Genomic DNA, 72,089 nt, shown 5'->3' on the forward strand with positions numbered 1-72,089 from the left:
GGCTTTCACTTTAGATTAACGTTCACTTTACTCAGCTGCTAGGATGTGTCACATCCCCCAGGAATAAGCTAATGCGAAACGTCCGTTGGGGCTCAGGGCTGCTTGTTCAGGTCAAGTATCAATTCTTACGCCTTCTCTTCATCCATTACTTATAAGAACTTGGATATGGGGCTTTCACTTTAGATTAAGGTTTCCTTTACTCAGCTGTAAGAATGTGTCACATCCCCCAGGAAGAAGCTAACATTAAACGCGCGTTGGGGATCAGGACTGCTTGTGCAGGTCATGTATCATTTCTTCCATACTCTCTGCATCTTTTACTCATAAGAACTTGGATATGGGACTTTCACTTTAGATTAAGTTTCCCTTGACTCACCTGCTAGGATGTGTCACATTCCCCTGGAAGAAGCTAACGCGAAATGCGCGTTGGGGCTGAGGACTGCTTGTGCAGGTCATGTATCAATTCTTATGTACTCTCTTCAACCTTTACTTATAAGAACTTGGATATGGGGTTTTCACTTTAGATTTAGTTTCCCTTGACTCAGCTACCAGGATGTGTCACATCCCCCAGGAAGAAGCTAATGCGAAACGTGCGTTGGGGCTCAGAGCTGCTTGTTCAGGTCAAGTATCAATTCTTACGCCTTCTCTTCATCCGTTACTTATAAGAACTTGGATATGGGGCTTTCACTTTAGATTAACATTCCCATTACTCAGCTGTTAGGATGTGTCACTTCCCTCAGGAAGAAGCTAACGTGAAACGCGCGTTGGGGATCAGGACTGCTTGTGCAGGTCATGTATCATTTCTTCCATACTCTCTGCATCTTTTACTCATAAGAACTTGGATATGGGACTTTCACTTTAGATTGAGTTTCCCTTTACTCAGCTGCCAGGATGTGTCACATCTCCTAAAAAGAAGCTAACGTGAAATGCGCATTGGGGCTCAGAACTGCTAGTGTAGGTCATGTATCAATTCTTATGTACTCTCTTCATCCTTTACTTATAAGAACTTGGATATGGGGCTTTCACTTTAGATTAAGGTTCAATTTACTCAGCTGTTAGGATTTGTCACATACCTCAGGAAGAAGCTTACGCGAAACGCGTGTTGGGGCTGAGGACTGCTTGTGCAGGTCGTGTATCAATTCTTACATACTCTCTTCATCCTTTATTTATATGAACTTAGATATGGGGCTTTCACTTTAGATTAACGTTCCCTTTACTCAGCTGTAAGAATGTGTCACATCCCCCAGGAAGAAGCTAACATGAAACGCGCGTTGGGGCTCAGAACTGCTTGTGTAGGTCATGTATCAGTTCTTATGTGCTCTCTTCATCCTTTCCTTATAAGAACTTGGATATGGAGTTTTCACTTTAGATTAAGTTTCCCTTGACTCAGCTACCAGGATGTGTCACATCCCCCAGGAAGAAGCTAATGCGAAACGTGCGTTGGGGCTCAGGGCTGCTTGTTCAGGTCAAGTATCAATTCTTACGCACTCTCTTCATCCGTTACTTATAAGAACTTGGATATGGGGCTTGCACTTTAGATTAGGGTTCCCTTTACTCAGCTGCTAGGATGTGTCACATCCCCCAGGAATAAGCTAATGCGAAACGCGCGTTGGGGATCAGGACTGCTTGTGCAGGTCATGTATCATTTCTTCCATACTCTCTGCATCTTTTACTCATAAGAACTTGGATATGGGACTTTCACTTTAGATTAAGCTTCCCTTGACTCACCTGCTAGGATGTGTCACATCCCCTTAGAAGAACCTAACGTGAAATGCGCATTGGGGCTCAGAACTGCTTGTGTAGGTCATTTATCAGTTCTTATGTACTCTCTTCATCCTTTCCTTATAAGAAACTGGATGTGGGGATTTAACTTTAGATTAAGTTTCCCTTTACTCAGCTGCAAGTATGTGTCACATCTTCCATGAAGAAGCTGACATGAAACGCGCGTTGAGGCTCAGAACTGCTTGTGTAGGTCATGTTTCAGTTCTTATGTCATCTCTTCATCCTTTCCTTATAAGAACTTGGATATGGGGCTTTCACTTTAGATTAAGTTTCCCTTGACTCACCTGCTAGGATGTGTCACATTCCCCTGGAAGAAGCTAACGCGAAACACGCGTTGAGGCTCATGTCTGCTTGTGCAGGTCATGTATCAATTCTTACATACTCTCTTCATCCTTTCCTTATAAGAACTTGGATGTGGGGATTTAACTTTAGATTAAGTTTCCCTTTACTCAGCTGCAAGGATGTGTCACATCCTCCAGGATGAAGCTGACATGAAACACGCGTTGGGGCTCAGAACTGCTTGTGTAGGTCATGTATCAATTCTTATGTACTCTCTTCATCCTTTCCTTATAAGAACTTGGATATGGGGATTTAACTTTAGATTAAGTTTCCCTTTACTCATCTGCAAGGATGTGTCACATCCCCCAGGAAGGAGCTAACATGAAAGGCGTGTTGGAACTCAGAACTGCTTGTATAGGTTATGTATCAATTCTTATGTACTCTCTTCATCCTTTCCTTATAAGAACTTGGATATGGGGTTTTCACTTTAGATTAAGTTTCCCTTGACTCAGCTACCAGGATGTGTCACATCCCCAGGAAGAAGCTAATGCGAAACGCGCGTTGGGGCTCAGGGCTGCTTGTTCAGGTCAAGTATCAATTCTTACGCACTCTCTTCATCCATTACTTATAAAAACTTGGATGTGGGGCTTTCACTTTAGATTAAGGTTCCCTTTACTCAGCTGTAAGAATGTTTCACATCCCCCAGGAAGAAGCTAACATGAAACGTGCGTTGGGGATCAGAACTGCTTGTGTAGGTCATGTATCAGTTCTTATGTGCTCTCTTCATCCTTTCCTTATAAGAACTTGGATATGGAGTTTTCACTTTAGATTAAGTTTCCCTTGACTCAGCTACCAGGATGTGTCACATCCCCCAGGAAGAAGCTAATGCGAAACGTGCGTTGGGGCTCAGGGCTGCTTGTTCAGGTCAAGTATCAATTCTTACGCACTCTCTTCATCCGTTACTTATAAGAACTTGGATATGGGGCTTTCACTTTAGATTAACGTTCCCTTTACTCAGCTGCTAGGATGTGTCACTTCCCTCAGGAAGAAGCTGACGCGAAACGCGTATTGGGGATCAGGACTGCTTGTGCAGGTCATGTTTCATTTCTTCCATACTCTGCATCCTTTACTCATAAGAACTTGGATATGGGACTTTCACTTTAGATTAAGTTTTCCTTTACTTAGCTGCCAGGATGTGTCACATCCCCTTAGAAGAACCTAACGTGAAATGCGCATTGGGGCTCAGAACTGCTTGTGTAGGTCATTTATCAGTTCTTATGTACTCTCTTCATCCTTTCCTTATAAGAAACTGGATGTGGGGATTTAACTTTAGATTAAGTTTCCCTTTACTCAGCTGCAAGGATGTGTCACATCCTCCATGAAGATGCTGACATGAAACGCGCGTTGAGGCTCAGAACTGCTTGTGTAGGTCATGTTTCAGTTCTTATGTCATCTCTTCATCCTTTCCTTATAAGAACTTGGATATGGGGATTTCACTTTAGATTAAGTTTCCCTTGACTCACCTGCTAGGATGTGTCACATTCCCCTGGAAGAAGCTAACGCGAAACACGCGTTGAGGTTCATGTCTGCTTGTGCAGGTCATGTATCAATTCTTACATACTCTCTTCATCCTTTCCTTATAAGAACTTGGATGTGGGGATTTAACTTTAGATTAAGTTTCCCTTTACTCAGCTGCAAGGATGTGTCATATCCTCCAGGATGAAGCTGACATGAAACGCGCGTTGGGGCTCAGAACTGCTTGTGTAGGTCATGTATCAATTCTTATGTACTCTCTTCATCCTTTACTTATAAGAACTTGGATACGGGGCTTTCACTTTAGAATAAGGTTCAATTTACTCTGCTGTTAGGATGTGTCACATCCCTCAGGAAGAAGCTTACGCGAAATGCGCGTTGGGGCTGAGGACTGCTTGTGCAGGTCATGTATCAATTCTTACGTACTCTCTTCATCCTTTACTTATAAGAACTTGGATTGGGGATTTAACTTTAGATTAAGTGTCACTTTACTCAGCTGTAAGAATGTGTCACATCCCCCAGGAAGAAGCTAATGCGAAACGTGCGTTGGGGCTCAGGGCTGCTTGTTCAGGTCAAGTATCAATTCTTACGCACTCTCTTCATCCGTTACTTATAAGAACTTGGATATGGGGCTTTCACTTTAGATTAGGGTTCCCTTTACTCAGCTGCCTGGATGTGTCACATCTCCTAAAAAGAAGCTAACGTGAAATGCGCATTGGGGCTCAGAACAGCTTGTGTAGGTCATGTATCAATTCTTATGTACTCTCTTCATCCTTTCCTTATAAGAAACTGGATGTGGGGATTTAACTTTAGATTAAGTGTCCCTTTACTCAGCTGTAAGAATGTTTCACATCCCCCAGGAAGAAGCTAACATGAAACGCGCATTGGGGCTCAGAACTGCTTCTGTAGGTCATGTATCAGTTCTTATGTACTCTCTTCATCCTTTCTTTATAAGAACTTGGATATGGGGTTTTCACTTTAGATTAAGTTTCCCTTGACTCAGCTACCAGGATGTGTCACATCCCCCAGGAAGAAGCTAATGCGAAACGTGCGTTGGGGCTCAGGGCTGCTTGTTCAGGTCAAGTATCAATTCTTACGCACTCTCTTCATCCGTTACTTATAAGAACTTGGATATGGGGCTTTCACTTTAGATTAACGTTCCCTTTACTCAGCTGTTAGGATGTGTCACTTCCCTCAGGAAGAAGCTAATGCGAAACGCGCGTTGGGGATCAGGACTGCTTGTGCAGGTCATGTTTCATTTCTTCCATACTCTCTGCATCCTTTACTCATAAGAACTTGGATATGGGACTTTCACTTTAGATTAAGTTTTCCTTTACTCAGCTGCCAGCATGTGTCACATCCCCTTAGAAGAACCTAACGTGAAATGTGCATTGGTGCTCAGAACTGCTTGTGTAGGTCATTTATCAGTTCTTATGTACTCTCTTCATCCTTTACTTATAAGAAACTGGATGTGGGGATTTAATTTTAGATTAAGTTTCCATTTACTCAGCTGCAAGGATGTGTCACATCCTCCATGAAGAAGCTGACATGAAACGCACGTTGAGGCTCAGAACTGCTTGTGTAGGTCATGTTTTAGTTCTTATGTATTCTCTTCATCCTTTCCTTATAAGAACTTGGATATGGGGTTTTCACTTTAGATTAAGTTTCAATTGACTCACCTGCTAGGATGTGTCACATCCCCCTGGAAGAAGCTAACGCGAAACGCGCGTTGAGGCTCATGTCTGCTTGTGCAGGTCATGTATCAATTCTTACATACTCTCTTCATCCTTTCCTTATAAGAACTTGGATGTGGGGATTTAACTTTAGATTAAGTTTCCCTTTACTCAGCTGCAAGAATGTGTCACATCCTCCAGGATGAAGCTGACATGAAACGCGCGTTGGGGCTCAGAACTGCTTGTGTAGGTCATGTATCAATTCTTATGTACTCTCTTCATCCTTTCCTTATAAGAACTTGGATATGGGGTTTTCACTTTAGATTAAGATTCCCTTTACTCATCTGCAAGGATGTGTCACATCCCCCAGGAAGGAGCTAACATGAAAGGCGCGTTGGAACTCAGAACTGCTTGTATAGGTCATGTATCAATTCTTATGTACTCTCTTCATCCTTTACTTATAAGAACTTGGATATGGGGCTTTCACTTTAGATTAAGGTTCAATTTACTCAGCTGTTAGGATGTGTCACATCCCTCAGGAAGAAGCTTACGCAAAACGCGTGTTGGGGCTGAGGACTGCTTGTGCAGGTCATGTATCAATTCTTACGTACTCTCTTCATCCTTTACTTATAAGAACTTGGATGTGGGGATTTAACTTTAGATTACGTGTCCCTTTACTCAGCTGTAAGAATGTGTCACATCCCCCAGGAAGAAGCTAACATGAAATGCGCGTTGGGGCTCAGAACTGCTTGTGTAGGTCATGTATCAGTTCTTATGTACTCTCTTCATCCTTTCCTTATAAGATCTTGGATATGGGGTTTTCACTTTAGATTAAGTTTCCCTTGACTCAGCTACCAGGATGTGTCACATCCCCCAGGAAGAAGCTAATGCAAAACGTGCAATGGGGCTCAGGGCTGCTTGTTCAGGTCAAGTATCAATTCTTAAGCACTCTCTTCATCAGTTACTTATAAGAACTTGGATATGGGGCTTTCACTTTAGATTAACGTTCCCTTTCCTCAGCTGTTAGGATGTGTCTCTTCCCTCAGGAATAAGCTAACACGAAGTTTCTTCCATACTCTCTGCATCCTTTACTCATAAGAACTTGGATATGGGACTTTCACTTTAGATTAAGTTTTGCTTTACTCAGCTGCCAGGATGTGTCACATCCCCTTAGAAGGAGCTAACGTGAAATGCGCATTGCGGCTCAGAACTGCTTGTGTAGGTCATGTATCAATTCTTACTTACTCGCTTCATCCTTTCCTTATAAGCACTTGGATATGGGGCTTTCACCTTAGATTAAGTTTCCCTTGACTCATCTGCCAGGATGTGTCACATCCCCCTAGAAGAAGCTAACGCGAAACGCGCGTTGGGGCTCAGGTCTGCTTGTGCAGGTCATGTATCAATTCTTACTTACTCTCTTCATCCTTTACTTATAAGAACTTGGATATGGGGCTTTCACTTTTTCACTTTAAATTAAGTTTCCCTTTACTCAGCTGCCAGGATGTGTCATATCCCCCAGGAAGAAGCTAATGCAAAACACGCTTTAAAGCTCAGAACTGCTTGTGCAGGTCATGTATCAATTCTAACATACTCTCTTCATCCTTTACTTATAAGATCTTGGATATGGGGGTTTCGCATTAGATGAAATTTCCCTTTACTCTGCCAGGATGTGTCACATCCCCCAGGAAGAAGCTAATGCAAAACGCGTGTTGGGGCTCAGGGCTGCTTGTTCAGGTCAAGTATCAATTTTTACGTACTCTCTACATCCGTTACTTATAAGAACTTGGATATGGGGTTTTCACTTTAGATTAAGGTACCTTTTACACAGCTGTTAGGATGTGTCACATCACCCAGGAAGAAGCTAACGTGAAACGTGCTTTGGGGCTGAGGACTGCTTGTGCAGAACATGTATCAATTCTTACGTACTCTCTTCATCCTTTCCTTATAAGAACTTGGATATGGGGCTTTCACTTTAGATTAACTTTCCCTTTACTAAGCTGCCAGGATGCGTCACATCCCCCAGGAAGCAGCTAATGCGAACGCGCATTGGGGCTCAGGACTGCTTCTGCAGGTCATGTATCAATTCTTACGTACTCTCTTCATCCTTTACTTATAAGAACTTGGATATGGGGCTTTCACTTTAGATTAAGTTTCCCTTTACTGAGCTGCCATTTATTTTGCTATCAATACTTTTCTTGCTGATTTCCTTTTCTTATGCACCTTCTCATAAGCGAGCATTATTTTGTATAGTTCATTTGTTGGTGAATATAGGAATCTCATATGCATTATGCTATTTTTTAAATAAGCACTTAGAATTTTCTTAAGTCACCTTTATGTTTATGTATGCACTAGGCACTTTTACAGTCTAATGTTATGAGAGGCACTGGTAGGGCATTTTTTGCTGTTAAGAGACACGTCTTTCGTTATTGGTCCGGTTGTTACTGCAATTTTTGCTTGATCAACAAACTTATACTTATTTAATCTGGTAAAAAACAATGTTTTGAATTGGTTATCAAGGACCTGAAACATTTATTTGTTTTGATACTGATCTGCATATGGCGGTATTATTTCGCATTTGTATCTCTATTGTATTACAATTTATTAAGTGATTAATTTTTAAAGAGATTATTTAATAAAGTATCTATTAACTTTTGAACATTGGCATATGCTTCCATTGATTATAGGAATTTTTTAGTACATGTGGGGGTTGCCTGGTTGCTAGGGAATCCCCACAAGTAATCAAGCAGGCTAGTATCTGTAAATCATTCAGCTGTCGCGATGAAAACTAAATCTCCGAGCAGTCATAAATACTCGGAGGTCACCCGAACATGCTCGGGAAAACCCGAGCAACAAGTACACTCATTCATCACTAGTGAACATTCCATTCACTTTAGTAGTGAGCAGTGTTAGCCATAGGATGAGGTTAACACTGCCCACATGTAAAGCAGGTGCGGCTGCATTGGGTCCCTACAAGGTGGCTAACCCTGAGGACAATCGGTAGGCAGAGAGCAATCCCTGCCACTTGGCGGAGCTGCAGGAATCTTATGGCGTCCTGCTTCCTGCCCAGCGCTTCCTGACTGACAGTACGGCTGGATGACGTCATCATTCAGCCCACCGCTGTTTCAGACAGAAAGCTGCCAGCGAGGAAGATGCTTCCGTGATCTGCTGCGGGGAACGTGCGGAGTGGTGCTATATGTGCGGTGCTTTGTGTATGTGTGTGTGACAGAGTGGTGCTGTGTGGGTTATGGAGAGAGCAGTGCTGGGGGAGAAAGCAATGTTGTTGGTGGTGGAAAGGATGATGGGGTGGTGGGGGAGGCAATGATGGAGGTGTTGAAATTGGAAATGATGGAGGTGGTGGAATGGGCAATGATGGGGTGTTGGGGGAAAAGGCAATGATCGTTGTGGGGCAGAGGCAATGATGGAGGTGTTTGAAATGGGCAATGATGGGGTGGTGGGGGAGAAAGCAATGATGGTTGTAGTGGAAAGGACATTGGTGGTGGTGGGGGAGGAGGCAATGATTGAGGCGGTGGAATCGGCAATGATGGGGTTTTTGGTAAAGAAAGAAATGTTGGTTGTGGTGGAAAGGACAATGATGGTGGTGGAAAGGACAATGGTGGTGGTGGGAGGAGGCAATGATTGAGATGGTGGAATGGGCAATGATGGGGGTTGTGGGGGAGAAAGCAATGATGGAGGTGGTGGAAAGGGCGATGATAGGGGCGGTGGGTGAGAAGGCAATGATGGAGGTGGTGATGAGGATAATGATGGGAGTGGAGGGGGAGAACAATGGTGGAGGGGAGCTGCATTATACCCTATGAGGGGGGCTACATTATACTTTGAGGGGGCTACATTATATTCTGTGGGGGGCTGCATTATTCTCTCAGGGGACTACATTATATTCTGGGGGGCTACATCATACTATGAGTGGGCAGTATTATGCCCTATGTGGGGCTGCATCATACCTTATGAGGGGGTTGCATTTTACTCTGAGGGGGCTACATTTTATTCTGTAGTGGGGCTGCATTATACTATATGAGGGGGGTTGCATTCTACCCTATGAGGGTGCTACATTATATTCTATCCGGGGCTGCATTATATCTTATGAGGGGTTGCATTATATTTTGTGGGGGTGCTGCATTATACCTTATGAGGGGGACTACATTATCTATGAAGGGGGATACTGTACTTTCTATGAGGGGCTACCCCAACCCCTGCTACATAATTAAGACGTGTACTACCTTATATTATGCCCTGATATTAGCGCATTTTATCACACAGTTGGTGGTCTTGTATTTTATTTCTATGTAGCCAAATAGTGGGCCCCAAGAATGATTTTCTCTGGTAGGCCCAAGGTGCTCCATTCCGACGCTGTACATAGATGTATATACATAGTGTGAGTGTGTGTCTGTATATACAGCTCTGGCAAAAATTAAGAGACCACTGCAAAATTTTCAGTTTGTCTGATTTTTCTTTTTATATGTATATTTTTGAGTAAAATGTAAAATGTTCTTTTATTCTATAAACTACTGACAACATGTCTCCGAAGTTCCAAGCAATACATTTTGTATTTATTTTCTGAAAATGAGAGATGTTCAAAATTACAAAAAAAATCATTGCTTGCAGACCTCAAATAATGCAAAGAAAACAAGTCCGTAATCATGTTGAAACAGCAATACTTAATGTTTTAACTCAGGAAGAGTTCAGAAATCAATATTTTGTGGAATAACCATGAATTTTAATCACAGCTTTCATGCGTCTTGGCATGCTTTCCACCAGTCTTTCACAGTGCTTCTGGAGCAAAAATGTAAGCAGTTCTTCTTTGATGGCTTGTGACTATCCATCATCCTCTTGATTACATTCCAGAGGTTTTCAATGGGGTTCAGGTCTGGAGATTGGGCTGGCTGTTATGACCCCAATGGCGAGGGTCTCAGAGGAACGTGGAAGTCTGCAGAATACAAAAATCCAGCTCATAGGGCAGTGGCAACTGGGTTGACCATATATCTACTCCTAACGCCAACACTAGAAGTAGCCGGGGATCATTCCTACGTTGATTCTAGATGACACGCGCCAGCCGGAGAATCTAGCTACCCCTAGTAGAGGAAAACAAAAGACCTTTCTTGCCTCCAGAGAAGGGGACCCCAAAGCTGGATAGAAGCCCCCCACAAATAATGACGGTGAGGTAAGAGGAAATGACAAACACAGAAATGAACCAGGTTCAGCACAGAGAGGCCCGCTTACTGATAGCAGAATAAAGAAAGGTAACTTATATGGTCAACAAAAACCCTATCAAAATCCACACTGGAAATTCAAGAACCCCCGAACCGTCTAACGGTCCGGGGGGAGAACACCAGCCCCCTAGAGCTTCCAGCAAAGGCCAGGATATAGATTTGGAACAAGCTGGACAAAAATACAAAACCAAAACAAATAGCAAAAAGCAAAAGGCAGACTTAGCTGATATAACTGGAACCAGGATCAGTAGACAAGAGCACAGCAGACTAGCTCTGATAACTACGTTGCCAGGCATTGAACTGAAGGTCCAGGGAGCTTATATAGCAACACCCCTAACTAACGACCCAGGTGCGGATAAAAGGAATGACAGAAAAACCAGAGTCAAAAAACTAGTAACCACTAGAGGGAGCAAAAAGCAAATTCACAACAGTACCCCCCCCTTAGTGAGGGGTCACCGAACCCTCACCACGACCACCAGGGCGATCAGGATGAGCGGCATGAAAGGCACGAACTAAATCGGCCGCATGAACATCAGAGGCGACCACCCAGGAATTATCCTCCTGACCATAGCCCTTCCACTTGACCAGGTACTGAAGCCTCCGCCTGGAGAGGCGAGAATCCAAGATCTTCTCCACCACGTACTCCAACTCGCCCTCAACCAACACCGGAGCAGGAGGCTCAGCAGAAGGAACTACAGGCACAATGTACCGCCGCAACAAGGACCTATGAAATACATTGTGAATAGCAAACGACACAGGAAGATCCAGACGAAAAGATACAGGATTAAGGATTTCCAATATCTTGTAAGGCCCAATAAAACGAGGTTTAAATTTGGGAGAGGAGACCTTCATAGGAACAAAGCGGGAAGAAAGCCACACCAAATCCCCAACGCGTAGTCGGGGACCCACACCGCGGCGGCGGTTGGCAAAGCGCTGAGCCTTCTCCTGTGACAACTTCAAGTTGTCCACCACATGATTCCAGATCTGCTGCAACCTATCCACCACAGAATCCACCCCAGGACAGTCAGAAGGCTCCACATGACCCGAAGAAAAGCGAGGATGGAAACCAGAGTTGCAGAAAAAAGGCGAAACCAAGGTGGCGGAACTAGCCCGATTATTAAGGGCAAACTCAGCCAACGGCAAGAATGTCACCCAATCGTCCTGATCAGCAGAGACAAAACACCTCAAATAAGCCTCCAAAGTCTGATTGGTTCGCTCCGTCTGTCCATTAGTCTGAGGATGGAAAGCAGACGAAAACGACAAATCAATGCCCATCCTACTACAAAAGGATCGCCAGAACCTGGAAACGAACTGGGATCCTCTGTCTGACACAATATTCTCAGGGATGCCGTGCAAACGAACCACGTTCTGGAAAAACACAGGAACCAGATCGGAAGAGGAAGGCAGCTTAGGCAAAGGAACCAAATGGACCATCTTGGAGAAGCGATCACATATCACCCAGATAACGGACATGCCCTGAGATAGCGGAAGATCAGAAATGAAATCCATGGAGATATGTGTCCAAGGTCTCTTCGGGACAGGCAAGGGCAAGAGCAAACCGCTGGCACGAGAACAGCAAGGCTTAGCTCGAGCACAAGTCCCACAGGACTGCACAAATGACCGCACATCCCTTGACAAGGAAGGCCACCAAAAGGACCTGGCCACCAGATCTCTGGTGCCAAAAATTCCCGGGTGACCTGCCAACACCGAGGAATGAACCTCGGAAATGACTCTGCTGGTCCACTTATCCGGGACAAACAGTCTGTCAGGTGGACAAGACTCAGGCCTATCAGCCTGAAATCTCTGCAACACACGTCGCAGATCCGGAGAAATAGCTGACAAGATAACTCCATCTTTAAGAATACCAACAGGATCAGCGACTCCAGGAGCATCAGGCACAAAGCTCCTAGAAAGAGCATCGGCCTTCACATTCTTTGAACCTGGTAAATACGAGACAACAAAATCAAAGCGGGAGAAAAACAATGACCAGCGGGCCTGTCTCGGATTAAGGCGTTTAGCAGACTCGAGATACATCAGATTTTTGTGATCAGTCAAGACCACCACACGATGCTTAGCACCCTCGAGCCAATGACGCCACTCCTCAAATGCCCATTTCATGGCCAACAACTCCCGATTGCCCACATCATAATTTCGCTCGGCAGGCGAAAATTTCCTAGAGAAAAAGGCACAAGGCTTCATAACAGAGCAACCAGGGCCTCTCTGCGACAAAACGGCCCCTGCCCCAATCTCCGAAGCATCCACCTCAACCTGAAAGGGAAGTGAGACGTCAGGCTGGCACAAAACAGGCGCCGAAGTAAACCGGCGTTTCAACTCCTGGAAAGCCTCCACGGCAGCAGGAGCCCAGTTAGCTACATCGGAGCCCTTCTTGGTCATATCCGTCAAAGGTTTCACAATGCTAGAAAAATTAGCGATAAAACGACGGTAGAAGTTAGCGAAGCCCAAGAACTTCTGAAGACTCTTAACTGACGAGGGCTGAGTCCAATCAAGAATAGCTCGGACCTTGACTGGGTCCATCTCCACAGCAGAAGGGGAAAAAATGAACCCCAAAAAGGGAACCTTCTGTACACCAAAGAGACACTTTGAGCCCTTGACAAACAAAGAATTTTCACGCAAAATTTTAAAGACCAACCTGACCTGCTCCACATGCGAATCCCAATTATCAGAAAAAAACAAAATATCATCCAGATAAACAATCAAAAATTTATCCAGATACTTCCGGAAAATGTCATGCATAAAGGACTGAAAAACTGAAGGCGCATTGGAGAGCCCAAAAGGCATCACCAAGTACTCAAAATGACCTTCGGGCGTATTGAATGCGGTTTTCCATTCATCACCTTGCTTAATGCGCACAAGGTTGTACGCACCACGAAGGTCTATCTTGGTGAACCACTTGGCACCCTTAATCCGGGCAAACAAGTCAGACAACAGCGGTAAAGGATACTGAAATTTGACAGTGATCTTATTTAAAAGCCGATAATCAATACAAGGTCTCAAAGATCCGTCCTTTTTTGCCACAAAAAAGAATCCCGCACCAAGAGGGGAAGAAGACGGACGAATATGTCCTTTTTCCAGAGACTCCCTGATATATGAACGCATAGCGGTATGTTCAGGTACCGACAGATTAAACAGTCTTCCCTTAGGAAATTTACTGCCTGGGATCAAATCTATAGCACAGTCACAGTCCCTATGAGGAGGCAGTGCACTGGACTCAGACTCACTGAAGACATCCTGATAATCAGACAAATACTCCGGAACTTCCGAAGGCGTAGAAGAAGCAATAGACACAGGCAGGGAATCCTCATGAATACCACGACAGCCCCAACTTGAGACTGACATAGCCTTCCAGTCCAGGACTGGATTATGGGTCTGTAACCATGGCAGCCCTAAAACGACCAAATCATGCATTTCATGTAAAACCAGGAAACGTATCACCTCGCGGTGTTCAGGAGTCATGCACATGGTAACCTGAGTCCAATACTGCGGTTTATTTGCTGCCAATGGTGTAGCATCAATACCCCTAAGAGGAATAGGATTTTCTAATGGTTCAAGAGTAAATCCACAGCGCTTAGCAAATGAGAGATCCATGAGACTCAGGGCAGCACCTGAATCTACAAACGCCATGACAGGATAAGATGACAGTGAGCAAATCAAAGTTACAGACAGAATAAATTTAGGTTGCAAATTACCAACGGTGACAGGACCAACAACCTTAGCTATACGTTTAGAGCATGCTGAGATAACATGTGTAGAATCACCACAGTAGTAGCACAAGCCATTCCGGCGTCTATGAATTTTCCGCTCATTTCTAGTCAGGATTCTATCACATTGCATTAAATCAGGTGTCTGTTCAGACAACACCATGAGGGAATTTGCGGTTTTTCTATCACATTGCACCGAATTAGGTGTCTGTTCAGACAACACCATGAGGGAATTTGCGGTTTTGCGCTCCCGCAACCGCCGGTCAATTTGAATAGCCAGTGCCATAGTATCATTCAGACCTGTGGGAATGGGAAAACCCACCATAACATTCTTAATGGCTTCAGAAAGGCCATTTCTAAAATTAGCGGCCAGTGCACACTCGTTCCAATGTGTCAGCACGGACCATTTCCGAAATTTTTGGCAATACACTTCAGCCTCGTCCTGCCCCTGAGACATAGACAGCAAGGCCTTTTCTGCCTGAATCTCAAGATTGGGCTCCTCATAAAGTAAACCGAGCGCCAGAAAAAACGCATCAAGATCAGCCAATGCCGGATCTCCTGGCGCCAGCGAAAAAGCCCAATCCTGAGGGTCGCCCCGTAAGAACGAAATAACAATTTTTACTTGCTGAGCAGAATCTCCTGATGAACAGGGTCTCAGGGACAAAAACAATTTACAATTATTCACGAAATTCCTAAACTTAAACCTGTCTCCGGAAAACAGTTCAGGAATCGGTATTTTAGGTTCTGACCTAGGATTTCTGATAACATAGTCTTGTATGCCCTGCACACGAGTAGCCAGCTGGTCCACACTTGTAATCAAGGTCTGGACATTCATGTCTGCAGCAAGCATAGCCACTCTGAGGTAAAGGGGAAGGAGAAAAAAAAAAACTCAGAATCTTCTTTCTTATAATCCCTCTTCTGCAATGCATTAAACATTTAATACTGGCCTGGCAAACTGTTATGACCCCAATGGCGAGGGTCTCAGAGGAACGTGGAAGTCTGCAGAATACAAAAATCCAGCTCATAGGGCAGTGGCAACTGGGTTGACCATATATCTACTCCTAACGCCAACACTAGAAGTAGCCGGGGATCATTCCTACGTTGATTCTAGATGACACGCGCCAGCCGGAGAATCTAGCTACCCCTAGTAGAGGAAAACAAAAGACCTTTCTTGCCTCCAGAGAAGGGGACCCCAAAGCTGGATAGAAGCCCCCCACAAATAATGACGGTGAGGTAAGAGGAAATGACAAACACAGAAATGAACCAGGTTCAGCACAGAGAGGCCCGCTTACTGATAGCAGAATAAAGAAAGGTAACTTATATGGTCAACAAAAACCCTATCAAAATCCACACTGGAAATTCAAGAACCCCCGAACCGTCTAACGGTCCGGGGGGAGAACACCAGCCCCCTAGAGCTTCCAGCAAAGGCCAGGATATAGATTTGGAACAAGCTGGACAAAAATACAAAACCAAAACAAATAGCAAAAAGCAAAAGGCAGACTTAGCTGATATAACTGGAACCAGGATCAGTAGACAAGAGCACAGCAGACTAGCTCTGATAACTACGTTGCCAGGCATTGAACTGAAGGTCCAGGGAGCTTATATAGCAACACCCCTAACTAACGACCCAGGTGCGGATAAAAGGAATGACAGAAAAACCAGAGTCAAAAAACTAGTAACCACTAGAGGGAGCAAAAAGCAAATTCACAACAGCTGGCCATAACAGGGATTTGATGTGGTGGTCCTTCATTCACACCTTGATTGACCTAAATGTGTGGCATGGCGCATTGTCCTGCTGGAAAAACAGTTCTCAGAGTTGGGGAACATTGCCTAAGCAGAAGGAATCAACTGTTTTTCCAGGATAACCTTGTATGCGGCTTAATTCATACGTCCTTCGCAAAGTTTAAGCTGACCATTTCCAGCCATGCTGAAGCATCCCCAGATCATCACCGATCCTCTACCAAATTTCACAGTGGATGCAAGACAATGTGGCTTGCATGCCTCTCCAGATCTCCGTCTAACCATCACATGCTGTTGTGCAAATGGAATAGACAACAGACGGAATATATTTTGCTATATTGACCATTTCTCATTTTCAGAAAATAAATATAAAATGTATTGCTTGGAACTTCGGAGACATGTCAGTAGTTTATAGAATAAAAGATACAAAAAAGGTACAGTACAGACCAAAAGTTTGGACACACCTTCTCATTTAACATTTTTTCTCTATTTTCATGACTATGAAAATTGTACATTCACACTGAAGGCATCAAAACTATGAATTAACACATGTGGAATTATATACTTAACAAAAAAGTGTGAAACAACTGAAATTATGTCTTATATTCTAGGTTCTTCAAAGTAGCCACCTTTTGCTTTGATGACTGCTTTGCACACCCTTGGCATTCTCTTGATGAGCTTCAAGAGGTAGTCACTTGGAATGCGTTTCACTTCACAGGTGTGCCCTGTCAGGTTTAATAAGTGTAATTTCTTGCCTTATAAATGGTGTTGGGACCATCATTTGTGTTGTGCAGAAGTCTGGTGGATACACAGCTGATAGCCTACTGAATAGACTGTTAAAATTTGTATTATGGCAAGAAAAAAGCAGCTAAGTAAAGAAAAACGAGTGGCCATCATTACTTTAAGAAATGACGGTCAGTCAGTCTGAAAAACTGGGAAAACTTTGAAAGTGTTCCCAAGTGCAGTGGCAAAAACCATCAAACGCTACAAAGAAACTGGCTCATGGAGCGCCCCCAGACGCAGGGCCGCGGGGTACTCGGTACCGGGCTTCTCTGTCTCAGTTCTGGGGTTGTCACGGTGGCTAGACCCGGTCCGTGACCCTACTAAGGGGGGTCCAATGAAAGATGTGATGGTGATGCATGGTGCAAGTCGCGGTGAATAACGAGGACACAGGGTTGCAGTCTCTTTAACTCTTTAGTGAAGGCTTCAGGATCCACAATCCAGAGCACTGCTAACAGGGCTGGCTGAGACCGGCCGGTCCGAAGGCACATCCAGAGTTTCCTTTGCAGGTGGAAATCAGTGCCTACCTTCTAGCGCCTGTGTGTTGTAGTACCTCCCTGCTGAGCACCACGGGATAGTCCTCACAACTGTTGTGTCTGTTTCTGATGTTCTTCTCTCACATCTCGTATCTATTCTGATGTTCTTTCTCCGTCCCCCAGATGATATGGATAGGACGCACCCGTATGACGGGTAGGCCTGGAGTTCTTCTGGGACCCTAGCGTCGCCCCTCTCCCACAATTGCCCCCTATGTCTGCTTAGGTGATTTAGGTGAGACAGCCAACCTAAAATTAACTGTCCTGCCGCTGTTTGAAGTAATGCTTGGAGCCTAATACTTCCTCGGCGTTCCGGCCACCGGCTACACGCCTCAGTAGGATGTTGCCTCGATCTTACGGCACGACTCCTACTGGCTTTATCTCCTTTTTGCTGCGATCTCGTTTCTCACTTCTCCACAATAAACTTCTCTTTGTTTCCTTTCTTAGGATGCCGCCGCAACGGGTGCAGGCGCGGCTCCGTAACATTCTGTTCTGTTCGCTAGGCCACTGTCAGGATCCCACCCCTGACAGAGACCCCCCTGATTCTTCCCCGCAACACCCTCTGCCACAGGATGTTGCCTGGATCCAACCCAGTCAGCTTCTGACAAACTTCCTATCCAGCCCTCAGTTTTACCAGATTGTGAGGAGTGGCCTAGTACATAGAACCCTTTGCTCCCCCTGGTGGCCAGAGTGTGAAATGTAGTGTGTGACTGTGATACCTGGTCAGGTGAACTCCTTAAGTGCCATCAGACGTACCATCACTCCCCTTAGTGGCGGAGCGTCAGTACTGCAACGACCAGGACTCTGGGGCACTGCACTCACATGAGGACCGTCCCAGGAAATGAAGACCAAGAGTCACCTCTGCTTCTGAGGATAAGTTTATCCGAGTCACCAGCCTCAGAAATTGCAGGTTGACAGCAGCTCAGATTAGAGACCAGGTCAATGCCACACAGAGTTCTAGCAGCAGACACATCTCTACAGCAACTGTTAAGAGGAGACTTTGTGCAGCAGGCCTTCATGGTAAAATAGCTGCTAGGAAACCACTGCTAAGGACAGGCCACAAGCAGAAGAGACTTGTTTGGGCTAAAGAACACAAGGAATGGACATTAGACCAGTGGAAATCTGTGCTTTGGTCTGATGAGTCCAAATTTGAGATCTTTGGTTCCAACCACCGTGTCTTTGTGTGACGCAGAAAAGGTGAACAGATGGACTCTACATGACTGGTTCCCACCGTGAAGCATGGAGGAGGAGGTGTGATGGTGTGGGGGTGCTTTGCTGGTGACACTGTTTGAGATTTATTCAAAATTGAAGGCATACTGAACCAGCATGGCTACCACAGCATCTTGCAGCGGCATGCTATTCCATCCGGTTTGCGTTTAGTTGGACCATCATTTATTTTTCAACAGAACAATGACCCCAAACACTCCTCCAGGCCGTGTAAGGGCTATTTGACAAAGATGGAGAGTGATGGGGTGCTACGCAAGATGACCTGGCCTCCACAGTCACCAGACCTGGACCCAATCGAGATGGTTTGGGGTGAGCTGGACGGCATAGTGAAGGCAAAAGGGCCAACAAGTGCTAAGCATCTCTGGGCACTCCTTCAAGATTGTTGGAAGACCATTTCTGTTGACTACCTCTTGAAGCTCATCAAAAGAATGCCAAGAGCGTGCAAAGCAGTCATCAAAGCAAAAGGTGGCTACATTGAAGAACCTAGAATATAAGACATATTTTCAGTTTCTGCACACTTTTTTGTTAAGCATATAATTCCACATGTGTTAATTCATAGTTTTGATGCATTCAGTGTGAATTTACAATTTTCATAGTCATGAAAATACAGAAAAATCTTTAAATGAGAAGGTGTGTCCAAACTTTTGGGCTGTACTGTATACCATATTTTTATCTTTGTAAGATGCTCTGGATTATAACAAAAAAGCAATGAAGGACAGCATCCAATCCGGGTGAAATATCAAAAATTCTTTATTTTGCGACGTTTCAACCATATAAGTTCTTTTTCAAGCATACAATACAATGGTAATGGCGTACTTATATAGGAAGTGGATTCACATCCACCAATCACCGTCTAATGGCCGCCCATGTAATACATATAACAAAAAACAAAATTTAAATAAGCTAATATACAATTTATAATATATACATAGCCCACATACTGTATTGATACCAACAAATAATATCAATGGTATATAAATAAATTGTGCAACCCTGTATAATTTAACCAGCCCCCAGTCGCATACCCATAACCATGGAGACGTCTACCAATCCCCATGGACATCTCATGCAAGCACCGCTTATCTGCCAATGAGGTTCAGCGTTCCTCATTAGCATCTCACATGTTTAACTCGCACCAATGTGTGTTACATATATTACCACCAATCACATATTTACCTGTGAAGTGACATCATCTAAACACACCAATCCCTACAGATGTCTTGTATAATGTTTAGTAAACACCATTATAGAGCCAATGGATGAGCTGCCAGGCATAAGCGCCAAAATATGCACGTGTTAAACAACCAATGAACGTTACTTACATGGATAAGTGCTATTCAGACACAGCGTGCAGTCCTCGACGCATGCGCGCGGGTGCGTGGCAGCCCCACCTCCCAAAGCAAACAAAGCCACATGCTAATGCCGACTCTTGCGAGGAGGAGTGCGCGCGCCCACCCACACATCACCGAGCCTGGACGCTGCGAGCGCTTGGCCATATCCATGGCAACAAGAACACATCACCGGACTGAATCAGCAGACAAATTATACATATGGATACTGCAAAGTTCACACAAGGTGGAAGCAGCATTATCACAGTCAGCCCACCATAGATATCCATAATGGCTCTATACAGGGGAAATACATGTGAAAAAAATATATAATCTCTTAATACAAAACACTTTGTAGCAATCAGTATTAAAGCACAAAACTGCATATTCAATACACAAAAAGGTGGCGAACAGAGGGTAGGGGGGCCAGGTCACCATAGAAAAATTCAGGACACGTGGTCCCCTTGTCCCTTCGTCGTCTATGTACATAAAAACCTAAAAGAGAAAACAAAAAAGAAAAATTTATACAAATTATAACAACACAGATAAAAAAACAGTTAAAAACTCTCTTATACTCAACAAAGACCACAGAATAATCCCAGGAAACTTCATGAGACACATATTTGTAGGTTATAGTATACATTTAGACCCCTGGGTTGTAACGAACCCAACCTAGAGATCCATTTTAATTCTTTCTGTTTTAACATCATGACTCGATCTCCTCCCCTCCTGAGTAATGATACACTGTCTATGACCCTAAATCTCAATTGACTGACCAAATGTTTGCTATCACAAAAATGTTTAGGAATAGGTAACTCTACCAATTTTGTTCTAATAGTGCTTTTATGCTTCCCGATACGCGCCTTGACCTCCATAGTCGTCTCACCCACATATGTTAACCCACACGGGCACACTATCATATACACAGCAAAACTGGAAGTACAAGTGTATCTATCCCTGATTAAAATTTTCTTCCCAGTGTGCGGATGATGAAAAAAATCACCTTTCAACATATTTCCACAGCAAGCACATCCAAGACAGGGAAAATTCCCCAATCTTGGGGGACCCAGCGTTCTCTGTATAGAAACCTTTTCAGGGCCTATATCTGAATTGATAAGCCTGTCTTTCAGATTACGTCCTTGTTTATATGAAAAAATGGGGGCCCGTGTGAATTCCACAATGTCGGGAAAACCTTGATGTACCAAATGCCAATGCTTCCTCAGGATCTTATTAATTTGATTGCTGGCTGTATTATACGTAGAAACAAAAGGAATGCGTTTATCGCTAGTCCTAATCCTCTTATTCCTTCCATCATGTTGTGTCAGATCCTTCACCTTACTTTTATAATCTGTCACTCCCTTACTGGAGTAACCTCTGTCAGTAAAAGTTTTGCACATGTCTTCAAGTCTAGGATCAAGTAATGCATCATCAGATACTATTCTCCGGACCCTAATCATTTGACTCCAAGGTAGTGATTCCACCATCTTCCTCGGATGATGGCTATCAAAATGCAATAGACTATTTCTGTCTATAATCTTAACGAACAAATCTGTTTTCAACAATAGCCCTTCCTTATAGACCATTGTGTCCAAAAATTGGACACTTTCACTGGAGTATGTCAATGTAAAATTCAATTCAGGAAAAATACCATTTAGTTCCCCGTGGAATTCAATTACTTCTCCATCCCATACCACAAAAATATCATCAATGTAGTGCCACCAGGCCCGGACATGGTGCCAAAAATTGGAACTGTACACATGCCGGTCCTCGAATACCGCCATATAGATGTTTGCATATGTGGGGGCCACATTGAACCCCATGGCGGGTCTCCTCAACTGCAAGTAGTAATCATCCCCAAAGAGGAAATAATTCCTCCTGAGGATGAACTCAACAGTGAGAGGATGAGCCGTGTACATTCCAGCCCTAAGTCCGAGCCCAATAGTGCCACATCAGCCGCCTCTAATCCCTTGGCATGTTCAATGGACGTATATAGGGCAACAACATCAAATGATGCCAATATGGTATTAGTTGTTATAGTCATGGAATCAACTTTATCCAAAAAATCATTAGTGTCCTTAATATACGACCGAGCCGAGAACGCAAATCTACAGAGGATCTTGTCTAAGAAGATGGCCACTTTGTTAAAAATAGAGCCCCTTCCTGACACAAAAGGATGTCCTGGAGGATTTAGACAGTCCTTATGTATCTTAAGTAGGATGTATATCAAAGGTCTAACTGGACAATCAACCATAAGATATTCAGACGGCTTAAGGTCAATGAGACCATTGGACAAGGCATCATTGACAAGAAGCTGTAGTTCTTTTTGTAAACGGATCGTGGGATTACTAGACAATTTGCAATATACATTCTCATCTGCTAGTTGATGCAATATTTCTGCCTTATATTTATCACTATCCATGACTACCACCGCTCCGCACTTATCGGCAGACTTTATAGTAATAGCAGTGTTTCTAGAGAGACTGTCCACTGCCCTCTTCTCATCAGATGTTAAATTATGCCGGTCACGATTTCTAAATTTCTTTTTCAATAATTCAAAATCCCTTTCCAGCAATTGCACATAGCCTTCAACAAAATGATTCCTGGTAGGAGGCTGAAAATTACTCTTATTATACAAACCTACACCTTGGAGGGAAAAACCTGCCAAAGAGCTGTACATTAAGTCTATATCCTCATGCTTTTTGTCAGGAAAAAATGATGTCAAATGACACCTCCTAAAAAAAAGAAAACAAATCAGTCTCAAGTTCAAACCAATCCGGTAAATTAGTTGGACAAAACGACAATCCCCTCTCCAACACTTTTAGTTCAGAATCAGTCAATGTGATAGATGATATATTTACCACCAAAGTTTTGTCAATTAATTGTTGATCCTCCGTTTCTCCTCTATGTTCTTCATCTTCATCGTGGTATTGCGTGTTGTCCTCTGGTCCTGTATCGGTCTTTTTCCTTTTGTGTTTTCTGCCACCTCTCCGACTCCTCCTTTTGGAGTGGCATTTTCGATCGGACCCCTCCCTAAAAAATGCGTCAACACAGAGGCACCCATATTGGAATCATCAGTTGAATCTGATTCTCCTGTAGTAAAGCCAAATTGTTGATTTTTCTCCAATATTCTCCTCCGTCTCCGTGGTTGAAAGTTCTTATTCCTTTTATTTTTAAAAAAAGATGGTTGTTGTCCTGCATGCCATGAAAACACTCGATCACTTTTATAATCTTTGGTATCACAGAACCATTTAGTTATTTTTGTACTTTCAATATCCTTATGGAATTTCAACAAATTCTCTTCCAGTAGGGTCTTACAGGAACACATATCCTGTTCTGTCAACTGTATGGCTAATTGCTGCTCCAGATCATTAATATTTTTCTTAATAGTCTCTGCTTCTATCCATAAAAATTCAATATTAAGAAGCATCAGGTCAAAGCAGAATTTATTTGTGATGGATTCAAATTTTGCACAAAATTGCGTATTGTCAGCCATCAATGTGGGTCGCAGATGGGGCCTAGCCCCTGAGGTATTCTGCGCACTATATAGTACTCAGTCAACGTTGTTATATGTAACTCAAATGAGATGAGCCTTCTTCTTTCACTCTCATACTTTCTCCTATGCATATCACTTGTAGGAGTACTTAAGAAAGAAACATTAGCCTGAGTACCTGAAATTATCCGTATAGCATCGTCTCTGTATAAGAGAAAGTAGTGGCACCATCCAGTTCACCCATCTCTGGATTAATAATAGGTTCAGTCATCCTGTATCCGGTGCAAGCCAATTAGGGCCCAAACATAGTCCACAAATTAGAAAATAGCTGGCAGCACATCAGATATATGAATGCAAGTCCTAGTTCCACTGGACCCCATGGAGAAAGTACATACCAAAAAAGCAATGAAGGACAGCATCCAATCCGGGTGAAATATCAAAAATTCTTTATTTTGCCAGATGCGATGTTTCAACCATATAAGGTCTAGGAACTAGGACTTGCATTCATATATCTGATGTGCTGTCGGCTATTTTCTAATTTGTGCTCTGGATTATAAGACGCACACCAAATTTTGAGGAAAAAAAATAGGAAATAAACTTTTTTTTTAATAAATTGGTGGTGCTTCTAATAATCCATGCGTCTTATTGCTTACCAGGGGGTGGTGGCTGAGGTAAAGGGGGGTCCCAGGGTCACTGCTGGAGGAGGCAGGAGAGGAGCGTTGCAGCAGGCTGGGATGAGGGGTGTGCAGGTGTCCTGTGCTGCGGGGGGCTCCTGTGCTGCGGGGGGCTCCTGTGCTGCGGGGGGGCTCCTGTGCTGCAGGGGGGCTCCTGTGCTGCATGGGGCTCTGCCGACATTTTGAAAAAGGCCAGAGCCCCCAGCAAGTTCGTCCATGCTTTCCTGTGCGACGGACTCCGGGGAAATGGCCGCCGGGAGGTGGCGCATACGCAGATGGAGATCTCGGGAGCAAGATCTCGAGAGATGAGATCTCAGCGCTGAAATCTCATCTCCCGAGATCTTGGTGCTGAGAACTCTATCTGCGCATGCGCCGCCTCCCGGTGGCCATTTTCCCGAAGTCCGTCGCACAGGAAAGCATGGACGAACTGCCGGGGGGCTCTGGCCTTTCAAAAAATGTCGGCAGAGCCCCCCACAGCACTGGAGACGCAAGCATCACCCTGGGCAGCGGCAGACATCCTGGGCAGCGGCGGCGGACACCATCTCATCCCAGCCTGCAACGGTACCGGTAAGCGGTATATCCGCTTTGTAAGACGCACCCCCATTTCCCCCCCAAATTTGGGGGAAATAAAGTGCGTCTTACAAAGCGAAAAATACGGTATATCTTTATACCGTGTTAGCCAGTAGATAGAAGAATATGTAGAATTGAGAGCCTTCAGTGCTTATGATGCCCCATAAGGTCTGAAGTGCAAATTTCTTAATTGATGTACAAATTTTAAAAGGTATCAACCACTGAGGACTCTCAATTCTAAATATTTTTCTAGAATAAAAGAATAATCTACATTTTACTCAAAAATATACATATAAAGAGAAAAATCAGACAAACTGAAAATTTTGCAGTGGTCTCTTAATTTTTGCCATATATATATACACATATATATATGTGTATATATATATATATATATATATATATATATATATATATATATATATACATACATACACACACACAGTATATTTATATATATGTGAGGGTGATCCCTTAAAGTGAGATCTATATGATTGATTGTACCTGACCTAATATAAGCTGAGTGCTAGCTTAGAGGCTAAGAATGTATGAGATACACAGAGACAGATACACACTCCTCTCTCAGCAAAGGCTTGCACACAACTGCTTTATTCTCTGAACAAAGGAAGATACTAGATGCATGAAATTGGGGGTTGCACAACTTCTGAATAGTTAGTGTCACTCTGGTTCATTCCAACTTCATTTCCAACTTCACTTCCACATATGGTATTCAGTCCAATGTCCAGTGTCCAATGTCCAATGCCCAGTGACTTCTTCACATTCCAAAAATTCCTTCCAGTGTGCTGCTGATCAGGAAATAGACTCCATCTTGCTACACCATATCTGAACTGACTTATATAAGGTTTAATAATTGATTTCATTAGCCATTTTCTCCTTCACATATATATAATGGTGATAGCGCTACCTGAGTGGGTTGGGGGACACTCGCTTGGCACGGGATTAAAGCACTCAGGCACGGTTTCTCCACATAAACAGTCTATTCTGGTTTATTAAGAGTCATAAACCGCGTCACATACAGTTCATTACAGTTTATTATACACATCAACGGAACACATTAAGTACCGACAGTCTGTTCCAATGGCAGATCCGTCTCTGCCCGTAACCCCCTGTTATCTGGAGTTACCTTACAGGAGCTCCGACTCCACACACTGGCTCCTGTCAGTGCTGGTTCCCAGGGGAAAGCTGCCTCACTGGCATCACCGTCCTTGTGACCAGGGCATCTCGGATAGACCAGACCCAGATTAGGAACTGTAGCTTCCCCAACACAGTAACCTTCCCAGGCTCTGTGTTAAGGAACTGCAATACAGAACTAGGATAGAAGGGGGAAAACTGACCTTGCACTGAGACTAGGCTGATACCCTACGATGGAGTGGGCGACCCATTGCTTGCGAATAGACCCACCGACGATCCTAGATTAATCTCAGCGAAGACCAATAGACAGGGGGAAGGAGGTCCCTAAAAGATCTAAGGACTGGGTATAAAAACAGGTCACCTCCTAATAGAAAACACAGAGAAGGCTACAGAAACTAAGGATAGCAGAACCAGAGGTCCCAGAATTGCATAAAATCCAACACAGAAAGCTATCAAAGCACCTAGCCAAAACTCTAGCGCATTAACACTGTTGTCCAGCAAGGACTGGAAGGCAGGTGCTGGGTAATAAAGGGTGATACAATCACCTGACCTAAGACAACCCAGCACAAGGGAAAAAAAGACCAGCAGCCAGAAGACCACAACAAGATGGCGGATGGTCAAAAGCAAAACAGATTCTAACAGTACCTCCCTTTTTACGAGGATCCTCTTGGCCGAGCTTTATTCGGAAATCTCCTGTGAAAAGCCTTAATCAGCCTTGAGTTTGAGACGTCCTCAGCTTTCACCCAGGAATTGACCTTGGGATCGAAACCTTTCCAGGACACGAGATACTGCAACCTCTGTGCCACCTGGAATTTATAATGCATGAAATCTCAAACTTGCCGTCCTCATCAACAGGAGGAACAGTCGGCATCGCCTCCTTATCTGGTGTGTCAACTTTCTTCAGTAAAGATACATGAAATGTAAGTCCGCAAGGACAGGGTTCTCTCCCCTCTGTACCAGTGTGTCACTGTAAACCTGTTTACTGTAAATGATATCTATAACCCTGTATGTAACCCCTTTCTCATGTACAGCACCATGGAATTAATGGTGCTATATAAATAATAATAATAATAATAATAATGAAAAACTGAATTAATTCTTCAGGACGAGGGGATGTCTAATCTTACCGCTGCCGAGTTGACAACCTAAACCACTTTGAAGGTTCCTACAGACTTAGGCCCCAGTTTTTTAGAAGGGATCTTCAAACGCAGATTCCTAGAGGACAACCAGACCATGTCCCAAACTGCAAACAACGCCTCCTTTCTTTTCTTGTCAAAATATTTCTTTGACCTCCTATTTGCCTCTTTCAGATTATGGCGTACTTTGGTCTAAACCCTGTCCAAATTTCCAGAGAAACTCCTCCTCAAGCACCACTGCCCCAATCTTTGAAAATGGACCGAAAGATGGATGCCTCCCTGTACAGCAAAAAAAGGAGAACACCCAGCCGAGGAAGACATGATTATTAAGAGCAAACTCAGCTAGTGGTAGATATTCCGACTACATCTCCTCATTGTCTGCTACAAAACTTCTCAAAAACTGCTCGACTTCCTGGTTCTTCCTTTCGGTCTGTCCATTGGACTCCGGATGATAACCTGACGAAAATGACAAATGAACCTTTAATCTGTCACAAAAAGCATGCCAAAAGTAAGCCACAAACTGTGGTCCTCTATCGGGAACAATGTCCGTGGGAACCACATGGAGCCTGACAATCTCTTTCACAAATAGCTTAGCTAGAGTCTTGGCGCAGGGTAATTTATTGAACGGGACCAGATGACACATTTTACTAAACTGGTCCAACACAACCCAGATGATAGAAAAACCCTCAGAGACCAGCAGATCAGTGATAAAATCTATAGCAAGCTATGACCATGGCAAACTAGGAACCTCCAAAGGGCACAGCAACCCTGCAGCCGGGGCATGTGAGGCCTTCGACCTAGCGCACACAGTACACTGACGCACCCACTTGATGATTTCTCTTTGCCACCCTGGCCTGTTATGATCCTTAGTGGTTGAGGATCACAAATTACTCCAGCTAAGTAACAAACATAGGACAAGCTCTAGGGAGGTGGCAAACTGGACTGACCGCAAATCTGAACCTATCCAAACACACTAGAAGTAGCTGGTGAACGTGCCTAAAAAATCCTAGACGTCTCGAGCCAGCCTAAGGAACTAACTACCCCTAGAGAGAAAGAAAGACCTCTCTTGCCTCCAGAGAAATAATCCCCAAAGATATAGAAGCCCCCAACAAATAATAACGGTGAGGTAAGAGGAAGGCACATACACAGGGGTGAAAGCAGATTCAGCAAATGAGGCCCACTAATACTAGATAGCAGAAAATAGAAAAGGGAATCTATGCGGTCAGTAAAAAACCCTTACAAAATATCCACTCTGAGATTTCAAGAACCCCCGCACCAACTAACGGTGTGGGGGGAGAAACTCAGTCCCCTAGAGCAACCAGCAAGCGAGGAAATCACATTTTAGCGAGCTGGACTAAAAACATAATGAACACTGATAATCAAAAAATGATCAACAAAAACTTAGCTTGTCTTGGAGAGACTGGGAGCAAGGTAGACACCAGGAATCTGAAGAGCACTGAATACATTGATAGCAGGCAAGGAACTGAGTATCCAGGTGAGTTAAATAGGAAACCAACCAAGGATAACGAACCAGCTGATGCTGCCAACCTGCAGAAAGACAACACTACACAGTACCGCTTGTGACCACTAGAGGGAGCCCAAAAATAGAGTTCACAACAGTACCCCCCCCTTGAGGAGGGGTCACCGAACCCTCATCAAGACCCCCAGGGCGATCAGGATGAGCCGCGTGGAAGGCACGAACCAAATCGGCCGCATGAACATCAGAAGCGACAACCCAGGAATTATCCTCCTGACCATAGCCCTTCCACTTAACCAAATACTGAAGCCTCCGTCTAGAGATACGAGAATCCAAAATCTTCTCCACCACGTACTCCAATTCGCCCTCGACCAGCACCGGAGCAGGAGGCTCAACAGAAGGAACCACAGGTACCACATACCTCCGCAACAAAGACCTATGGAACACATTATGAATGGCAAACGATGCTGGGAGATCCAAACGAAAAGACACCGGGTTAAGGATTTCCAAGATCTTATAAGGACCGATGAAGCGAGGCTTGAATTTAGGAGAGGAGACCTTCATAGGAACATACCGAGAAGACAGCCACACCAAATCCCCAACACGAAGTCGGGGACCCACACCGCGGCGGCGGTTGGCAAAGCGCTGAGCCTTCTCCTGTGACAACCTCAAATTGTCCACCACATGGTTCCAAATCTGCTGCAACCTATCCACCACAGAATCCACCCCAGGACAGTCAGAAGGCTCAACCTGACCCGAGGAAAAACGAGGATGGAAACCAGAATTGCAGAAAAAAGGCGAAACCAAAGTAGCAGAACTAGCCCGATTATTAAGGGCAAACTCGGCCAATGGCAAAAAAGTCACCCAATCATCCTGATCAGCAGAAACAAAACATCTCAAATAAGTTTCCAACGTCTGATTAGTTCGCTCGGTTTGGCCATTAGTCTGAGGATGGAAGGCCGACGAAAAAGACAAATCAATGCCCATCTTAGCACAAAAAGTCCGCCAAAACCTGGACACAAACTGGGATCCTCTATCAGACACAATATTTTCAGGAATGCCGTGCAAGCGAACCACATTCTGAAAAAATAGAGGAACCAAATCAGAGGAAGAAGGCAACTTAGGCAAGGGCACCAAATGGACCATCTTGGAAAAACGATCACACACCACCCAGATGACAGACATTTTCTGAGATACTGGAAGATCTGAAATAAAATCCATGGAAATGTGCGTCCAAGGCCTTTTCGGAACAGGCAAAGGCAAAAGCAAACCGCTGGCACGAGAACAGCAAGGCTTAGCCCGAGCACAAATCCCACAAGACTGCACAAAGGACCGCACATCCCGCGACAAGGAAGGCCACCAGAAGGACCTAGCCACCAAATCTCTGGTACCAAAAATCCCAGGATGACCCGCCAACACCGAAGAATGAACCTCGGAAATAACTCTGCTGGTCCATCTATCCGGGACAAACAGTCTCTCTGGTGGACAACGGTCAGGTCTATCCGCCTGAAATTTCTGCAGCACTCGTCGCAAATCTGGGGAAATGGCAGACAAAATCACTCCCTCTCTGAGAATACCAGCCGGCTCAGAAACTCCCGGAGAGTCAGGCACAAAACTCCTAGAAAGTGCATCAGCTTTCACGTTCTTCGAACCAGGCAGGTATGAGACCACGAAGTTGAAACGGGAGAAAAACAACGACCAACGAGCCTGTCTAGGATTCAGGCGCTTGGCAGATTCAAGGTAAATCAGATTTTTGTGATCAGTCAAGACCACCACACGATGTTTAGCTCCTTCGAGCCAATGTCGCCACTCCTCAAATGCCCACTTCATAGCCAACAACTCCCGATTACCAACATCATAATTCCGCTCGGCAGGCGAAAACTTTCTTGAAAAGAAAGCACATGGCTTCATCACAGAGCTGTCATGATCTCTGCAAGCAGAGATCATAGCAAGCCTATAGAGGGACAAGCTCTCGGAAGATGGAACTATACTGACCATGAACTAAGCCTGCCGCGCAACTAGAAATAGCCAGGTAGCATTTCCTATTTATCGCTAGATGCCCAGCTCTGGCCTAAGACCTAAATAGCTAGCAGAGGGAAATATAAGACCTGGCTCACCTCTAGAGAAATATTCCAAAGAAGACAGTAGCCCCCCACATATAATGACGGTGAGTTCAGATGAAACAACAAACGCAGCAGGAAAATAGTCTTAGCAAATTTGAGGTCCGCTTACTAGATAGCAGAAGACAGATAGTATACTTTCATGGTCAGCAGAAAAACACTAACAAAACACCATCCAGAGATTACCTTAAACTCTGGCATTAACTCATAACGCCAGAGTAGCAATCCCTGATCAACGAGAGCTTTCCAGACACAGTAACAAAACTTCAGCTGTGAACTGGAACAAATAGGCAAAACAAAACATGGACAAAAGTCCAACTTATCTAGTAGTTGTCTAGAAGCAGGAACAAGCACTGAGAGGCATCAGATAACATTGTTGACCGGCAAGAAACCACCAGAGAAATGAGCTTAAATAGCGACACCCACTACTGATGGAACCAGGTGAAACAGGAAAGAGGATGACAAGTCCAATTCCACAAGCGGCCACCGGGGGAGCCCAGAATCCAAATTCACAACAGTACCCCCCCCTCAAGGAGGGGGCACCGAACCCTCACCAGATCCACCAGGGCGACCAGGATGAGCCCTATGGAAGGCACGAACAAGATCAGAAGCATGAACATCAGATGCATTGACCCAAGAATTATCCTCCTGGCCGTAACCCTTCCAGTTGACCAGATACTGGAGTCTCCGTCTGGAAACACGAGAGTCCAAAATTTTCTCCACAACGTACTCCAACTCACCCTCAACCAACACCGGAGCAGGAGGCTCAACTGAAGGTACAACAGGTACCTCATACCTGCGCAATAACGACCGATGAAAAACGTTATGAATGGAAAAGGACGCAGGGAGGTCCAAACGGAAAGAAACAGGATTAAGAATCTCCAATATTCTATAAGGGCCGATGAACCGAGGTTTAAACTTAGGAGAAGAGACCCTCATAGGGACAAAACGAGAAGACAACCACACCAAATCTCCAACACAAAGCCGAGAACCAACACGACGATGACGGTTGGCAAAACGCTGAGTCCTCTCCTGGGACAACCTCAAATTGTCCATAACCTGCCCCCAGATGTGATGCAATCTCTCCACCACCGCATCCACTCCAGGACAATCCGAGGATTCCACCTGACCGGAGGAAAATCGAGGGTGAAACCCCGAATTACAGAAAAACGGGGACACCAAGGTGGAAGAGCTGGCCCGATTATTGAGGGCGAACTCTGCCAATGGCAAAAAAGCAACCCAATCATCCTGGTCAGCAGAGACAAAACACCTCAGATATGTCTCCAGGGTCTGATTAGTCCGCTCGGTCTGGCCATTAGTCTGAGGGTGAAAAGCAGATGAAAAAGACAAATCTATGCCCATCCTAGCACAGAATGCCCGCCAAAATCTAGACACAAATTGGGTACCTCTGTCAGAAACAATATTCTCAGGAATACCGTGCAATCGGACAACATTCTGAAAAAACAGAGGAACCAACTCAGAAGAAGAAGGCAACTTGGGCAGAGGAACCAAATGGACCATTTTAGAGAAACGGTCACAGACCACCCAGATGACAGACATCTTCTGGGAAACAGGCAGATCTGAAATAAAATCCATCGAGATGTGTGTCCAAGGCCTCTTAGGAATAGGCAAGGGCAACAGCAGTCCGCTAGCCCGAGAACTACAAGACTTGGCCCGAGCACAAACGTCACATGACTGCACAAAGACTCGCACATCTCGTGACAGGGAAGGCCACCAGAAGGATCTTGCCACCAAATCCCTGGTACCAAAAATTCCGGGATGACCTGCCAATGCAGAAGAATGTACCTCAGAGATGACTCTGCTGGTCCAATCATCCGGAACAAACAGTCTATCAGGCGGACAACGATCCGGTCTATCCGCCTGAAACTCTTGCAAGGACCGCCGCAGATCAGGAGAAACGGCCGACAAAATTACTCCCTCCCTAAGGATACCTGTGGGTTCAGAATTACCAGGAGAGTCCGGGTCAAAACTCCTAGAAAGGGCATCTGCCTTAACATTCTTAGAACCCGGTAGGTATGACACCACAAAATTAAAGCGAGAAAAAAATAAAGACCAGCGCGCCTGTCTAGGATTCAGGCGTCTGGCAGTCTCAAGATAAATCAAATTTTTGTGGTCAGTCAATACCACCACCTGATGCCTAGCCCCCTCGAGCCAATGGCGCCACTCCTCAAACGCCCACTTCATGGCCAAAAGCTCCCGATTCCCAACATCATAATTCCGCTCTGCGGGCGAAAATTTGCGAGAAAAGAAGGCACAAGGCCTAATAACGGAGCAGTCGGAACCTTTCTGCGACAACACTGCCCCAGCTCCGATCTCCGAAGCGTCAACCTCAACCTGAAAAGGCAGATTCACATCAGGCTGACGCAACACAGGGGCAGAGGCAAAACGGCGCTTAAGCTCCTGAAAGGCCTCTACAGCATGAGGGGACCAATTAGCAACATCAGCGCCTTGTCTGGTCAAATCAGTCAGTGGTTTAACGACATCCGAAAAACCAGCAATAAATCGGCGGTAAAAGTTGGCAAAGCCCAAAAATCTCTGAAGACCCTTAAGAGAGGAGGGCTGAGTCCAGTCACAAATAGCTTGCACCTTGACGGGATCCATCTCAATGGAAGAGGGAGAAAAAATATACCCCAAAAAGGAAATTTTCTGGACCCCAAAAACGCACTTAGACCCCTTCACACATAAAGAATTAGACCGCAGAACCTGAAAAACTCTCCTGACCTGCTGGACATGAGAGTCCCAGTCATCAGAAAAAATCAGAATATCATCCAGATATATTATCATAAATTTATCCAGAAAATCGCGGAAAATATCATGCATAAAAGACTGGAAAACTGAAGGGGCATTAGAAAGACCAAAAGGCATGACCAAATACTCAAAGTGGCCCTCGGGCGTATTAAATGCGGTCTTCCACTCATCCCCCTGCCTGATCCGCACCAAATTATACGCCCCACGAAGATCAATTTTAGAGAACCATTTAGCACCCTCTATACGAGCAAACAAATCAGTAAGCAATGGCAATGGGTATTGATACTTAACAGTGATCTTATTCAGAAGCCGATAATCAATACATGGTCTCAAAGAGCCGTCTTTTTTTGAGACAAAGAAAAACCCAGCTCCCAAGGGAGAAGAAGATGGACGAATATGTCCCTTTTCCAAAGACTCCTTTATATATTCCCGCATAGCAGCATGTTCCGGCACAGACAGATTAAACAAACGACCCTTTGGATATTTACAACCCGGTATCAAATCTATGGCACAATCGCACTCACGGTGCGGAGGTAACGACCCAAGCTTGGGTTCGTCAAAGACGTCTTGATAATCAGAGAGGAACTCAGGGACTTCAGAGGGAATGGACGACGAAATAGAAACCAAAGGTAAGTCCCCATGAATACCCTTACATCCCCAGCTCAACACAGACATTGCTCTCCAGTCCAAGACTGGGTTGTGAGACTGCAACCATGGCAATCCCAGTACCAAATCGTCATGTAAATTATACAGCACCAGGAAACGAATAATCTCCTGGTGATCCGGATTGATACGCATGGTTACTTGTGTCCAGTATTGTGGTTTATTATTAGCCAATGGGGTGGAGTCAATCCCCTTCAGAGGAATAAGAGTCTCCAAAGGCTCTAAATCAAAACCACAACGATTGGCAAAGGACCAATCCATAAGACTCAGAGCGGCGCCAGAGTCAACATAGGCGTCCGTGGCAATGGATGACAAAGAGCAAATCAGGGTTACAGACAAAATAAACTTAGACTGAATGGTGCCAATGGAAACAGACTTATCAAGCTTCTTTGTACGCCTAGAGCATGCTGATATAACATGAGTAGAATCCCCACAATAGAAACACAATCCATTCTTCCGTCTAAAATTCTGTCGCTCGCTCCTGGACAGAATTCTATCACACTGCATACTTTCTGGCGTCTTTTCCATAGACACCGCCAGATGGTGCACCGGTTTGCGCTCCCGCAGACGCCTATCAATCTGAATAGCCATTGTCATGGACTCATTCAGACCTGCAGGCACAGGGAACCCCACCATAACATCCTTAACGGCATCAGAGAGACCTTCTCTGAAAGTTGCCGCCAAGGCGCACTCATTCCACTGAGTAAGCACAGACCATTTACGGAATTTTTGGCAGAAAACTTCAGCTTCGTCTTGCCCCTGAGATAGTGCCATCAAAGTTTTTTCTGCCTGAAGTTCCAAATGAGGTTCCTCATAAAGCAAGCCCAAGGCCAGAAAAAACGCATCCACATCGCGTAACGCAGGATCCCCTGCTGGCAATGAGAAGGCCCAATCTTGAGGGTCACCCCTGAGCAAGGAAATCACAATCCTAACCTGCTGAGCAGGGTCTCCAGCTGAACGAGACTTCAGGGACAAATAAAGCTTACAATTATTTCGGAAATTCTGGAAGCTAGCTCTATTCCCTGTGAAGAACTCTGGCAAAGGAATTCTCGGCTCAGATACCGGAGCATGTACCACAAAATCTTGTAAATTTTGTACTTTCGTGATGAGATTATTCAAACCCGCAGTTACACTCTGGAGATCCATTATTGTCAGGTGCACACAGAGCCATACAGAGATTAGGAGGAGAGAGAGAAAAAAGACTGCAACAAGGCAGACTGGAGGAAAAAAAAAAAAAATTCCAGCAGACCTCTTATAACTCTCCTAGCTCAACCTGGGTCTTTAACACTTTATGGGCCGGTCAAACTGTCATGATCTCTGCAAGCAGAGATCATAGCAAGCCTATAGAGGGACAAGCTCTCGGAAGATGGAACTATACTGACCATGAACTAAGCCTGCCGCGCAACTAGAAATAGCCAGGTAGCATTTCCTATTTATCGCTAGATGCCCAGCTCTGGCCTAAGACCTAAATAGCTAGCAGAGGGAAATATAAGACCTGGCTCACCTCTAGAGAAATATTCCAAAGAAGACAGTAGCCCCCCACATATAATGACGGTGAGTTCAGATGAAACAACAAACGCAGCAGGAAAATAGTCTTAGCAAATTTGAGGTCCGCTTACTAGATAGCAGAAGACAGATAGTATACTTTCATGGTCAGCAGAAAAACACTAACAAAACACCATCCAGAGATTACCTTAAACTCTGGCATTAACTCATAACGCCAGAGTAGCAATCCCTGATCAACGAGAGCTTTCCAGACACAGTAACAAAACTTCAGCTGTGAACTGGAACAAATAGGCAAAACAAAACATGGACAAAAGTCCAACTTATCTAGTAGTTGTCTAGAAGCAGGAACAAGCACTGAGAGGCATCAGATAACATTGTTGACCGGCAAGAAACCACCAGAGAAATGAGCTTAAATAGCGACACCCACTACTGATGGAACCAGGTGAAACAGGAAAGAGGATGACAAGTCCAATTCCACAAGCGGCCACCGGGGGAGCCCAGAATCCAAATTCACAACACAGAGCCATCAGAGCTTCTCTGCGACAAAACAGCCCCTGCTCAAATCTCAGAAGCATCAACCTCGACCTGGAAGGGGAGAGAGACATCTGGCTGACATAAGACTGGAGCTGAAGAAAACCGGTGCTTCAGCTCCCGAAAGGCCTCCACGGCCGCAGGAGACCAATTAGTCACATCAGAACCCTTCTTGGTCAAATCCGTCAAAGGTTTAACCACGCTAGAAAAATTAGCGATGAAACGTCGGTAAAAATTAGCAAAACCCAAGAACTTCTGAAGACTCTTAACAGACGTGGGCTGAGTCCAGTCATGAATAGCCTGGACCTTGACTGGGTCCATCTCCACAGTAGAAGGAGAAAAAATAAAACCCAAAAAGGAGACCTTCTGTACCCCGAAGAGGCATTTTGAGCCCTTCACAAATAAAGCATTAGCACGCAGGACCTGAAACACCATCCTGACCTGCTTCACATGGGACTCCCAATCATCAGAAAAGACCAAAATGTCATCCAGATAAATAATCATAAATTTATCCAGAAATTCTCGGAAGATGTCATGCATGAAGGACTGAAACACAGAAGGAGCATTAGAGAGTCCAAAAGGCATCACTAAGTACTCAAAATGGCCTTCGGGCGTATTAAATGCTGTTTTCCATTCATCTCCCTGCTTAATGCGCACAAGGTTATACGCACCACGGAGATCTATCTTGGTGAACCAACTGGCACCCTTAATCCGAGCAAACAAATCAGACAATAGTGGCAAAGGATACTGAAATTTGACTGTGATTTTATTCAGAAGACGATAATCTATACAAGGTCTCAAAGAACCGTCCTTCTTGGCCACAAAAAAAAATCCTGCACCAAGAGGGGAAGAGGATGGGCGAATATGTCCCTTCTCCAAAGACTCCTTTATATAACTCCGCATCGCGGCATGCTCTGGTATAGACAAATTAAAAAGTCGTCCCTTAGGGAATTTACTACCAGGAATTAAATTTATAGCACAGTCACAATCCCTATGAGGGGGCAGGGCACTGGACCTGGGCTCATCAAATACATCCTGGTAGTCAGACAAAAACTCAGGGACCTCAGAAGGAGTGGAAGAAGCAATAGACACCAACGGAGTATCGCCATGAATTCCCTGACAACCCCAACTTGACATAGACATAGCTTTCCAATCTAAAACTGGATTATGAGCTTGCAGCCATGGCAGACCCAAAACGACAACATCATGCAAATTATGCAGAACAAGAAAGCGAATCACCTCCTGATGTACGGGAGTCATGCACATGGTCATTTGCGTCCAATACTGAGGCTTATTCTCAGCCAATGGCGTAGCATCAATTCCCCTCAGAGGAATAGGAAATTCCAAAGGCTCCAGGACAAAACCACAGCGCCTGGCAAACGACAAATCCATCAGATTCAGGGCAGCACCCGAATCCACAAAAGCCATAACCGGGTAGGACGACAAAGAACAAATCAAAGTAACAGACAAAATAAATTTAGGCTGTATAGTACCAATGGTGAGAGGTTTAGCGACCTTTTTTAAGCGTTTAGAGCATGCTGAGATAACATGAGCAGAATCACCACAGTGAAAGCACAACCCATTTTGACGTCTATGACTTTGTCGCTCAATTCTGGTCAGAGTTCGGTCACATTGCATAGACTCAGGTCTCTGTTCAGAAAATACCGCCAAAGGATGAGCAGATTTGCGCTCCCGCAAACGCCGATCAACCTGAATGGCTAAAGCCATAGAATCACTCAGACTTGTAGGGGTGGGAAACCACCATAACATTCTTAACGGCCTCAGAAAGACCTTCTCTGAAATTTGCAGCCAGGGCACACTCATTCCATTGAGTAAGCACCGACCATTTCCGAAATTTTTGACAATACACCTCTGCTTCATCCTGACCTTGAGAGATAGCCAGCAACGCTTTTTCTGCCTGATTCTCAAGATTAGGCTCCTCATAAAGCAGTCCAAGAGCCAGAAAAAATGCATCTACATTAAGCAATGCAGGATCTCCTGGCGCCAGAGAGAAAGCCCAATCTTGCGGGTCGCCACGCAACAAGGAGATAACAATTTTAACTTGCTGAGCGGAATCACCAGAGGAACGAGGTCTCAGAGATAGAAATAACTTACAATTATTCTTAAAATTTAGAAACCTAGATCTATCTCCAGAAAACAACTCAGGAATGGGTATCTTTGGTTCTGACATAGGGCTATGAATAACAAAATCCTGAATACTTTGCACCCGTGCAGTAAGATGATCCACACTAGAAGTCAGAGTCTGAACATTCATGTCTGCAGCTGAGCTCAAAACCACCCAGAGTTCAAGGGGATGAAAGAAGCTAAACAAACTGCAGCAAAGGAAAAGCGGGAGGAGAAAAAAAAAAAAATGTACTCAGGTCTTCTTTTTATCCCACTTCTGCGATGCATTAAACACTTTTTGGCCTGCTATACTGTTATGATCCTTAGTGGTTGAGGATCACAAATTACTCCAGCTAAGTAACAAACATAGGACAAGCTCTAGGGAGGTGGCAAACTGGACTGACCGCAAATCTGAACCTATCCAAACACACTAGAAGTAGCCGGTGAGCGTGCCTATAAAATCCTAGACGTCTCGAGCCAAGCTAAGGAACTAACTACCCCTAGAGAGAAAGAAAGACCTCTCTTGCCTCCAGAGAAATAATCCCCAAAGATATAGAAGCCCCCAACAAATAATAACGGTGAGGTAAGAGGAAGGCACATACACAGGGGTGAAAGCAGATTCAGCAAATGAGGCCCACTAATACTAGATAGCAGAAAATAGAAAAGGGAATCTATGCGGTCAGTAAAAAACCCTTACAAAATATCCACTCTGAGATTTCAAGAACCCCCGCACCAACTAACGGTGTGGGGGGAGAAACTCAGTCCCCTAGAGCAACCAGCAAGCGAGGAAATCACATTTTAGTGAGCTGGACTAAAAACATAATGAACACTGATAATCAAAAAATGATCAACAAAAACTTAGCTTGTCTTGGAGAGACTGGGAGCAAGGTAGACACCAGGAATCTGAAGAGCACTGAATACATTGATAGCAGGCAAGGAACTGAGTATCCAGGTGAGTTAAATAGGAAACCAACCAAGGATAACGAACCAGATGATGCTGCCAACCTGCAGAAAGACAACACTACACAGTACCGCTTGTGACCACTAGAGGGAGCCCAAAAATAGAGTTCACAACACTGGCCACCAGAAACTTTGACCGATCGACTTTCTAGTTTCCAAAATCCCTGGATGACCCACCAATCGAGACTCATGACATTAAGCAAACAAAGCTCTCCGCAAGGCTCTAGGCACAAATAATTTACCATACAGAGTGTTAGTTGGTGCAGCATTCTGGGCCTCTAGGATGCTACTCTCCAACTCAGAACCCAGTGCTACCACCACCACCCCTCTCTCTGCAAAATACATTCCTCCTTCTCAGTATTAACTGCTGGAGAGAAACTATGAGACAAAGCATCCGCTTTAACATTCTTTGTCCCAAGGATATATGTTACGGAGAAATGAAACCGGGCAAAAAACAGTGTCCACCTAGCTTGACGGGCATTCAAATGTTTAGCAGCATTCAGACATATCAGATTCTTATGATCAGTAAAAACCTGTATCGGATGTCTAGCCCCCTCCAAAAAATGTTGCCAATGCTCAAACGCGAGTTTAATAGCCAGCAACTCTCTGTTCCCAACATCATAGTTGAGCTCAGTCTCCGAAAAATTTTTAGAAAAGAAAGCACAGGGATGCACCCCATCCTCTCCCTCCTGGGACAGAACTGCCCCATCCCTACTGAAGAGGCATCAACCTCTACCAGAAATGGCTTGGTCTCATCTGTTTGAATCAAAACAGGAGCAGAGCTAAACCTCTCCTTGAGATGCTCAAAAGCCATAACAGCCTCAGAGGACCATTGAACAGTAAAATAACCCTTCTTGGTGAGATCAGTTATAGGTTTAGTGATGACAGAAAAATTCTTTATGAATTTTCTGTAATAATTAGCAAACCCTAAAAATCTCTGAACTGACTTCAAACATTCAGGCCTAGGCCACTCCAGCACTGCCTGACCCTTCACCGGGTCCATCTCAAACCCATCACTGGAGACAAGGTATCCAAAAAAACTCATTTTCTGTACCGCAAACTCGCACTTCTCCAATTTAGCAAAGAGTGAGTTTTCGCTCAAAATCTGTAGAACTTCGCAGACTCTCTGCCAATGCGACTCCAGATCCAGGTGAATAGATCAAAATATCATCCAAATAAACAATAACACTCCTACCGATCAACGACCTCAGAATGTCATTAATTAAATTTTGAAAAAACGCAGGCGCATTAGTAAGGCCAAAAGGCATCCCCAATTGCTCAAAATGGCCTTCCAGGGTATTAAAGGCTGTCTTCCATTCATCGCCCTCCTTCACCCGCAGCAAATTATATGCCCCACGAAGGTCAGTCTTAGAGAACCACTTCGCTCCGGTTAGTTGGTTAAACAAATCATCCGGAATTAGCGGCAACGGGTAAGGATTGCGCACAGTGATCTTATTAATCTCCCAAAAATCCAGACACGGCCTAAGGCCCCCATCCTTTTTGACAAAAAAGAATCCTACAGCCACAGGGGACTTAGAGAGTCTTATATGACCTGCAGCTAAACTAGTCTGTAGGTATTCCTTTAAGGCCTCCCTCTCGGGAATCGTCAGATTAAATAAACAAGTCTTAGGAAGTGTAGCACCTGGGACGAACTCAATAGCGCAGTCGTAATCTCTATGGGGTGGTAGAGTTTGTGACTCAACCTCCGAAAATACCCTCCAGAAATCCTGAATGGCTTCAGGTAGCTCCTTCTTCACAACAGCAGCAATGTGAATATTACAATTACCATAACACCCCTGACCACAGGACCTTATAGTACTAGACGACCAGTCCAGCAAAGGATTGTGCATTTTTAAGGGTAAACCCAGGACGACTGGGCAAGGTAATTTAGCAAGGACAAACAAGTCTATACACTCCTGATGTTACATGTTCACAATAAGTGGGAACCTGGTAACCTTTCGAGAAATACACCCATGTTCCAGAGGAGTGTTATCAATAGCCACCACAGGAATAGGAGATGACAATGATTCAGAATCAAACTTATATTTGTCTAGGAATTGTTGATCAATCAAATTAAGTGCAGAACCACAATCCACCATTACCTGAAAATCAATGGAATGACCATGATATGTGGTATCACCAGAAAAAAAAACTTCTGCAGACCGTAAAAACGCAATACGAACTGAAGTGTTACTCCTACTGACATTTTTTTTTCTTTCCTTATGTGAACCTCACATTGCTTAATGAAATGGTCAGCCTTACCACAATACAAGCATAGCCCTTCTTCAGAAAACCTCTTCTCCCTCTCCTGGGAACGAGAAGACATCGCCCCGAGTTGCATCCGTTCCCCGCTGTAAATGGGGCTATCCTGAGAGACTGAGTCCAGCATTATAAGAGCCTTCTCTTCATTCCGTCTGTCTCTCAATCTTCTATCCACATGGATGGATGCAGGATATGCAATGAGCAAATCTTTAACTCTTTCACTCAAACCTGCTAAGAAACTGACTCTTGAGCGCTGGGTCATTCTACCTGACCTCTGCGGACCATCATCTGAACTGGGTGCAATAACTCTCAGCATCAGCAGAACTCTGTTTAAGCCATCTGAGCTCTGCCTCAGCTGATCTGACCCGATCAGGATCATCATAGCATACCCATAGCAGTAAAAAATGCTTCTACTGATGTCAAAAAAGGATCATCAGGATGTAATGAAAATGCCCAGATTTGGGGTTCACTTCGCAGTTGTCAGTATTCCAGGTTTCCCAAGTGACCTTGTGAATGATTTTGCCCTTTGTTAAGATGGAGTTTGCTGTTTTTGTCTGCCCTACTTCCTGTTCATTTGTTTAAAACCCGGGTCAGGTGTCAGCCTCTTTGCTGGAGTATTCTGCTTCTGTTTCTCCTTCAGCTCAGCTGCTTGTTTGCTGTACTTCTACCCGTGGCTCTGGACATTCTCTGCCTATGTAAGTTACACTCTCAGTCTGTTGGCTTTGGAACTTAACCCTTGGTTCACTCCTCCGGGTAAGAACTCTGTTTTGGAACTTTGCTGCTGGACTTAGTCTGTGTTTGCTACTTAATCCTTATTTACTCCCCCCGGTGGGAGCTACTGGAAATTACACCAGTATAATACTTTAATGTGAACTTGTTTCTGGACTTACCCGTGTTTATGCCACAACTGAGAGTAACTTGAGAACTTGTTCTGGACTTACCCGTGTTTATGCCACAAACTGAGATTAACTTGAGAACTTGTTTCTGGACTTACCCGTGTTCATGCCACACCTGGGATTAACCTGAGGACTTGTTTCTGGACTTCCCTGTGTTTACTACATACTCGGATTTGACTCTTTCTGCACCAACTGTGTTTTGGATCTGCACGTTTCATTGCGGGTTATCAGTATATTGTTTTGTGTGTTATTGCTGTGTTACAAATACACTATTTGCACTAAAGAAACCCGTCTCTGTCTGTTCATTGCCCCACGCTACCAGAATCCTAGAGTTTCTACAATAGTATTACAGCAATAAGGACATAATAATCCCCACACGCTGTAATTCACTCCCTGAGGATCTGGGCCTAAGCCGAAAATATAGTAAACATGCATTTTTAAACAAAAAAAATTCCTGCCGTGTACCAGAAAAAACTCAGGTACCTTAGGTTCTTCAGAGCCTGCTCCAGAGTAATTACTCATGTGCTGTTGTAGGTTGGCTACTTCTGAAGTTAACCCTTGCAAGCTTTGAGCAAGTTCTTGGACGCTGCACATATTGAAGGAATCCGGGAGAGGATTTTTTTTTATATATATATATATATATATATATATATATATATATATATATATATATATATATATATATATATGTGTGGCTGGACAAACTGTTACGGAACTGCAACACAGAGCTAGGATAGAAGGGGGAACCCTGACCCTGCACTAAGACTAGGCTGATACCCTACAATGGAGTGGGCGACCCATTCCTTGCGAATAGACCCACCGACGATCTTAGATTAATCTCAGCGAAGACCTATAGATAGGGGGAAGAAGGTCCCTAAAAGATCTAAGGACAGGGTATAAAAACAGGTCACCTCCTAATAGAAAGCACAGAGAAGGCTGCAGAAACCAACTGAAAACAGAAACTAAGGATAGCAGAACCAGAGGTCCCAGAACTGCATAAAATCCAACACAGAAAGCTACCAAAGCACCTAGCCAGAACTCTCGTGGATTAACACTGTTGTCCAGCAAGGACTGGGAGACAGGTGCTGGGTAATAAAGGGTGATACAATCACCTGACCTAAGACAACCCAGCACCAGGGGAAAAAGACCAGCAGCCAGAAAACCACAACAAGATGGCGGATTGTCAAAAACAAAACAGATTCTAAGGGTATGTTTCCACGTTCAGGAAACGCTGCGTTTTTGACGCTGCGTTTTTCTGCTGCGTCAAAAACGCAGCGTCCAGATGTTACAGCATAGTGGATGGGATTTTATGAAATCCAGACTCCACTATGCGTTTAAAAACGCATGCGTTTTTGCCGCGAAAACGCATGCGTTGTGCGTTTTTTCAAAACGCTGCATGTTGCTACTATGAGCAAAACACGCAGGAACACCGCAGGTGACCTGCCAGTGACCTCAGGTGCAGTTTTGGTCAGGATTTTACTTGCATAAAATCCTGACCAAAGACTGATGCAATCCTGAACGTGGAGACATACCCTAACACTCTGCAGTTGCGGCCTCTACATGCGCTTTCCAGGAAGTCCAATCCCAGGCACTTCCAACACATAGGCCATCGGTCCATGGTCTCACCAGATGCTTCCAGGACTCCAGTCCACTCCAGGACAATCCAACACCCTGACCATTCCAGGACTCACTCTCGCAGCAGGTGCTTGCAGGACTCCAGTCCATCCCAGGACAATCCAATGCCCTGAGCATTCAGGACTCACACTCTCAGCAGGTGCATGCAGGATTCCAGTCCATCCCAGGACAATCCAACACCCTGAGCATTCAGGGCCACGGTCTCTCTAGGTGCTTTCAGGAAGCCTCCACTCACAGGCGCTTCCAACACCGACTGTCCAGGACCTTTCACATGGACCAAACAGATCCATACACTCTTTACCCCTGTGACCCACACCCTGGTCACATTAAAACTGTAACCACTCCCATAGGGGGGTGTTGTGTATGTGTGTGGCTACTTCGACCCACTCACCTCTTCAAATGGCGGGTCTTTGTCAAACCTCACTTAGAGGAAGAGAGACAAGAGAGGGAGGAAATGCCGCACAGTAGGTAGTTAAAGAGGCTCCTGGAAAGGACTAGTAATGTAGAATACGGGGATCCGGAAATGCACGAGATGTGCACATCACTACAGCAAAGCTCCACCGTAGCTGCCCATGGTACTCTGCTCCCATCCCGTGCATTTCCGGATCCCCATATTCTACATTACTAGTCCTTTCCAGGAGCCTCTTTAACTACCTACAGCGCAGAATTTCCTCCCTCTCTTGTTTCTCTTCCTTTAAGTGAGGTTTGAGAAAGACCCGCCACGGGGTCGAAACGTTATCGATACTTTATTGTCACTGTGGTGCTTTCAATAAATTTCAACTATATTATGCATTCTCAAAATCATATCTTGAGTGCGGCTGTTTTTCCAAGTATAAGTCCCAGAGTTGGTCAGACCCACGCTTCTGTCCGGTCATACGTTCTGGTATGGCTACCACCGTCATCCTGACTTCACCATGTGGAACACTGTCATTCCACTGTGTCATTGCTTTTGTCAGCACACCATTGTACTCAGCCCTAGCGGTTACTACTGGCAATGACCTGTCACAGTCACCCCCGGAGTCTGTGTCACACCCCACAGTATGGTCAACCCTCAAGTTCCTCACTATATGGATGTCAGCTCCGCTCTTTTTAACAACCACATCTTCTGAGTCATCTTGTGGTACACGTCAGGTGATATCATGTCCGTAAGTTGGGCCCGTCGACCATTTTCCCTGGTCACGCCTAACTTATGACTGTCAACTCTAGGGGTGCATTCTCATTAACTCTCATACAAATTCCACAGACACTTTCATTTTATCCACCAGTCCCACAGGGCTTCCAAGTCCCGCCCTATTACCATAGTGTACATTAAGTCTGTGACTACCCCTACTTCGTGGTACGTGGACCTCTCCGTCACGTCAATGTAGAGGCAGGCTGTCAAATGTCCTTTAATGTCCCCATCAGAGCCATTCACTCTCTTGTCCCTATCCCAGGCGACACAGAGCATTCAGGAGGGGTCCTCATCCAAGACACTCCAGTCCCCGGGTCTATCAGTCCCGCCACACATTCTCCATCTAACCAAAAGGAGCACTGTCGTGGTAAATCATTGGCTGAGAAATTCACAGTATAGCATGGACCTGCATAGCACAATTGCCCCTGACGACAGCCCGTCTGCGCCACCCCTTTAACTTCAGTAGGCTCAGCCCCTTTTTGGGTAACTACCACTTCCCGGGACTCCTTATTAGCCAAGCAATCCACAGCACAGCATGGACCTACATAGCATGAACTACGTTGTTCCCGACTACAGTCCAATGGTGCATTCGCCAACGCCCTGAGCATTCAGGACTCACACTCTCAGCAGGTGCTTGAAGGATTTCAGTCCATCCCAGGACAATCCAACACCCTGAGCAATCAGGTCCATGGTCTTTCTAGGTGCTTCCAGGAAGCCTCCACTCACAGGAACTTCCAACACCGACCGTCCAGGACCTTGCACATGGACCAAACAGATCCATACACTCTTTACCCCTGTGATCCACACCCTGGTCACATTATGTAGCTGTAACCACTCCCATAGGTGGATGGTGTGTATGTGTGTGGCTAGTTTGCCCCGTCCACCTCTTCAAACTAGCCCTATAAGCCTCCCATTATAACTATACAAATATACTTGTGGGACTACAAGTCCCAGAACAACAATATTACATGCTTACAGCGCAGACTCCCTCTGCGACACATATCGGACATTTACAACTCTGCTAGTCACTGTTTCACCATCATTATGCCTCCAAGCGCATCCTGAAGCACACACACAGCGCCCCCTGGCTGTAACATGGGTCACCGCACCACAATATATATAGAAAAATTCTCTTAAGTGTGTGTTTATATATCTGTTGTGTACATAGGTACAGTTAGGTCCATATATATTTGGACAGAGACAACATTTTTCTTATTTTGGTTATAGACATTACCACAATGAATTTTAAACAAAACAATTCAGATGCAGTTGAAGTTCAGACTTTCAGCTTTCATTTGAGGGTATCCACATTAAAATTGGATGAAGGGTTTAGGAGTTTCAGCTCCTTAACATGTGCCACCCTGTTTTTAAAGGGACCAAAAGTAATTGGACAATTGACTCCAATGCTATTTCATGGACAGGTGTGGGTAATCCCTTCGTTATGTCATTCTCAATTAAGCAGATAAAAGGTCTGGAGTTGATTTGAAGTGTGGTGCTTGCATTTGGAAGGTTTTGCTGTGAAGTAAACATGCGGTCAAAGGAGCTCTCCATGCAGGTGAAACAAGCCATCCTTAAGCTGCGAAAACAGAAAAAACCCATCCGAGAAATTGCTACAATATTAGGAGTGGCAAAATATACAGTTTGGTACATCCTGAGAAAGAAAGAAAGCACTGGTGAACTCATCAATGCAAAAAGACCTGGGCGCCCACGGAAGACAACAGTGGTGGATGATCGCAGAATAATCTCCATGGTGAAGAGAAACCCCTTCACAACAGCCAACCAAGTGAACAACACTCTCCAGGAGGTAGGCGTATCAATATCCAAATCTACTATAAAGAGAAGACTGCATGAAAGTAAATACAGAGGGTTCACTGCACGGTGCAAGCCACTCATAAGCATCAAGAATAAAAAGGCTAGACTGGAATTTGCTAAAAAACATCTAAAAAAGCCAGCACAGTTCTGGAAGAACATTTTTTGGACAGATGAAACCAAGATCAACCTCTACCAGAATGATGGAAAGAGAAAAGTATGGCGAAGGCGTGGTACAGCTCATGATCCAAAGCATATCACATCATCTGTAAAACACGGCGGAGGCAGTGTGATGGCTTGGGCATGCATGGCTGCCAGTGGCACTGGGTCACTAGTGTTTGTTGATGATGTGACACAGGACAAAAGCAGCCGAATGAATTCTGAGGTATTCAGAGCCATACTGTGTGCTCAGATCCAGCCAAATGCCGCCAAACTGATTAGTCGTCGTTTCATACTACAGATGGACAATGACCCAAAACATAAAGCCAAAGAAACCCAGGAGTTTATTAAAGCAAAGAAGTGGAATATTCCTGAATGGCCAAGTCAGTCACCTGATCTCAACCCAATTGAGCATACATTTCACTTGTTAAAGACTAAACTTCAGACAGAAAGGCCCACAAACAAACAGCAACTGAATACCACCGCAGTGAAGGCCTGGCAGAGCATCAAAAAGGAGGAAACACAGCGTCTGGTGATGTCCATGAGTTCAAGACTTTAGGCAGTCACTGCCAACAAAGGGATTTCAACCAAGCACTAAAAATAAACATTTTATTTAAAATTATTGAATCTGTCCAATTACTTTTGGTCCCTTTAAAAACAGGGTGGCACATGTTAAGAAGCTGAAACTTCTAAACCCTTCATCCAATTTTAATGTGGATACCCTCAAATGAAAGCTGAAAGTCTGAACTTCAACTGCATCTGAATTGTTTTGTTTAAAATTCATTGTGGTAATGTCTATAACCAAAATAAGAAAAATGTTGTCTCTGTCCAAATATATATGGACCTAACTGTATATGTATATATGTAGCAACACTGTTTGACAATCAATTTCACATGCTGTTGTGCAAATGGAATAGACAACAGATGGAAATTATTGGCAATTATCAAGACACCCTCAATAAAGGAGTGGTTCTGCAGGTGGGGACCACAGACAACATCTCAGTACCAATGCTTTCTGGATGATGTTTTGTCACTTTTGAATGTTGGTTGTGCTTTCACACTCGTGGTAGCATGAGACGGACTCTACAACCCACACAAGTGGCTCAGGTAGTGCAGCTCATCCAGAATGGCACATCAATGCGACATGTGGCAAGAAGGTTTGCTGTGTCTGTCAGCGTAGTGTCCAGAGGCTGGAGGTGCTACCAGGAGACAGGCCAGTACACCAGGAGATGTGGAGGGGGCCATAGGAGGGCAACAACTCAGCAGCAGGACCGCTACCTCAGCCTTTGTGCAAGGAGGAACAGGAGGAGCACTGCCAGCGCCCTGCAAAATGACCTCCAGCAGGCCACAAATGTGCATTTGTCTGCGCAAACGGTTAGAAATCGACTCCATGAGGATGGTCTGAGTGCTCGGCATCCACAGATGGGGGTTGTGCTCACAGCCCAACACTGTGCAGGATGCATGGCATTTGCCACAAAACACCAGGATTGGCAAATTCGCCACTGGTGCCCTGTGCTTTTCACAGATGAAAGCAGGGTCACACTGAGCACATGTGACAGACGTGACAGAGTCTGGAAACGCCATGGAGAGCGATCTGCTGCCTGCAACATCCTTCAGCATGACCGGTTTGCAGTGGATCAGTAATGGTGTGGGGTGGTATTTCTTTGGAGGGCCGCACAGCCCTCCATATGCTCTCCAGAGGTAGCCTGACTGCCATCTCGTCCCGAGATCTCATTGCCAAGATCTCAATCTGAGCATGCACCGCCCCCGGTAGCCATTTTCCCAGAGACCACTGCATCATAGTAATGGATGTGCGGGAGGCTCCGGGCTTTCACAAAATGCTGTCAGAGCCCCCTGCACCACAGAGCACCACCGAACTTGCTGCACCAGCCTGAGATGGGATTTCCCGGAGGCCACCTTATCACAGCAATGGATGTGCGGGGGCTTCGGGCTTTCAGAAACCGCACCACGAGCACCGCCGAACCTGCCGCATCAGTCTGGGATGGGAGTCATATTGCCGGACCACCGAACACCCCCTGTGACCATGCTCCACCAGCGCTGCCGATTTCTCCCCGGTAAGCTGAATTCAGACTGTAAGACAGACCCCCATTTGACACATTAATTTTTTTCCCCTATTTTCCTTCTGAAAATTTGGGGTGCGTCTTATAGTCCGAAAAATATGTTCAGTCCCTTATATAATTGGATACGAACCTTCTTCAAATGATGGGCTAAAGGGTGACCTAAAAAGTCTTTTTTGATTATATTAATATGTTCCTTTACCCTTGTGGACAGCATCTGTTTGGTTCTACCTGTTATGATCCGGTGACCTTGGAGCCGCATGAGACGTTCTCAGGAGTAGGTGGAACCTGTACTGACCGCAAACCCTAAACTGTCACCGCAACTAGAAGTAGCCGTGGGGTGTACCTAACACATCCTAGACACCTGGACACAGCCGAAGGACTAAATACCCCTATAGATGGAAATGGGAATTCTATCTTGCCTCAGAGCAGAACCCCAAAGGATAGGCAGCCCCCCACAAATATTGACTGTGAGTATTAGAGGAAAGACACACGCAGGCAGAAATCAGGATTTAGCAAAAGAGGCCACGCTAGCTAAATAGGAAAGGATAGGACAGAATACTAATCGGTCAGTATTAAAACCCTAAAAATATCCACAGCAGATAATACAAAAATTCCACCATCTAACTAAAGACATGGAATGTATATCTGCATCTCCTGAGAATCCAACTTGACTGAAATATCCAAACACAGTCTAAGCTGGACAAGAAAAAACATTGAATAGTACTGAATTGTAAAGCACACAGCATGTGTGCTGCAGAAACAAAACCAGACACTTATCTTTGCTGATTTGGCAGCAGGGCAGGAGGAACCAGACAGAGGTGCAAAACCTCCAAGAACAATGGACAACTGGCAAGGGCTAATGAAACCTGCACACCTAAATATCCCAGTCAGAGCTGCAATCAGCAGGGACACCTGCCCGGGATTGCAACCCAGGGACAACTGCATTACTACCAACAACCACCAGAGGGAACCCAAGAGCAGAATTCACAACATCTACCCACATAGATTTTTTTCAAAGGGGCATTCAATGACTCCCATTATGGAGCATGTGGACTCCCATCTCTATGTGATATCAGGCAGAGTTGAGACTAATATTCATTAACCCTGATCATAATTGCCTAAAGGGACTTGCAAGTACAGATTTTTATTATATACTGCTCAAAAAAATAAAGGGATGTGAGGCAATGAGGGGCATCATATGCAAGGGTCAATATGTATCCCCCAGGATGCGGACAGAGGCCTATTAGACCGGCTGGAGTGCCTTGTATTTACAGCAGGATGCCCACGAGGATGCCTACGAGTCACAAGGCAAAATAAAAGCAAGTGTGGACTTGTTCAAGCTATGTGGCCAAGGCAATGTTCAGGAAAACCTGGTAAGGGCTTTTATTTTTGAAGCGGACTACATGACGGTAGTGGGGCAGTCCACTTCCTCCAAGCCGTGTCTTACAAGTGGCCCATGGCCACAGAATCAGTTAAAAACCCTGCAGTATAGGGTTTGTTTGTGTCAGTGTTTGTTTGCAAGCAGCAGAGCAGGTGGCTCTGCAGCGCCCAGCCTGTGTGAGGTAACACAGAGCCAAGAGCAGCGAACATGGGCACCCCGCAGCATGATACGTTTGTGCAATCGCCCTCAGAAACCAGTCTTGTGTACAGACTGCTGCGATGCCCCGGCTGCGATCCGGAGGATACCGTGTGCTGTGCACTGTGTGAGTTGTTTGAACATTAAACACTTTTGCTGTGAACTTTCCTGTGGTCCCTGCCTATCTGTCACACTGCACCAACCCCGCTGCACTACATTTGGTTAGAGAATGCAGGCAGTGTGAATTGAGGCATACCCCAATGCCAGCTGCATGTCTGTCGTTAGGCCTGCCAAACTGCAACCCAGGCCTGTGGACAAAATGGAGGAAATCCTGAGGTAGCTGGTTCTTACGCAGCAACAACAGCAACAGACCAATAACCTGTTGCTGCAGCAAATTGCAGCCGTGCATGAGGCACCTCCAGTGTCGACCCCCGAGACAAGGTCCACTTCTCTTTGAGGAACTGAGTCCGGAAGACGACGTGGACGCTTTCTTCACCGTATATGAGCGCACGGCAGAGCGGGAGAACCTGCTAAGTTCCCAGTGGGCCAAAGTGGTGGCTCCGTTCCCAAGGGGTGACGCACTAAAGGCCTACTTTGACCTCAGTCGGGAGGACGCCCAGGACTACGCCAAGCTAAAAGGCGAGATCCTTGCCCAACTGGTGGTCAATACCTATGTGAGAGCCCAACGGGTGTTTTTATGGACTTTTGTGGAGGCCCAACCCGCCCGGGCTCAGGTGTATGCCTTATTGCAACGAAGAGGTAAGAAAAAAAAAAAGTTTTATTCTGATCTGCATACACTATTACATTGTGTGTGCAGTTCAACATGAAAAATTTGGTAAGAGATCCTCTTTAAAGGGGTGGTCCTGTGTTCTGATGAAGGTCTGCAGCCACTCTTTGTGATTACAGACGTCTGACAGCATGCAATATGTTTGCTGTAAATATTCAAGATTCTTCAGTATTGCTGGCGAGAGAGGACGATATTTATAAATGCCTTAGCCTTTCATGTTGTCATCCAACCACATAGTGGCAGTATTTCTGTTACAAACACACACAAGACACGCTAAAAGGTAAATACATTAGAATAACTATCAGTTTGAATTGTAAATACATAAAAGTAACCACAAGATGGCAGTAAAACCCCAAGTGTGCAAAGCTAGGAGAAAGTGACAGTATACACTGGAGTGACATTACCAATATACAAAGAAGGAAAAGTCGTGGAATCATGGAAACAGATATGTTAACAATATACAAATGATGGAGATGGAAACAAAATGTTCAAACCAATTCAACTTATTCAGTATTGAATAAAAGCGCCGCGTGCAGAAGTACATTGCCATGCTATTAATCAGGTTAATAATGGTTATCTGAGGACTGCTCTGCCACGAGTACACTTTGCCACAAAACTCAAAGATATTCTGCTGGCAGTCAACCAACAATGTCTCAAATGTACTTAATGAGAGAGAAGTGTAGAGAGGCTGCGGCCATGTTTAGGAAACGAACAAGAGAAGAAATGTGTACGTAATAGTCAAGATCACCCAAAATAATTACATAAAATGCATTCTTTATTATGCAACACAAATAAACAACACATAAATAAAAACAATTAAAAAAGCCAAAAGAATGGCTGAACAAACAGCCACTGGAAGGTCTGTATAGGGACCAATGACCTCCTCCAAAATGCTAGGTGCAGGCAGACTAAATACAGTTCTGCTTAGTAATATTCAAGAGTAACTATGCCAAAATGTATGAAAAAAATGTGCATGATAGGACCCAAAAACCTTAAATATACTTATGCAAATACTACATATGCCAAAAAGGGGGCAAATATGCATGTAACCACAGTACAAGTTATATTGTGTAGACTGAACATGAAAAAGGCAAAGTGGAAATGGGGGGTGGGGGGTCCAAGATATCAAAATGAAAGAAGACTTAAGAAGCAGATGAAGTACAAACTAATGAAAGCAGTTTAAGGTAGAAAAAGTCTCATAATATTAGAGCAATGCTGCAACCTGCTAGCAGCATGATGGTAGGGAGGAGGGCATTGACTGGTCCCCATTCAGACCATCCAGTGGCTGTTTGTTCACCATTCTTTTGGCTTTTTTAATTGTTTTTATTCATGTGTTGTTCATTTGTGTTGCATAATAAATGTATTTTATGAAATTATTTTTTGGGGGTGATCTTCACTATTACATACACACTTCTCTTATTCATTTCCTAGCAGTTTGTAGAGTTTATATGTTCTCTCCGTATTTGCGTGGGTTTCCTCCGGGTACTCCGGTGTCCTCCCACATTCCAAAGACATACTGATAGGGAATTTAGATTGTGAGCCCCATCGGGGACAGATAATGTGTACAAACTGTAAAGCGCTGCGGAATATGTTAGCGCTATATAAAAATAAATATTATTATTATTTATTATTATTAGCAGTTTATTCTAGTGTGTGGTCACAGATCCCCAGATTATTTGTTGAGCCCTCAAGTTCTCTTAATATAAACATGGTAGCATGTTTAGGCAATGCAGCCTGTTCACAGTAGCATGAGCAACATGTGGCCTGGCATTATCAAATTAAATAACAGCTCCTGGGACACTTTGGAAAAATGGCCATGCCATCGGAACTGTGACCAAATCAATGTAGTGCCAGGCTGTTGGCACACTTGGAATGAAAACTAGAGGTGCCAAGCTACTATACATTATGTCATCACACATTATAATCTCACATTGATTTGCTGGGGAACCAGTAGTATTTCCATTTCTCCAGTGTCTAGTGATGGGCAAACCCAAATAGTAAAGTTCAGGGTCTGTACCGAACACCTACTGTCCATCCACAGATTCCAAACGCGGACTCCTCCCATGCTGTCATCTGTATGAAAGCGAGAGAAAACACCGGCAGCTCTGATCGTTGGCAAGATACATCCCATCGTTCAGAACACTGCATTTCCACGCAGTCAGATAACAGCATGTGGGCCAACAGCTGTGATGTCAGCTGATGAGGGAGTACTGCTTTCACAATCCTACACCTGCTCTCGTTGATAGCAGCGAGATCAGGCGAGGCTGATGAGAGTATTCATCAACCTGCGCAATAAAATACTAAAAAAAAAAAAACTTGTTGGTCCCTTTAATTTTGATTACCAGCTCAGGTAAAGCTGACAGCTGCGTGATGTAACCCCCAGCTGTCAGCTTTGTATTGACTGCTTATAAAAAAATAGAAGGGTCCCCACGCAGTATTTTTTAATTAAAAATTGCTAGAGTCCCCCTCATTTTTGGCAATCAGCCAAGCTAAAGCAGACAGCTGGCTGCTGTTATTCTCAGACTGGGAAGGGGCCATGCATATTGACACTCCCCAGGCTAAATATATCAGCACACAGCCACCCCCAAAATTAGATGTGTTAATTCTGACGCTTTACCCATCTCTTCCCACTTGACCTGATGTGGTGGCAAGTGGAGTAATAGGCTTAAGGCTGAAGTCAGCTGCTTCAGTGTTTTTACTGCTAAATATTTTCTGGCTGGCATGGAGAGTGGTTGCATTACTGATGTGACTGCTCTCCAAACCATCCAGATTGTCGTGGGATAGATAAGGATTATCTTCTCGTTGGACAGGTGAGGAATTTAAAAAAAAAACACACAGAAAAAGTCAGCTCACCTTTAGGCTACTTTCACACTAGCGTTTTTTTGCATACGTCGCAATGCGTCGTTTTGGCGAAAAAACGCATCCTGCAAAGTCGTCTGCAGGATGCGTTTTTTCCCCATAGACTAACATTAGCGACGCATTGCGACGTATTGACACACGTCGCAACCGTCGTGCGACAGTTGCGTCATGTTGTGGCGGACCGCCAGCAGCAAAAAACGTTACATGTAACTTTTTTTGTGCCAACGGTCCGCCATTTCCGACCGCGCATGCGCGGCCGGAACTCCGCCCCCACCTCCCCACACCTCACAATGGGGCAGCGGATGCGTGGAAAAACAGCATCCGCTGCCCCCGTTGTGCGGCGCTTGCACAGTATGCGTCGGTACGTCGGGCCGACGCAGCGCGACGGCCCCGTACTGACGCTAGTGTGAAAGTAGCCTTAGTTGTGTGGATTTCTCATCACTCTTTCCCGCATGGAAAAAGGTTGAGTAGCCAGTCCAATATGTAGAAAACAGATGAGTTCCAGCAAGAAACAAGGATTTCATAAAAAATGTTTGCATCTTATTAGCGTATATTAAAAATATCCATGCCTCTGGTACACCACCGAATAAAGTGAAGATAGCACTATACACAGTCCAGCGTTAAACGCAGCGTTTACCAACACGTTTCTTTCATCCCCCTACCCACCACAGAAATCTGGCAGGAAAATGCCGATAAATACTGGCAGATTTGTAATTTCCCCAACTGTTTGGGAGCAGTGGATAGAAAACATATTATAATTACCAAACCGGCTGGAACTGGATCCGAGTACTTTAATTATAAAAAATATTTTTCCATAGTGCTCATGGCTATTGCAGCTGCGGACTTTTTTTTGTCGCCATGGACATTGGATCATTTGACCGTGATAATGACTCCCAGACATTTAAAAACTCGGACATGGGCCAACGGTTGTATGGCAATCATTTCAATTTCCCCCTGCCACAACACTGAAGGCCTGCCAATGCCATTTGTTGTGGTTGGGGATGAGGCCTTTCAGATGTGTGGAAACCTCCTTAACCATACTCCAGTCGGGACTTGAAACACACAAAAAGGATTTTTAATTACAGACTGACCAGGGCACGAAGAACAGTTGAGTGTGCCTTTGGTGTCCTCGTCTCAAAATGGCGCATTTTAGGGACAGCCATTAATTTCAAAATTCAGACAGTCGATGAGGCTGTGAAGGCATGTGTGGTTCTGCACAACTACATAATGGCTAAAGAATGACCCAACTTTGAACTTGATGAACCTGTTTCTAACCCATTGCCAGATTACCGTCATCACTCTCTCAGGACAATAGTTGAAGTTGCCCAAATAAGGGATACATTTGCGTCCTACTTTGTTTCTGAGAGTGGATGTCTGTCCTGGCGAGATGAAATGGTTTAGTGTTCTTGTAATGCTGTGTAATGTTATATACCTGTAATTATTAAAATGTACTTTAATGTTTGTTGACAATAAAACACATCTAGTTAAACACCTGTTCCACGTGCCCTCTATATTAGAATATTTTTTTTTAAGTTTACTAAGGTGATCACCTGTTCACAACTACAGTTTTTATAAAATCCACTCGCTGTAGATGGCATGAGACAGAGGTTGGATTATAACCAAATTGCGTTATGTAACCCATGCTTTACACTACACCTCTTCTATCTGAGGTCAGTGCTATGGTAGGTGATGTTGGATTAGCTCCATCGTCTCTTCAGTCTGCATTTCTATAGCTCTATATATTAATGCAGACTGAAGAGATGATGGAGCTAATCCACCTCATATCTTTACTCCCCTGTCCGTGTATCAGAACTAGTTCACTCAGGATGCAGAAAACACAGCATACTGAGTGCACTAATGCTGACACCTGGGCAGGTGAGCATTGTTGACCCCTGACCTTTTTTGCTGTATTAATATATATTTTTGGAGGATTTTCAGTCCTCTTTGTTTTTTCTTTGTGTTTTTGCCACCTCATAGCTCCATGACAGACACATCGGTTCTCCCTGCTCTGCTGCAGAATGTAACTGTATCGGTGCCTTGTGCACGCCGATACAGTTACAGTAGCGTAGCTCCAGGTGGGCCCCCTCTGAGCACCGGGCCCGGGGCGCCCGCACCCTCTGCCCTCGCGGTAGCTATGCTCATGCTCAGAGGTATTCTTTGCAGCATGAGATGGTGCATTGTCATGCATGAAGATGATTTTGCTCCTGAAGGCACGTTTCTGCTTTTTATACCATGGAAGAAAGTTGTCAGTCAGAAACTCTATATACTTTGCAGAGGTCATTTTCACACCTTCAGGAACCTTGAAGGGCCCTACCAGCTGTTTCCCCATGATTCTGGCCCAAAACATGACTCCTCCACCTCCTTGCTAACATCGCAGCCTTGTTAGGACATGGTGGCCATCCACCAACCATCCACTACTCCATCCATCTGGACCATCCAGGTTTGCTCAACACTCATCAGTAAACAAGACTGTTTGAAAATTAGCCTTCATGTATGTCTGGGCCCACTGCAACCGTTTCTGCTTGTGAATAGTGTTGAGCATTCCGATACCGCAAGTATCGGGTATCGGCCGATACTTGCGGATATCGGAATTCTGATACCGAGATCCGATACTTTTGTGGTATCGGGAATCGGTATCGGGATTAATATCAATGTGTAAAAGAAAGAATTAAAATAAAAAATAGGGATATACTCACCTCTCCGACGCAGCCTGGACTTTACCGCCGTAACCGGGAGCCGTTGTACCTAAAAATGCGCGCTTGAAGGGCCTTAGATAACGTCACGGCGCTCTGATTGGTCCGTAGCGGTCGCGTGACCGCTACGCGACCAATCACAAAGCAGTGACGTCACCTAAGGTCTTTCAAGCGCTTGAAAGACCTTAGGTGACATCACTGCTTTGTGATTGGTCGCGTAGCGGTCACGCGACCGATACGCGACCAATCAGAAGCTGCGGACGTCTTCTAAGGTATTTCAAGCGCTTGAAAGACCTTAGGTGACGTCACTGCTTTGTGATTGGTCGCGTAGCGTTCACGCGACCGCTACGGACCAATCAGAGCGCCGTGACGTCATCTAAGGCCCTTCAAGCGCGCATTCTTAGGTACAACGGCTCCCGGTTACGGCGGTAAAGTCCAGGCTGCGTTGGAGAGGTGAGTATATCCCTATTTTTTATTTTAATTCTTTCTTTTACACATTGATATGGATCCCAGGGCCTGAAGGAGAGTTTCCTCTCCTTCAGACCCTGGGAACCATACAGGATACCGTCCGATACTTGGTGTCCCATTGACTTGTATTGGTATCGGGTATCGGTATCGGATTAGATCCGATACTTTGCCGGTACCGATACTTTCAAGTATCGGACGGTATCGCTCAACACTACTTGTGAACACTGTTTAGGGGTGGCCAAATAGTAGGTTTATGCACCACAGCAAGCCTTTGAAGGATCCTACACCTTGAGGATCGAGGGACTCCAGAGGCACCAGCAACTTCAAATATCTGTTTGCTGGTTTGTAATGGCTTTTTAGCAGCTGCTCTCTTAATCCGATGAACTTGCCTAGCAGAAACTTTCCTCATTCTGCTTTTATCAGCACAAACACATCTGTGCTCAGAATCAGCCACAAATCTCTTAACAATACAATGATCACGCTTAAGTTTTCGGGAAATATCTAATGTTTTCATCCCTTGACCAAGGCATTGCACTATTTGATGTTTTTTAGCAGCAGAGAGATCCTTTTTCTTTCCCATGTTACTGTGGCCTGCTTAATAATGTGGAACATCATTTTTATGTAGTTTTCCTTTAATTAGAATCAGCTGTGCAGGATCTTGAGGCAGCCTAATGGTGGTGGACAGCCGTGCAGGATCTTGAGGCAGCCTAGGGGTGGTGGCAGTGGACAGCCATGCAGAAGCAGGACTCGGCATGGCGGTTGAGTGGCTTTCAGCAGCACCCGGCCTGATGTGCGGCACGACTGGGCATGGTGGTGGCCCTACAGTGGTATGCAGCAGAACTCGGTATTGAGGTTAAGTGTGTAATTAGTGGCACAGGTGGAAATACCACCTGTGGCTGCTGGAAGTACCAAGTCTGCTGCATAGCCTGAACGTAAGCAGCATTGCAGGCTTGCATCATGTTGAGCTGGAATTCAGGCGTAAGGTGTTCCAACATGCCCCGCTCTCGTATTAAAAAAAATGGTGTGCTGGTCTCTGGAGGTTGGCTTCCAAACAGTTAAGGCGTTGGTTAACATCCTGGAAAAGTGTGGTAATGTGGGTCAGACCACTTTCCAGTCTATCTCCCAGCGCCTTCAAGTCATTCTGGAAGACCAAGCTCAAGTGAATAAACTCGGGCATGAGTGACCTGTCCAAGGCCTTCTGCCGCTGGCAGGAAAAGCCCCCCCCAAAAAGAGGCAGAGGACTGGGACAGCGGAACACCTAAAGGACCAGCTGCCTGTTCTCCAGCCTGTGACGCCAGCCCACTTGCTGCTTCGCTGGTGGATGGCTGGGACTGGTCCGTGGCTGTTCGATGAGTGACAGCTCCAGAGGAAGATCCAGGTTCGAGAGTGCTGCTCCAGGTTCTGTGAAAAGAAAAGAAAATGTAAAACATTACTCCAAAAAAAAAATAACAATTGTAAAAGCGCCAACTCCTGTGGAATAGAAAAATTCAGATTAGGGAATACAACACAATGGAATACAACACAAAAATACTTACGTTCTCTGAGCAAGGACAGGCCTCAGAAAATCCAGCACCCGATGGTATTAGTATTTCCCTATCCTTGCTGCAGCACCACTGCGAACTTGGATATCCTGTCTCAGGTCCTTGTTGAAGTGATCCTTCATCGAACGCCAACAGGTTTTGACTTTGTTCACTGTGATTAGGGGGAAAAAAAGTTAAACAATGCACTTTAGGCCGGGATCACACAACCGTGTGTGATGCGAGAACCGCGAAGGAGCTTCTCGCATCACACACAATTGTGTGATCCCGGCCTTCAGGTTAGGCCTCTTTCACACTTCAGTTTTTTGGCGTCAGTCTAAAACCGCCAGTTTCCTCAAATAACGGATCCGTCATTTTTTTTTGGCGGATCCGTTATTTTCCCATAGACTTGCATTGGCGACGGATTGTGACGGATGGTCGTCCGTTCCATCCGTCATGCGACGGATCCGTCGAAATTTGGCGGACATTGTCTAGACATAGACGGACATTGAAACGTTTTTTGTCAACGCCGAAATGACGGTTCGCGGCGGATCCGTCACATCCGTCATTCCATAGAATGGCCGCCTATGGGCGACGGATCCGTCGCGACCGTCATTTCGGCGGATCAGTCGCCCCAATCCGTTTTTTCAATTGCGCATGCTCCAAAAAGTAGATACTTTTCCCAGACAACCCCCAAGTAACTGATCCGTCAAAAAAACGGATCCGTTGGAACCGTTTTCTCAACAATTGTGACGGATCCGTCACTATGTCGGAAGTGACTGACGCCAAACAACTGAAGTGTGAAAGAAGCCTTAACTGCCGCATCAGACCACATTGCAATACTTCTCACATGCTTTATGCATTTAATAGCCCTCTGTGTCTGTACGGTTACATACTTAGGCCAATAACCGGTTCATGCAGCTTTACATGAACACCCGATTCTTACACTATGGCTGGTACAAACAACGAAAGCACTTGTTACCATCCTCCTCTCGTGTCTCCCCTTTTTCCTCAGTTTGTAAGCTTGCGATCAAGGTCCTCATTCCTCTTGGTAACTGTTTTTATCTATGTGTTTATTGTTATGCTGTAATGTTTATTGTCTGTACAAGTCCCCTCTAAAAGGTAAAGCGCTGCAGAATAGGTTGGTGCTATAGAAATAAAATTATTATTATTACTGTAGATAAGCCCTGAAAGGCGGTGGCTGTATCTTATATCGGCCAAACCTGGTGACAGGTTCGCTTTAAGTGTACAAAAATTTTAAGTTTGAAAATTACAAAAATTTGTCAAATTTCCATTTTTTTTCATAAATAAATGCAAGTTATTGCAGAAATTTTACCACTAGCATGAAGTACAATATGTCATAAAAACAGTCGGATCCGTTAAAGCATTCCAGAGCTATAACCTCATAAAGAGACAGTGGTCAGAATTGTAAAAATTGGCTTAGTCATTAAGCACCAAATTTAACCCCTCTGTGACCTTTGACGTACTATCCCGTCGAGGTGACCTGGGCCTATCTGACCCTTGACGGGATAGTACGTCATAGCCAATCGGCCGCGCTCACGGGGGGAGCGCGGCCGATCGCGGCCGGGTGTCAGCTGACTATCGCAGCTGACATCCGGCACTATGTGCCAGGAGCGGTCACGGACCGCCCCCGGCACATTAACCCCCGGCACACCGCGATCAAACATGATCGCGATGTGCCGGCGATGCAGGGAAGCATCGCGCAGGGAGAGGGCTCCCTGCGGGCTTCCCTGAGCCCCCCGCAGCAACGCGATGTGATCGCGTTGCTGCGAGGGTCTTACCTCCCTCCCTGCCTGCTCCAGACCCGGATCCAAGATGGCCGCGGATCCGGGTCCTGCAGGGAGGGAGGTGGCTTCACAGAAGCCTGCTCAGAGCAGGCACTGTGAAGCAGCCTGCACTTCTCTCAGATCGGTGATCTGTCAGAGTGCTATGCAAACTGGCAGATCACCGATCTGTATTGTCCCCCCCTGGGGCAAAGTAAAAAAGTAAAAAAAAATTTTTCCAAATGTGTAAAAAAAAAAAAAAAAAAAATATTCCAAAATAATGAAAAAAAAAAAAAAATATTATTCCCATAAATACATTTCTTTACCTAAATAAAAAAAAAAAAACAATAAAAGTACACATATTTAGTATCGCCGCGTCCGTAACGACCCGACCTATAAAACTGGCCCACTAGTTAACCCCTTCAGTAAACACCGTAAGAAAAAAAAAAAAAAAACGAGGCAAAAAACAACGCTTTATTATCATACCGCCGAACAAAAAGTGGAATAACACGCGATCAAAAAGACAGATATAAATAACCATGGTACCGCTGAAAGCGTCATCTTGTCCCGCAAATAACGAGCCACCATACAGCATCATCAGCAGAAAAATAAAAAAGTTATAGTCCTGAGAATAAAGCGATGCAAAAATAATTATTTTTTCCATAAAATAGTTTTTATCGTATAAAAGCGCCAAAACATAAAAAAAATAATATAAATGAGATATCGCTGTAATCGTACTGACCCGAAGAATAAAACTGCTTTATCAATTTTACCAAACGCGGAACGGTATAAACGCCTCCCCCAAAAGAAATTCATGAATAGCTGGTTTTTGGTCATTCTGCCTCACAAAAATCGGAATAAAAAGCGATCAAAAAATGTGACGTGCCCAAAAATGTTACCAATAAAAACGTCAACTCGTCCCGCAAAAAACAAGACCTCACATGACTCTGTGGACCAAAATATGGAAAATTTATAGCTCTCAAAATGTGGTAACGCAAAAAATATTTTTTGCAATAAAAAGCGTCTTTCAGTGTGTGACGGCTGCCAATCATAAAAATCCGCTAAAAAACTCGCTATAAAAGTAAATCAAACCCCCCTTCATCACCCCCTTAGTTAGGGAAAAATAAAAAAAATGTATTTATTTCCATTTTCCCATTAGGGCTAGGGTTAGGGCTAGGGTTGGGGCTAGGGTTAAGGCTACAGTTAGGGTTGGGGCTAAAGTTACGGTTAGGGTTTAGATTACATTTACGGTTGGGAATAGGGTTGGGATTAGGGTTAGGGGTGTGTCAGGGTTAGAGGTGTGGTTAGGGTTACTGTTGGGATTAGGGTTAGGGGTGTGTTTGGATTAGGGTTTCAGTTATAATTGGGGGGTTTCCACTGTTTCGGCACATCAGGGGCTCTCCAAACGCGACATGGCGTCCGATCTCAATTCCAGCCAATTCTGCATTGAAAAAGTAAAACAGTGCTCCTTCCCTTCCGAGCTCTCCCGTGTGCCCAAACAGGGGTTTACCCCAACATATGGGGTATCAGCGTACTCAGGACAAATAGAACAACAACCTTTGGGGTCCAATTTCTCCTGTTACCCCTAGGAAAATACAAAACTGGGGGCTAAAAAATAATTTTTGTGGGAAAAAAAAAGGTTTTTTATTTTCACGGCTCTGCGTTATAAACTGTAGTGAAACACTTGGGGGTTCAAAGTTCTTACAACACATCTAGATAAGTTCCTAGGGGGGTCTAGTTTCCAAAATGGGGTCACTTGTGCGGGGCTTCTACTGTTTAGGTACATTAGGGGCTCTGCAAACGCAATGTGACGCCTGCAGACCATTCCATCTAAGTCTGCATTCCAAATGGCGCTCCTTCACTTCCGAGCCCTTCCATGCGTCCAAACGGTGGTTTCCCCCCACATATGGGGTATCAGCGCACTCAGGACAAATTGGACAACAACTTTTGGGGTCCAATTTCTCCTGTTACCCTCGGGAAAATACAAAACTGGGGGCTGAAAAATAATTTTTGTGGGAAAAAATTTTTGTTTTATTTTTACGGCTCTGCATTATAAACTTCTGTGAAGCCCTTGGTGGGTCAAAGCGCTCACCACACATCTAGATAAGTTCCTTAGGGGGTCTACTTTCCAACATGGTGTCACTTGTGGGGGGTTTCTACTGTTTAAGTACATTAGGGGCTCTGCAAACGCAATGTGACGCCTGCAGACCATTCCATCTAAGTCTGCATTCCAAATGGCGCTCCTTCACTTCCGAGCCCTTCCATGCGTCCAAACGGTGGTTTCCCCCCACATATGGGGTATCAGCGCACTCAGGACAAATTGGATAACAACTTTTGGGGTCCAATTTCTCCTGTTACCCTCGGGAAAATACAAAACTGGGGGCTGAAAAATAATTTTTGTGGGAAAAAATTTTTGTTTTATTTTTACGGCTCTGCATTATAAACTTCTGTGAAGCCCTTGGTGGGTCAAAGCGCTCACCACACATCTAGATAAGTTCCTTAGGGGGTCTACTTTCCAACATGGTGTCACTTGTGGGGGGTTTCTACTGTTTAGGTACATTAGGGGCTCTGCAAACGCAATGTGACGCCTGCAGACCATTCCATCTAAGTCTGCATTCCAAATGGCGCTCCTTCCTTTCCGAGCCCTCCCATGCGCCCAAACAGTGGTTCTCCCCACATATGGTATATCATCGCACTCAGGACAACTTGGACAACAGATTTTGGGGTCCAATTTCTCCTGCTACCCTCGGGAAAATACAAAACGGGGGGCTAAAAAAATAATTTTTGTGGGAAAAAATGTTTGTTTTATTTTTGCGGCTCTGCATTATTAACTTCTGTGAAGCCCTTGGTGGGTCAAAGCGCTCAAAACACATCTAGATAAGTTCCTTAGGGGGTCTACTTTCCAAAATGGTGTCACTTGTGGGGGGTTTCAATGTTTAGGCACATCAGTGGCTCTCCAAACGCAACATGGCGTCCCATCTCAATTCCTGTCAATTTTGCATTGAAAAGTCAAACGGTGCTACTTCCCTTCCGAGCTCTCCCATGCGCCCAAACAGTGGTTTATCGCCACATATGGGGTATCAGCGTACTCAGGACAAATTGTACAACAACTGTTGGGGTCCAATTTCTTCTCTTACCCTTGGGAAAATAAAAAATTGGGGGCGAAAAATAATTTTTGTGAAAAAATATGATTTTTTATTTTTACGGTTCTGCATTATAAACTTCTGTGAAGTACTTGGTGGGTCAAAGTGCTCACCACACCTCTAGATAAGTTCCTTAGGGGGTCTACTTTCCAAAATGGTGTCACTTGTGGGGGGTTTCAATGTTTAGGCACATCAGGGGCTCCCCAAACGCAACATGGCGTCCCATCTCAATTCCAGTCAATTTTGCATTGAAAAGTCAAACGGTGCTACTTCCCTTCCGAGCTCTCCCATGCGCCCAAACAGTGGTTTATCGCCACATATGGGGTATCAGCGTACTCAGGACAAATTGTACAACAACTTTTGGGGTCCAATTTCTTCTCTTACCCTTGGGAAAATAAAAAATTGGGGGCGAAAAATAATTTTTGTGAAAAATATGATTTTTTATTTTTACGGTTCTGCATTATAAACTTCTGTGAAGTACTTGGTGGGTCAAAGTGCTCACCACACCTCTAGATAAGTTCCTTAGGGGGTCTACTTTCCAAAATGGTATCACTTGTGGGGGGTTTCAATGTTTAGGCACATCAGGGGCTCCCCAAACGCAACATGGCGTCCCATCTCAATTCCAGTCAATTTTGCATTGAAAAGTCAAATGGCGCTCCTTCGCTTCCGAGCTCTGTCATGCGCCCAAACAGTGGTTTACCCCCACATATGGGGTATCGGCGTACTCAGGACAAATTGTACAACAACTTTTGGGGTCCATTTTCTCCTGTTACCCTTGGTAAAATAAAACAAATTGGAGCTGAAGTAAATTTTTTGTGAAAAAAAGTTAAATGTTCATTTTTATTTAAACATTCCAAAAATTCCTGTGAAGCACCAGAAGGGTTAATAAACTTCTTGAATGTGGTTTTGAGCACCTTGAGGGGTGCAGTTTTTAGAATGGTGTCACACATGGGTATTTTCTATCATATAGACGCCTCAAAATGACTTCAAATGAGATGTGGTCCCTAAAAAAAAATGGTGTTGTAAAAATGAGAAATTGCTGGTCAACTTTTAACCCTTATAACTCCCTAACAAAAAAAGATTTTGGTTCCAAAATTGTGCTGATGTAAAGTAGACATGTGGGAAATGTTACTTATTAAGTATTTTGCATGACATATCTCTGTGATTTAAGGGCATAAAAATTCAAAGTTGGAAAATTGCAAAATTTTCAAAATTTTCGCCAAATTTCCATTTTTTCTGCAAATAAACGCAGGTAATATCAAAGAAATTTTACCACTATCATGAAGTACAATATGTCACGAGAAAACAATGTCAGAATCACCGGGATCCGTTGAAGCGTTCCAGAGTTATAACCTCATAAAGGGACAGTGGTCAGAATTGTAAAAATTGGCCCGGTCATTAACGTGCAAACCACCCTTGGGGGTGAAGGGGTTAATGTCACTTAGGGGTTAAGCTATGCACCTTTGTCGTGTAAGGTGCAAAAAGAATTCTTTGTTTAGGCTGACAAATGTTCTCAGTTATATTCATTAGCATGAAGCCTATCTGTCAGATATTTAAATGTTTGTTCCCTTGCATGAATTCTTTTAGTGTAAGAGTATGTGCACACGTTGTGGATTTGCCTGCGGATTTTTCCGCACTGAATCCGCATCTCTTGCCAGAAAACGCAGGTAAAAATCCACGTGTTTTTGATGCGTTTGTGCGGATTTGATGCGTTTATTTAGCTTTCATAAAGATCTATTATTGAACAAACAAAAAAAATATATATATTTGTGATGTCATTTATTGTCCAACCTCCTCTTTTACATTTGTCCAACCCACACTCCATCACACACAGACAAACAGATCTATCCATCTCGACAGATCTATCCAGATATCCATCCATCTCCAGATATACAATAGCAAGGCCTATGTTTATTAATGAACAATGTTAATTTTTTTTATTTTTTTTTTAAACTGGAAAAAAATGGCGTGGGTTCCTACGCAATTTTCTGCGCCACAGGGGGAAAGCAGACAGCCGGGGGCCAATACTTGTATCCTGGGAAGGGGGTTATACCCATGGCCCCTTCCCAGGCTATGAATATCAGCCCGCAGCTGTCTACATAGCCTTTACTGGCTATTAAAATAGGGGGACCCCCCCAAAAAAAGTGACATGGGGTCCCCCTATAATTAATAGCCAGAAAGGCTACACAGACAGCTGCAGGCTGATATTCATAACCTAGGAGGGGGCCATGGATATTGCCCCCCCCCCCCCCCCGACTACAAATACCAGCTCCCAGCCGCCCCAGAAATGGCGCATCTGTACGATGCGCCAATTCCGGCACTTAGCCTCTTCTCTTCCCACTGCCCTGTTGCGGTGGCATATGGGGTAATAAGGGGTTAATGTCACCTTTGTATTGTAAGGTGACAAAGCCCGGTTAAGGCTAGTTTCACATTTGCGTTTAAAAACGCAGCGTTTAAAACGCAAACGCAGGTGGTGAAAAAAACGCATGTAAACGCGTGCAAACGCTGCGTTTTTTTAGATGCATGCGTTTTCTCATGCGGTAAAAAAAATGCGGCGTTTTGACGCGTTTACATGCGTTTTTTCCTGCGTTTGCGCTTTTGAAACGCATGCTGAGAAGTGTGTGACAGCTGCCAATCATCAAAATCATCTAGAAAACCCACTATAAATAGAAATAGCTAGGGTTGGGGTTAGGATCCCTAGGGGTAGGATTAGGGTTGAGCGAAACAGATCGGCCAATTTCAAAAGTCGCCGACTTTTGGCAAAGTCGGGTTTCGTGACCCGATCTCACTGTGGGATCGGGTCAGCGGTCTTCGCTCCAAAGTCGGGGTGCGTGTGTGTGTGTGTGTGTCGGGGTGCGTGTGTGTGTGTGTGTGTCGGGGTGTGTGTGTGTGTGTGTGTGTGTGTGTGTGTGTGTGTGTGTGTGTGTGTGTGTGTGTGTGTGTGTGTGTGTGTGTGTGTGTGTGTGTGTGTGTGTGTGTGTGTATATATATATATATATATATATATATATATATATATATATATATATACATACATACATACACATACGCGCGATATAGCAGAAAAGCCGGTAATTCAATTGCCGGCTTTTCTGCTATATCGCGCTGAAGTAAGAATAAAAATATATAGATTTCCCAATGACTTGCATTGGGTTTCGTGTTTCGGCCGATACCCCGACTTGTCAAGAAGATCGGCCGATTTCACTCGACTCGACTTTTGAGAAAGTCGGGTTTCGCGAAACCCGACTCGACCTCAAAAAAGGAAAAGTCGCTCAACCCTGGTTAGGATCCCTAGGGTTAGGGTTAGGATCCCTAGGGTTGGGGTTAGGATCCCTTTATCACCTTGATGGTGGGGGGTGGCTTATCAGTGTGTATTCTTGTTTTTTTCTATTGAAACGCATGCGTTTAAAATGCAACCAAACGCATGTGCTTAAAAACGCATGCGTTTACATAGACAGCAATACTTTTTTTGCGGCAAAAAAAGCCTCTAGAAATTACTACATGTTGCATTTCTGCAACCAAACGCAAGCATAGAAACGACGCATTCATTGTCAAACGCGGCAAAACGCATACAAAAAAAACGCATGCGTTTTTAATGTTAAATATAGGAAAAAAAAACGCATGCGTTTTTTTGCGCTAAAACGCAGTGGCAAAAAACGCAAATGTGAAACCAGCCTAATAATGGAGAGGCGTCAATAAGACACTTATCCATTACTAATCCTATAGTAGTGAAAAAGTTTATATAAAAAAAAAAAACACAGCCAGAAAAAAGTATTTTAATATTCTTAATTTCACCATACTTACAACCACGCTTAATTCCTGCGACGCCCTTGATCGCCTGCTAAAAATAAAAACTAATAAACCAACCGTATACTCCCTGTCTGACGCAGTCCAATTAATAACGAGTGTCCCACGACGATCTCCCCTATATACCAGTGACATCGGGCTCTATAGGGCCTCCAATGACACACTGGCAGGAGACAATGGCTCCTGCAGTGCATCACTGATAAGGTTACTTTAGAGTGCTTTCACACTAGCGTCGTACGACGTTGCCCGCAGGATGTGTTTTTTTTCTCCTTAGACTTGCATTAGCGACGCATTGCCACACGTCGCATCCATCGTGCGACGCATGCATCGTGTTTTGGCGGACCATCGGCACAAAAAAACGTTACAAGTAACTTTTTTTGTGCGTCATATCTGCCATTTCTGACCGCGCATGTGCGGCCAGAACTCCGCCCCCTCCTCCCCGGACATTACAATGGGGCAGCGGATGCGTTGTAAAACTGCATCCACTGCCCCCGTTGTGTTTTTTGTTTTTTTTCACAGCTAGTGTGAAAGTAGCCTTAGTTCATTGTCTCGCTTTATGGCAATGCTGAGTGGGAATTTTCCCACGCAGGGGTGCCGCAAGCGAGAGTATGAACTATACTGTACTCACAGTGGCGTAGGGATACAGTGCAGAAGGATACCTTCCGTCATTGTATCCTGGAGAGTGGTCACATCAGCTGATGTGACAGCTCTCCACAGGAGATTATCGTGGGACAATCGTATTAATTGGATTACGTCGGACACAGGGAGTATATTGTTGGTTTATTATGTAAATTTTTTTTTCAGGTGAGCAAGGGCTTCGGGGACTAGATGTAGATGTAAAGTATGAACTATATATGTACTGCATGTTTTGTTTTTGTTTTTTTACTTTCAATTCATTCAACATTAGCCGAATGATGGAACTACTACTGTCCCATCATTGACACATTAGCCAATCACTGTCACTGCAGCAAGCACAGACAGCCCCGCAGACCTCTGCACATAGACTCCGCCCACACACTTCCCTCCTCCCAGGACGCAGCGTTTCTCGCACCTACATCCGCAGCAAAACCGCAGATCTTTTTTTTACATCTGCGTGTTTGCTGCGGATGTGCCTGACTCAATGAAAGTCAATGGGTACAGAAGCGCTGCAGTTCCGCAAAGAATTGACATGCTGCAGAAAATAAACCGCAGCAAATCTGCGCGGTATTTTCCGCCGCATGTGCACAGCGGATTTGGTTTTCCATAGCTTTACATGGTACTGTAAAATGCATGGGAAACGGCTGCAGATCCGCAGCGTCAAATCTGCTGCGGATAATCAGGCAAATCCGCAAAGTGTGCACATACCCTTAGGGCTCATTCACACAATAGATTTTCATCACCCGTGTAAAGTCCATTCTTAGCTCCTCAAATATAGTGTTCAATGGAAAAAAATGTTAACAGATATATATATATATACACACACACACACACACACACACACACACACACACACACACACACATACAAAGACCATTTCTTTAACCCCTTAACGACCGCCGATACGCCTTTTAACGGCGGCCGCTAAGGGTACTTAATCCACAGCGCCGTTAATTAACGGCGCTGTGGAAAAAGTGAATAGCGCCCCCCAGAGTCGGATTTTCTCTGGGGTCTCGGTTGCCGAGGGTAGCCGAGACCCCAGAGAACATGATTCGGGGGGGTTTTACCGACCCCCGAGTTGCGATCGCCGGTAATTAACCGTTTACCGGCGGTCACAAAAAAAAAAAAACGCGATTTGCCGTTTAATTTCTCTGTCCTCCGATGTGATCGCACATCGGAGGACAGAGAAATGTGGTCCCCGATGGCCCCCAATAGCCCCCCAATACTCACCTACCTCCCCCGGTGCTCCTCGTGTCTCCCCATGGGCGCCGCCATCTTTTTTCCGGGAAAAAATGGCGGGCGCACGCGCAGTGCGCCCGCCGCCCGGAAGATCTTTGGGGTCTCGGCTGCCCCAAAGAACATGATTGCACCGACCCCTGCTTTGCGATCGCCGGTAATTAACAGTGTACCGGCGACCGCAAAAAAAAAAAAAAAAAGCGATCAGTTATTTCTCTGTCCTCTGATGTGATCGCACATCAGAGGACAGAGAAATAGGGGGATTCGGGGACCCTATCACACTCACCCGGGGTCCCTGGGTCCTCTTCTGTCTTCTCCTGCCAGCCGGCTTTTTCATCATGGCGGGCGCATGCGCAGTGCGCCCGCCATCTGCTGCCATCTGCCGGCCGGCAGGAGAAGACAAGTTGGGGCTAGGGTTAGAGTTAGGGTTAGAGTTAGGGTTAGAGTTAGGGTTAGAGTTAGGGTTAGAGTTAGGGTTAGAGTTAGGGTTAGAGTTAGGGTTAGAGTTAGGGTTAGAGTTAGGGTTAGAGTTAGGGTTAGAGTTAGGGTTAGAGTTAGGGTTAGAGTTAGGGTTAGAGTTAGGGTTAGAGTTAGGGTTAGAGTTAGGGTTAGAGTTAGGGTTAGAGTTAGGGTTAGAGTTAGGGTTAGAGTTAGGGTTAGAGTTAGGGTTAGAGTTAGGGTTAGAGTTAGGGTTAGAGTTAGGGTTAGAGTTAGGGTTAGAGTTAGGGTTAGAGTTAGGGTTAGAGTTAGGGTTAGAGTTAGGGTTAGAGTTAGGGTTAGGGTTAGAGTTAGGGTTAGAGTTAGGGTTAGAGTTAGGGTTAGAGTTAGGGTTAGAGTTAGGGTTAGAGTTAGGGTTAGAGTTAGGGTTAGAGTTAGGGTTAGAGTTAGGGTTAGAGTTAGGGTTAGAGTTAGGGTTAGAGTTAGGGTTAGAGTTAGGGTTAGAGTTAGGGTTAGAGTTAGGGTTAGAGTTAGGGTTAGAGTTAGGGTTAGAGTTAGGGTTAGAGCTAAATTTAGGGTTAGGGCTAGGGTTAGGCTACTTTCACACTAGCGTTTTTTGGCTTCCGTCGCAATGCGTCGTTGGAGAAAAAACGCATCCTGCAAAAGTGCTTGCAGGATGCGTTTTTTCTCCATTGGCTTGCATTAGCGACGCATTGCGACAGATTGCCACATGTCGCATCCGTCGTGCGACGGATGCGTCGTGCTTTGGCGGACCGTCGACACAAAAAAAACTACATGTAACTTTTTTGTGCGACGTGTCCGCCATTTCCGACCGCGCATGCGTGGCCGGAACTCCGCCCCCGCCTCCCCGCACCTCACAATGGGGCAGCGGATGCGTTGAAAAAACAGCATCCGCTGCACCCGTTGTGCGGCGCTTACAACGCTAGCGTCGGTACGTCGGCCCGACACACTGCGATGGGCCGAGTACGACGCTAGTGTGAAAGTAGCCTTAGGCTTCTTTCACACTTGCGTCGGTACGGGGCGGTCGCAATGCGTCGGCCCGATGTACCGACGCACGTTGTGAAAATTGTGCACAACGTGGGCAGCGGATGCAGTTTTTCAACGCATCCACTGCCCAGTCTATGTCCTGGGGAGGAGGGGGCAGAGTTACGGCCACGCATGCGCGGAAATGGCGGACGCGACGTACAAAAAAAAGGTTACATTGAACTTTTTTTGTGACGACGGGGGCTAAAGTTATGGTTAGGGTTGGGGCTAAAGTTAGGGTTGGGGCTAAAGTTAGGGTTAGAGTTGGGATTAGGGTTTGGATTAGGGTTGGGATTAGTGTTACGTTTGGGATTAGGGTTGGGATTAGGGTTAGGGTTGGGATTAGGGTTAGGGGTGTGTTGGATTTAGGGTTTTGATTAGGGTTATGGTTAGGGTTGAGATTAGGGCTGTTTTGGGGTTAGGGTTGTGATTATCGTTAGGGTTGTGATTAGGATTATGGATCGGGTTGAGATTAGGGTTAGGGGTGTGTTGGGGTTAGGGTTGGAGTTAGAATTGGGGGGTTTCCACTGTTTAGGTACATCAGGGGGTCTCCAAACACGACAGCCAATTTTGCGCTAAAAAAGTCAAATGGTACTCCCTCCCTTCTGAGCTCTGCCGTGCGCCCAAACAGTGGTTTACCCCCACATATGGGGCATCAGTGTACTCGGGATAAATTGGACAACAACTTTTGGGGTCCAATTTCTCTTGTTACCCTGGTGAAAATAAAAATTTGGGGGCTAAAAAAATCTTTTTTGTGGGAAAAAAAATATTTTTTATTTTCACTACTCTGCATTATAAACTTCTGTGAAGCACTTGGGCATTCAAAGTTCTCACCACATATCTAGATAAGTTCCTTGGGGGGTCTATTTTCCAAAATGGGGTCACTTGTTGGGGGTTTCTACTGTTTAGGTACATTAGGGGTCTGCAAACGCAACATAACGCCCGCAGACAATTCTATCAAAGTCTGCATTCCAAAATGGCGCTCCTTCCCTTCCGAGCTCTGCCGTGCGCCCAAACAGTGGTTTACCCCCACATATGGGGTACCAGCATACTCAGGACAAATTGGACAACAACTTTTGGGGTCCAATTTCTCTTGTTACCCT

This window comes from Ranitomeya variabilis, chromosome 3, assembly GCF_051348905.1.
Source record: "Ranitomeya variabilis isolate aRanVar5 chromosome 3, aRanVar5.hap1, whole genome shotgun sequence".
In the NCBI taxonomy this organism is placed as follows: domain Eukaryota; kingdom Metazoa; phylum Chordata; class Amphibia; order Anura; family Dendrobatidae; genus Ranitomeya; species Ranitomeya variabilis.